This window comes from Zootoca vivipara, chromosome 12 (genome assembly GCF_963506605.1).
Source record: "Zootoca vivipara chromosome 12, rZooViv1.1, whole genome shotgun sequence".
In the NCBI taxonomy this organism is placed as follows: Eukaryota; Metazoa; Chordata; class Lepidosauria; order Squamata; family Lacertidae; genus Zootoca; species Zootoca vivipara.
Genome location: NC_083287.1, coordinates 25,676,749 through 25,748,498, shown reverse-complemented (window position 1 = coordinate 25,748,498; position 71,750 = coordinate 25,676,749). Strand labels below are relative to the sequence as shown.

The 71,750-nt window shown below is 45.3% G+C and overlaps 2 protein-coding genes across 5 annotated transcripts; both read right to left on the bottom strand.

The window, feature by feature from the left end:
- Window positions 1-279: 279 nt before the first annotated feature.
- On the bottom strand, window positions 280-7,503 carry POLR1F (RNA polymerase I subunit F). The gene is made up of 4 exons (XM_035130335.2): window positions 7,162-7,503; window positions 6,242-6,383; window positions 5,002-5,210; window positions 280-3,639 (listed from the first exon to the last, which is right to left on the bottom strand). The coding sequence occupies exons 1-4, from the start codon at window positions 7,404-7,406 to the stop codon at window positions 3,327-3,329; spliced, it is 909 nt and encodes a 302-aa protein (XP_034986226.2). The 5' UTR covers window positions 7,407-7,503; the 3' UTR covers window positions 280-3,326.
- Window positions 7,504-32,951: 25,448 nt separating this feature from the next.
- On the bottom strand, window positions 32,952-57,139 carry TMEM196 (transmembrane protein 196). 4 transcript variants are annotated; one of them, XM_035130046.2, is made up of 6 exons: window positions 56,975-57,139; window positions 39,051-39,107; window positions 36,972-37,226; window positions 35,894-35,967; window positions 35,285-35,366; window positions 32,952-33,101 (listed from the first exon to the last, which is right to left on the bottom strand). In XM_035130046.2, exons 1-6 carry the CDS (start codon window positions 57,137-57,139, stop codon window positions 33,039-33,041), a joined length of 696 nt encoding a protein of 231 aa, XP_034985937.1. In that variant the 3' UTR covers window positions 32,952-33,038. The 4 variants fall into 4 exon arrangements, with proteins under 4 accessions (XP_034985937.1, XP_034985938.1, XP_034985939.1 ...); XM_035130047.2 differs by having other exon boundaries at window positions 56,993-57,139; XM_035130048.2 differs by lacking the exons at window positions 35,285-35,366; window positions 35,894-35,967.
- Between the last annotated feature and the right edge of the window lie 14,611 nt (window positions 57,140-71,750).

Below are 71,750 nucleotides of genomic sequence, written 5' to 3'. Positions count from 1 at the left end.
GCACTAGGGTCTTGTTTGCGGGCTTCTTGTAGACATCTGGTTGAGAACAGGATGCTGAACCACCGATCTCATTTTCAGGATCTCCTTCCACATTCCAAACTGGGAAAGCATTTTACTGGAGCTCAATTTTTAATGCAGCCAAGCCTCACAACTTGGACATATTTGTTTTAGGAACCAAGTATTTACAAAATTCAGCATCATCACTTTGAGTATATCTCTACTGAGCTCACCATTTCTGGTATGCTTTGAAAACTATACTTCTCTTCCAAACCTTCCCCACCCCACCCCACTCCCTCACCTACCACATAGTTTAGGTTCCAGTCAAGGATGATCCAGTAGCATTCACACACAAGCACCTTTGGAAAGCAAAAAAAAAAAAAAAAAAACCCAGAAGCTGCTTTTAGAAACGAGGGTCTAAGACCCTCAAGAGATCACCTCTTCCTAAAGATGGGATCGCTCAGAATTAGCTCAAGGTGGGACGGCTTCACAACAGTTTCTGTATAATCATTTTTTCAAGTGACTCCTACAGTAGGTTAAGAGTCAGGTGTGGATAAATGTTAGGCAAATCTCTGGAGCAATCCCCGCATCTTTCCAGCCTCTCGTAATCATTCAGCAAGATGGTAAAGAAATAAAACCGGCAGCCTAAGTCAGCTAGCCCAAACAAAAAGTTCGTTTTTATCTGGCTTCACAGAAGGTGTGACATAACCAGAATGCAAACAGCTTAGATGTTGGACATTTAAATGTTGGACATTTCCAGTGACATCCCACAGTCTTTGAACAGCGTGCATAAAATTTGTATATATAAATGCCAATTTAGAAAGGATAACTTTAATTTAAATAGAAATGTAATGCACCTCATTATAGTGCAGAAGACTGTCCGAGTAGCCCAAGTGACCGGCTGCTCAGTCTGCTGTCCAAGTACTAACTGGGCAACTTGAAGATCCCCTGCGGTTTGGATATGTGGCATTTTGGCCATGCTTTTAGGAAATTTATTGTTGCATTTTTACTTTCTTTTATTAGTACAGCATAAGCAGTAAAAAAATATCCATTGATATCCCTATCATACGCTGCTTTGGAACCCTCTTGATTTCAAGAGCCTGTCATGGGGCATGGGAGAATGCGATAGCAAAGTCTAAAGGACCGTCAAGCATACACAATGAAATATGTTAATTTCTATACTCAAGTCTTCCATCTATAGGCAATAGCTAACCAGACCCCTGGCATATAAACTTCACTGCCTTTTAGGTGTGACCTATTTCGTTGATTTAAAAGTTTTCTATCACACGCAGTGCAGTCAGCAAGTCATTCCAGAGAGAGGAAGTGTGTGCATGAATAGCTTCTTTGTGAAAGTAAGGATTGCTTGGGACTTCCCAGTCCCCCTAGTCTGGAGTACGATGAAACCAAACTGGCAAGTTTGTGATGGGGAATTTTAGATTCAGAGGATTTATCTGGAGAACTGCAATGGACGGGTGAGCTGTAGCATTCATGGCCTCATTGTAGGCTTCCGAATTGTATGAGTCTGGCCACTGTTTAAAAATGCTGAGCTAGGATCCAGCAGACCTGGATAGCTCAGTTGATTAGAGCATGGTGCTGATAATGCCAAGATTGCAGGTTTGATCCTTGTATGGGATAGCTTCATATTCCTGCATTGCAGAGGGTTGGACAGGGGTGTCCAACAGCTCGACCGCGATCGACAGGTTGATCCCCAGATGATCGTGGTCGATCGCGGGATCCTTATCGCTCACGTTGTTTCGAATCATGCCTCCGCCCCCCCCCCCCTGGTCTTTCCCTGCATCGCGTTTAGTGTGTGTTCCTTTGTTGTCTGCTGTAGCAGTGCGTACATGTGTTAGCAGCTGTGTTGTTGGTGAGCAAATTATTTAAGTTCTGCACACTCACTGTTTTAAAAAAGCTCAACAATTCTGAAAACCCCCCAATGGATAGATCACTGCCATTGATCACATTGCCACTGATAGATCACAGCGACAAAGGCGGGCAACATCAGAGGTGGACGGGCGGGCGGAGAAGCAGCCGAAGAGCCATTTCGGGTGCTCTTTTGTCCGACCCCCTGCCTCTGATGTTCTCAAGATAGGAACCTGCATTTGGAAGAGACACAGCGTAGCGCTGTGTCTCTCCCAACCGTGCCTCCGATCCCTGCTCTTGTGAGTGGCAAAGGCGGGGAGTGGCAGAGGCGGCCGAAAGGAGCGCCCCCGCAGCTGCCCGCTTCTGCCGCTCGCAAGAGCAGGGTCGGAGCCTGCGGTTGGGAGAGACACTGGTTTGGCGGCAGAGGCATCCCTCCGCTCAGACCGCAGCGGCAGCCGAGGGATCCCGCTGCCGGAGCCATGGCATTCGCTCCCTAGGACGCACATACATTCCCCCTCTCTAGAGGAGGAAAAAAGTGCGTCCTATGGAGCGAAAAATACAGTAGTCATTGGAAAAGGTTTTCTCAACAATTTTTGGAATGTGCTCCAATAATTCTTCTGAACCAGGGATTGATAACTTCTCAGTTAAGTTTTCTTTTGCTGAGAGGCTGTTCTCCCGAGATGCAGATTGCATTTTGGGGGTGGGGTGGGGAGACAAAAATTGGACATTTGCCCTTTCTTCCCAGGACAAGTCAGGGATATTGTACTATGTTTAGACTGAAGGCTGTCAGAAACCAGCTTTGCCTTGACATCCACAGAGCAATCAGTATTCTTTAAAGTATTATGAATAATTTTGGGGAGTCATGCTTTATCCTTCTCAAAAATAAAAAAAAGAACTTAGGGAGAAATTTCTGAACATCCATAATGTATTTTAATGGACTAAATCTGGCATTTAGAAATTGAAGTCTCTGAAACATGCCTCTTGATGATGTATAACTAGTTTTATAAATTTACAAAGGTGATGTAATGCCTGGAGTCTTTTTGGTGTGATTTGTTTTTGTTTACAGATGGAGACCCGTCATGCTATCTGTTTTTCAGGGAATGAATGCAGTCAAAAAGCAAATAAACAGAATATTATTTTTTTAAAACTCTTGTAGCAGTTGGGATTACAATCTTAAAATTGGGGCAAATTTTAAATAAATTGCTTTTACAGACAGAGAGGTGAAACTGACTGCAGTTTTACTCAGCTAATTGAATTGGGGACATGCTTGTGCTGTCTCTTAAGTTCTCCATTCCTGTGGTCTGTATTGATTTTGTCTACTGCTAGTGCAAAGAACCAAGTGGCAGCAACTAGCTGTGCTGAAGAGTCCGCCAACTACAGATAACAACAGTATTCCTTCTCCAACTACACCTGATGGAAGAGTTCTAGGTTCAAGTTAAGGCACTTGGTATTATCCATACTATTTCTCATTGCTTTTTCTTCTTTTTAGCTTTGGGATTTAATAATCCAGGGAGTCCACCTTCTTCCTCGCCAAGTTTTCTCTTCTTTTTCTTAGATTTGCCGTGATCACTATGGTAGCCGCTTGAGTCACTCATATGCAGCCCCAGGCCTGCTCTGTGTTGCCCATTCCCTCGATCTGACATATCAAATATTCCATTATCCATGTCGTTGTTTCTCATCTCTTCAACACCAGCTGTCGCTATGTCCATCTCCATCTCCTCTGTGCCATTCTGCACATCATGGGGCTTTTCATGTTTTCCCTTGTGCTTTTCCTTGTTGCTTTGGAAAAAAAAGTGAAGGGGGGGGGCAGTAGATGAGCTTTCAAAGGATATAATATCATATATGAGAATAAGAGAAGCTACCATTATTAGCCCTCAGAATTAAAGCTGTTTATTCTATTTCTTATTCTATTCTATTTTCAGTTTGACTGGGTTTCCTTCCCATACTGTCTGTCATTTTCTTACTTTTCATGCAAAGGTCAATCCCCCCCCCCAACTCACTAAAATTAAAGTGCAGTCAAATACAGCGGAACTCATCAAAACTTGAGTATACTTTACAACTTTCACTTTCAGTATAATCCTTGCTAACAAGATGGGCATTACTCTTCAGTCTAAATACAGTGGTGCCTCGCAAGACGAATTTAATTCGTTCCAGGAGTCAATTTGTCCTATGAAAAATTTGTCTTGCGAGTCGCGGTTTCCCATAGGAATGCATTGAAACTTAATCAATGCGTTCCTATGGGCTCCGGGGGACTGGCGGCGGCGCTTGCTTGGCTCGGGGAAGGCAGGCAAGAGAGCAAGTGGTGCCACCGCTGCCGCCAGTCCCCCAAGCCCAGCGCTGTGGGTGCTGGGCTCGGGGAAGGACGCTTGGCTCGGGGAAGGCAGGCAGGCGCTTGCTCTCTTGCCTGCCTGCCTTCCCCGAGCCAAAAGAGCAAGCACTGACAGCTGTAGGCAAGAACAGCACCGTCTTAAGCGCCCCTGTCGCCATGGTGCGCCGGATCTCTCCAGCGCCCTTCCACCCCATTTCGCAGCGCGGTGGGCGCGGCACTGCTGCGCGGCGGGCAGGCACAGCGCGATCTCTCCGGCGCCCTCCCGCCCCGTTTCCCAGTGCGGTGGGCAGGTGGGCGCCGCGCGCCCCGGACCGGCCGGCCAGCGGGCGGGCACAGCTCGCGACGCCCTCCTGGCAGGCCGGCGCCATGGTGCCCTGCGCCACCGGGGGTCTACGAAGAGCCGGCCCTGGGCAAGAAGGCAAAGAAGATCAGCTGTCAGCCTTCTTGCCGCGCTACAGCTGGTTCCCCTTTTGTTGCGGCTCGCCCGCTTCCTCTTTCTATGGCTGCGCTTCGCAAGACGAAGCGGCAGTCATAGAAAACCTCTCGTCTTGCGAATGCCTCGCGCAACGCAAAACTCTTCCGTCTTGTGAGGTACCACTGTATAGGTGAAACTCCAACAACACACAGACTTGTGGAAGAGAAACCATTTCCCACCCTCATCTTCACATCTTTCAACTTCTGATATTTCATTCAAATCTGTTCTCCAACTAAAATTCGACATGTGATCACTCTGAGAAGTAAGACTTTGCTCCCTTATATGCTGGAAGTAAACATTCTTCTGAAGTACTTTGTAAAAAGTCACATTACTGTACCTCTTTCTACAGAGTTTTCCTTTGATGCAGAACACTCCAGCAGCATCTGAATCAAAATGCAGTACTTTAAATATCAGTCTGTTGCCAATTTGGAAGCCAAGGTCTTTCCATTCATCGGTTGACATGTGATCAGGTTTGGGGATGGAAGCATTGAAACAGCCATGTACCAGACAGCCTATGTGACTAGGTGCCATTTTATTGATTGTACCCTGGAAATAGAGAGACAAATTAAAAAGACAAATTAAAAAGGCAGACAAATATGCTATGTAACCTCTAATTTCTCACAGATGCAAGCAGTTGTTTCTCTTACTAGTCCCTTATATGTTCAATATGGACAATACAATAAGATATTTAAAAGACACCATCACTATCTTAAAGCAGAGATCAGTGTCACAGGTGTGCACAGAAGATTTAGTCTGCCAATGCACATTATAATGTTTGACTTGAACACTTAAGGTGGGGTACCGTATGTGTGTTAAGTTTAATGCTCACCACAGGATATGGCCCAATCTTTAGTAGCACTGCATACATTTGAAGAAAAACTCCTTGTATTACAGCTACAAAAAGCGGGTATGGAACTTTGGTGTATGCTGAAACACTAAGAAAATTAAATACAAACAAAAATATAAATTCTTGCTATTTTTAGAAACTTCGTTATCCTTTTGAGTTTTCAGAACCTTATCCTGTATCTGCTCAATTGACACACATTGCAGATACGTACCTTAAATACTGTCGCTATAACAGCTGAATTGGCAAGGTCTTGGAAATATAACTTTTATTAAAGCATCCAAGAGCTTGATGTGTGACATTTCTGAAGCCCTATGTCCATCTGATGCTTGTGAAAGGCTTCAAGAGCAATTGTAATATCTTGTTTACAAATAATTAACACCATGCACCAGCAGTTGTTGCCACTGCTGCAATACTAGTTACGTTATTAGTAGAAAGCAATTAAAGACCACCACACTCTCACACACATATACAACAACAACAAAAAGAAGACCACAGGTTTTGCATTTAGGCACATCTCAAACCATTAATTTCAGGGGACCAACATACAGAATACTGCATACATTCAGGCTGTAAATGGTAATTACACCCTGGAGCACTATAACAAGTCAACTCAAGTATTTTGCGTTTAGATTTCCCACAGAATACTTGTACCATGTACCAGAAAGATGATACAAAGGTCCTGTTTTAAGCATTAAAAGCAATGGTGAAAAAGAAGCATTCATTTACATACCACAAGTTTTTTCCCTTCTTTAGGCTGGAACACGACAAAATCTGTTTCAATGTCCAGATGGACAGCTCCAATGTCATCGATTATATCTCCCACTTCCCTTGTTATTTTAATATCATCATAAGCCACAGGAACACCCTGAAAGCTGCAAGATAAAAGAAACCATTGGTTAATGACACATATCAAGGAGAGCAACTAAGAAATATGAAGGGTTTTAAGGCTAGAATATATCCAATGCTAGCTGCAACCAAGATTGTTCAAGTACATCTTCCTAGTATTACCCTGAACAAGCAAGTGGAAGTAGTAAAATCTTCTACATACAATTTATGGGAAAGCTGCCACATATACTTCCATTTCAAAAGTGGAAAGGTAGGATACAGATGCCTATACCAATTACAAGGAAGAATGCAATCGAAGGGGCCCTCTTAACAGTTCAAGTTTGGGGGAGCCTAAAATGTAGGTCCTATATACAATAAATTATATCAATTTGAGCTGCCAGACTCAAGCTGCGTCTACTAGACCCTTAAAAACACACACAAAAAAAACCCAATGTGGATTGAATCACTCCTGGAGAGCCCCCCCCCCGGATTAGGGGCCCTGAAGCTTAAGCTTTATTAGCTTCGTAGTAGATCTGCCCCTGGGGGAAATATGCCCTTGTGCAGGTTTCCCACGTGCATCTGGTAGGATACCGGACTAGAGGGGCTACTGGCCTGATCCAGCGCAGGCTTTGCTTAATGTTCTTGGCTGCCACGGTGCTCTCCCCACTTTCGATCCGCAGAACACAGCCTTTATCCTCCGGGAGTTTGCTTCACCCATCCTCTTTCAAGTCCCGACCCCGCGCCGTGTGAAGATGCGGCGGAGGCTGCCCAGGGCTTCCCTCCGGCCTCCCCTCCACCCCACGGAGCTCCGCACCCGCTCGCTACCTCTCCGAGAAGCGGCGCAGCTCGGCGTCCAGCTGCGCGCGGATCCCCGTCCTCTTGCGGTGCAGGAAGCGCGGCGGCAAGGCGACGTGCCTCCGCTGCGGAGTCACCACCAGGCACGAATAGCGGTTCTCCGTCAGCGCCCGGGCCGCCTCGAAGGACGGCAACTCCGCCTCCACGCAGGGTGGCAGGGCGGGCGCCGGGGGAGCCGCGACAGCAGCCGGAGGCTTCTCCTCAGCCTCCTCCATGGCTCTACACGAGGCAACGTCTTCTCCTCGCTGTCGCCTAGCGATGACGTCTTCGCGATGAGCCTGGGTACTCGCCTCGAGCTTGCGAATGGCGCACCGAGAGGAAGAGGCGGCGGGGAGGAAATGACTCCTCTTCTGTTTCCGGTATTAACTTGGCAGCCATCTCAGGTGTGGCCTGTCTCATCCGGGTCCTTTGGAATGTGCTTTCTTCTTTTTTTTAAGGCAAGAGATTGGAGAACGGTTGGCTAGCCGGCTATGCCCGGCAGCCTATAACGTCATCAGCCCAGCTGAAAGCTCCTCCCACATGCTAATGATTAGCCAATCCTAGCTCCCCAGTTGTTTATGTTTCACCGTGAGCCGTTAAGGTCGTTTCGCTTTGTTTTTTGGCAACACGTGCGCCTGTTATTTGAGTTTACATAAGTCACTTACTGTACTGTATTTTCTAAATGCGCGACCGTGATCTCTCTGATACTATTTTTTCTTATAATATTTGTTAGTAGCTGCATTGGCTGCCCTGAAATTGTGCTTTGTTTTTATGACTGTATTTTTTTTGCGTAGCAAATTGTAGTTACAACCACACAGTTCTTTAACTTGAGCAAAAAGAAGAAGACGAATAAAAGGGGGGGTCTAAGTGTCTCCCACGAGTGGGAGCACCGATTAGTTTTCTTACTGCTTTTTCTGTCCTCTTAACACGTAGGGAATTGCTTCCCTCAAATAATACACCGCCAATGAAAAGCACCCTACTGTATTTTCGCAGTAGCATGGACTGCATATGTGTAGAAAGAAATCCTTGTTAGGATTCTAGAGATCTGGTTTGCCCTCACAAAATGTAATACAGCAGAGTTTTCAGAAATGTGAAAAGCCTGGAACAGCGAAACGCAGAAGGACAGTACCTACCTACGTTTTGCAAAAAATGATAATGGCTGGTGGGGATGTTCATTTCTGGCGCTCACATACTTTTAAGAAAAATGGCGGGATTAAATCAAAGTTAAGCTAGAGACTAGAAGTATTAGGCGGCCTTGCAAGTGAAATTAAAGTCCTTTGTCTTCCACAGTGTCATATGGAAAGTCATACCAATAACTTTTTGTTTTCCATTCAAATGAAAGCATCATGCGCTATTCACTCAATGAATCCTTGCAAGGAAGAATCAAGAGCATCTCTTGTTACTGATGTAAAAGAAGATAGGATACGAATCAGAATTTTACAGTTGGAAGGGATCCTAAGGGTCACCTAGTCCAACCCCCAGCAATGCAGGAATCTCAGCTAAAGCATCCATGACAGATGGCCATCCAACCTCTGCTTTAAAACCTCCCAAGGAAGGAGTCCACAACCTCTCAAGGGAGACCATTACACTGTTGAACGGCTCTCACTGTCAGAAAGTTTTTCTGTATGGTTAGTCGGAATCTTCTTTCTTGTAACTTGAAGTCATTGTTGTGAGTCCTACCCTCCAAAGCAGGAGAAAACAAGCTTGAGATACTTAAAGGTGGCTATCATATCTCCTCTCAGTCTCCTCTTTTCCAGGCTAAATATACACAATTTCAGTGGGTGTATTCTGAGTAAAACAGTAGAATAATAATAAAAAATAATAATAAAAAATATGCTCCTCTTCAGTTCTGAAGTTTCCATCTCTTTTGACTAAATCTGAACTTGCACATTATTTGAAGTACTGCAAGACGTTTAAGTGGGTGCACACATGCATTAATTTTTGTGTAAGTCACTTGAGCCTCATTTCTTGGGGGGTGGGAAGCAGCTAATAGTAATAATTAGGTCTAGCCCTTTTTGTAAATGTTAGCATGATTTGTACATCTGAATTTTTAATCTCCCCCCCCCAAAAAAAAACCCCACATATCGTCAACTTCTCTAAGTCTTTCTGGAGAGGGTGAGTGCATATGAATGAAAAATCTACAATGATAAATGTAGTTTAGGAAGGAGTCGCCAGATGGCACAATTGAGCCTCGAATTGCTTTTTGCAAATTCTGTTTTTAACCCCTCTGAAATCAATAGCTTTCCTCATCATTTAGCATCAAAAGGCTGAAGAATAATATTCTGCAAAATATTGCTGAAATCTGAACCTGAACTTGTTCCTATAGCTTTTGCAGAGCTCAGTGCTGCAGTCTTAACTGTGGTGGAAACTCGTTTCAGAGGAAATGGTAAAGGTAACACGACAGTGGTTATCTCGCATTTCCTTCTTGTTCTTCACGGTAGCATTTGAACAGTGGTGGCAGTTATGGACATTTCAAGGAATGCCTCTGCTTCTGACCATCATTTTTTAATATTTTTTCGTAGAGGGTCTTTAAATACTATGAAATTGGAGATACAGTCCACTCCTACATTTAAGTAACTTTCTGAAATCAAAGGTAGCTAAAATATTGCCTACATAAACATGCCCAAAGATGTATTTTGTAACCTGAAGATCGGTTTTCTCAATATGTTTGTAATTGTTTCAGGACTTTCAACACTGTCCTAGGGTAATTGTACTAATCAGACTTGCATAAAAATAAATCCAATTGATTACTGCTGGTCTCCCAGGTTTCCACCTTGTGTGGGCAGTGTGCCCAAGTAAAGAAGATTCTCCTACTGCTCCAGGAGCATAGCTCTGGAAGATGTGTGTCCCAATTTCCCCCCTTGATATGTTGGATAGTAGGAAAATGCCACATTAAAATTTGAGTTACAGCAATTATTGTGATATGATCATTATTCAGGAATCCTAGAGCTGGTTAATGCTGTGCAAGAGAACTTGTAGAGGCAGGGAGTCGGCAAATATAAATGCTGTGCACATTTGAGCTGAGCTGAACTTGATTTAGCCAGCATCTGGCTCGAATATATTTGGGAATGGATACAGATGCTGTCAGGGACAGCGGGTGGTGTTGTGGGTTAAACCACAGAGCCTAGAGCTTGCAGATCAGAAGGTTGGCAGTTCAAATCCCCGCGGCGGGGGTGAGCTCCCGTTGCTTGATCCCAGCTCCTGCCAACTTAGCAGTTCGAAAGCATGTCAAAGTGCAAGTAGATAAATAGGTACCACTACAGCAGGAAGGTAAACGCCGTTTCCGTGTGCTGCTCTGGTTCGCGAGAAGCAGCTTTGTCATGCTGGCCACATGACCCGGAAGCTGTATGCCGGCTCCCTCGGCCAATAATGCGAGATGAGCGCCGCAACCCCAGAGTCGGTCACGACTGGACCTAATGGTCAGGGGTCCCTTTACCTTAACAGATGCTGTCAGCAGCTACCTATGTGAAGTTTGCATTGTACTGCTAAGAAGATGAATATATTTGCCTCTTGGAGCAGGGATGGGGAACCTGTGGCCTCCAAATTTTGATGGACTCCAACTCCCATCAGCCCCAGTCCAGCCAGAATGGCCAATGAGAGCTGCAGTCCAACAGCGTCTGGAAGGCCAGCAGTTTCCTACCGCTCTCCTAAACTGTCAAACAACTGTACCTTGAGGGGATACACACACACACACACACACACACACACACACACACACACACACATGTATAGTCACTGTTCAGATGTCACAGGGCCAAGGACTGAAACTAATCCCAGGAGTGAACTTGCAGATCATTTAACATTCTCGCTTTTGACTTTAGAATATTTGAATTAGCTGTTTTAATTTCCTTTGGCAGTGTCAATTATCCATGACTTTGCTTTGAGCCCAAAACATAGTTACTGGGATACAGAGCAAGTGAGATTATTCCATTGCTCCATTAAACCAGCTAGAGACCTCTTGAGATTTCTCACACTTCCTGATCTGCCTTACAAATGCAAAGACAGAGAGAAGTTTATTCCAAATCAGATTTGGAAACATCTTTCTGTCAATTGCAGTTTCCTAATACCTTCAAGGGAGGAGATTATAAGAGAGCAAGGAATACATTTTGCTCAAGCAGTGGAGAAGAGGCACTGCAAAGGCAGCACCAGAAAACTAGGATAGACCCATTCAGAAAGCATTATTGGCTGCTCACTCTCCACCTTAGAACAAATCTACACCACCAGGTGCTATAGAAAAGCACTAGACATATCAAGAGATCCAACGCACCCAGGTCACCATTTCTTTGAGCTCCTGCCATCGGGCCGGAGATACAGAACAACGCAGGCAAGAACGAGCCGTCTCAGGAACAGTTTCTTCTCTAGAGTGATTCTGGCCTTAAATGGAAAGCCTGGACTTTGAAGTCATCTTATTTTACTTGTTATTTTGTATTATATTTACTGTTTTTAATTATGCGGAATGCTTTATCTGATTATGCGGAATGCTTTATCTGAGTGGATGTAGCAACCGAGTAATTCCTTGCGGGAACAACGACAATAAAGATATCTTATCTTTCATCTTTTCAACCACTTAATTTCACAGAGAAAAGGCCTCTGGTTTTCACACTACTTACTCTGGGTAGTTCAGGGTATTAGACTCAACATCAGTTGCATAACTCTTCGACTCAGACCAACACGGCTACCTACCTGTAACTCTTACATAAGTGAAACTGAAGCGTAACATATATACAGTAAGATATATACAGTGGTAAAATATCCATTCAATTGAGCAACTCATGGGCATCAATGTTGGTGGACAACTTTAAGGATGAAAATCAGGCAGACAAATGAATAACATCTTAAGGGTTGCAATCCTATACCTGGGGTATATGTTGATGGACTCCAGCTCCCATCAGCTCCAGCCAGTAGGGTCCATGGCCAGGGATGATGGGAGCTGATGTACAGCAACATCTGGCAGGCCATAACTCCCCCATCCCTGCTGCATGTGCTTACTTGGGAGTAAGTCCCATTAAACTCAATTCAGAATGTGGCAGCTAGACTGGTGACTGGGAGCGGCTGCTGGTCCTGAAAGACCTACATTGGCTCCCAGTACGTTTCCAAGCACAATTCAGAGTGTTGGTGCTGACCTTTAAAGCCCTAAACGGCCTTGGCCAAGTATACCTGAAGGAGCATCTCCACCCCCATCGTTCAGCACGGACACTGAGGTCCAGCGCCAAGGGCCTTCTGGTGGTTCCCTCGCTACGAGAAGCCAAGTTACAGGGAACCGGGCAGAGGGCCTTCTTGGTACTGGCACCCGCCCTGTGGACCGCCCTCCCATCAGATGCCAAGGAAATAAACAACTACCTGGCTTTTAGAAGACATCTGAGGCAGTCCTGTTTGGGGAAGTTTGATGTTTTATCATGTCTTTAATATTCTGTTGAGAGCCATCCAGAGTGGCTGGGGAAACCCAGTCAGATGGGCGTGGTATAAATGATAAGTTGTTGTTGTTGTTGTTGTTGTTGTTGTTGTTGTTGTTGTTGTTGTTGTTACTACTACTACTACTGTGAATGTGCCCATTAGCATTTAACTCTGTTCTCTTCAGTCAGAGGCAACTGAATCAGCTTAAGTGCAAGTAAGCTTTCAGCGCCTTGTAAATCACACCACTCAACTCCTTATAATCATATCAGTGGAAACCCTTTTGGAATCGGCTTGTGATGACTACGAATAATGCACCGCAATGAAAGTGGCAGGATCTGGGCCAAGCAGGATTTATGGCATCTCTTTTTCTCCCCTTGCACCGAGTAAAACCGCTAACTGCTGGTAACTCTCCTTTTTTTCTTGGTGCCCGCTTAAAGATTTAGCTCTGAAACAAGGCTCCGTATATGCTTATGCTGCAAAGTTTCTCTGGGTTGAACTTCTGAGTCAAACATTTGCAATGCCAGAGCCAATATTTTGTGAACTCAGCCAGGCTCCATTTATCCTCCACTAGTTCTTCTCCATTTTTATTTTTTTATAGACTTGTAGGGAAAACTGAAGTCTCTTTACCCCTGAAGGAATGGGAAAGCCCCGCTGAGAATCCACTGGTGTGTGCTTCAGTGTTGCATTAATCTCAGTGTTGTTTTGGAGGCTTCTTGTCTTCCCCTCCTTCCCACTCAGCTTAAGATTTAACTTGGCAGCTCTTTAAGTTCTCAGTGTAACGGGTTTGACTATTTACCATCCCATTCATCCACCCACATGTGAAAAATACAGTGAAATCCCAAGATGTCAAAAGTCAATAATGTATTTTTATGGGTTGTTTTTTTAAAAAAAAATAATAATAATAGAAAAGCAGAGCACAAAAAACATGGAATATCTGAGAACCGTAGCAGAAATCTAGCCTTAATTGTTAGCCCACGTATTTGTAAGAATGTTGAAGCAAATGCCCCGAAGACTAGATATTTCTCTTTCTTTTATTCTTTCTTTTTTACCAGGCTAGAACATTCAAGCCATTTGAGAGGATGGTTGCCGTGACTACAATCTGTTTTCAATGTGGAATCAATCACACACATCTTTCATGTGTATCCAAATGAAAAATGAATCAAATTAGTTAGTACGTGCAAAATAACGGGCTGCTCCGGGCAAAATTAAGCACTTTTAAGTTCTGTTGGTTTCAGCTGGTTGGAGGTTTGAACCTCTCCCAATGGCTTCTTCCATGTTTCTCAGTGGCGCCTTTCAACCATGTAATGCCTCGGGGTTCCATCTTGTCCGCTGTGTTCTTGAACATGAAAACCACTGGGAGAGGTCATCCGAGGATTTCGACTCAGGCGTGCTCAGTGTCCAAATCATGGTCAGCGAAGGGCCCTAGCTCAGTGTCAGAGCATCTTCTCTGCTTCCTGAAGGTCCCTGTTTCAAGCCCTGCCCTGGCATCTCCAGACGGAACTGGGAAAGTCTCCTGTCTCAAATCACTGCCCATCCATGTAAATAATCCTGGGCTAGATGGATCAAATAACAGACTCCATATATACCCTGCGTCCTTCCTCTGATTTCCACAAGCTTGTTCTGATGTGGATGGCAATTAAGGTGTGAAGTCTTGGGGGAGACCTGGAAAATTTGGGGAGGCATCCCCTCCCATGTTCATAGCCAGGGAGGCAGGGGGGGCAGTTGCCTCCCTAAATCAAGTCAATAAATAGAAATACCTTACTAACTGATCAATCGTGTCGCAGATGGCTAGGTTCTGCTCCCCAAACATAAATCCTGCCTCCCAAATATAAACCCTGGCTATGTCCATGTTCCTACCCCCATCTTTTTGGAAACAAATTGGGGGGGGGGAATCAGAAAGATTGGGGGGGAAATTGGCCATCCTCCAATTTCTTTTCCATTCCACCCCAGACCTTCACATCTTGAGGTGAGTGTGAACAAACCAGAACTTGGTCCAGATAAAATGGAGGTGCTGGTCCATGAACAGAGTTCATAGGTGCCGAAGCACTCCTAGGGGCCGAAGCACTTCCACACACACACACACACACACACACACACACACACCAGTGTTTTTTGAGGGGGGCAGAACCCCTCAGTGTTCAGAGGGCATTTGGCCCTGCCCCCGTGTGTGATGTCAGGACGTCGTGTCAGACCCCCTCAATCATCTTGAGAAACTGACGCCTCTGATGGAGTTTAAGTCAGCATGCGAGGAGGGGAGAGGGCGCATGAGCGCACCAGCTCCACTCAGCTTTCTCCCTGCCCAAATATATTCCCAGAGGGTAAGTGTCAGAGGGCCTGGTATGGCTACTCTAGAGTAACGACTCCAGCATGGTCTTTTAAGGTTTTTATTAAGTGCTGATTATTTACAGTGTTCAGAGCAGTAAAAATGCATCCTTAAGGTGAGGTGTCTGAACTCCCGAATGGCGATTGGCGCGTTTTCTTCCAGCACCACAGCTTTGGCAGACCCAACCTCTTCCCCCTACGTTTGCGTCGCAATTCGGGAGTTGGGGGAATTGGCCTCCCCCCTGTGCGTCATACTTCCTGTCCCACCTGCGGCCTGGGCTCCACAACCTTGCCTGAGCCTCGGACACCACTTCCTGACTCTCCGCTGGAGGCAGAGCTCTCCTTACTCTCTCCCGCGCTTGGGGATGGGCTGGAACTTAAGATGGGAGGGACTTCCCTGTATCCCTCGTCCCTCACATCCATCCCCCTCCCAGGCTCCTCTCCCCCCCTTCCTAGTGGCTCTCCGCTTGCTGGGGACGAGTGAAACCCCAAGAAGTCTGTGGCATCCGAGCCTGTGGGTGTAAAAATTTCCCCCCAATCCTGCGATCTTTCTCCTTCCCCCTGAGAAGACGGGAATCCCAAGAAGTCAGTGGCGTCAGAGCTGGTGGGAGTAAAAATGTTCTGCCAGTCCTCTCCTGCCTCTGACGTCGTTGACCTCGGTGAAACCCACACCTCTTCTTCCGTGTCCTCAAATTCCGCTTCCCATCTCCATGGAGAGCTGCTGCCTGCTATCCCTTCCTCCTGCCCCTCCCCCTCTCCCTCCCTTTCCATGTGCCAGGGCTTGGGCCTGTGGGGGAACAGGGCGTGGAACTCTTCCACTAAAAATTCCTCAGGTACTTCTGTGGCCGGTATCCACTCATTGTGGGACGGCGGAGTGTCCTCCCATGCTATCAGGTACTCCAGTCCTCTCACCCCTCTCCTTGAGTCTAAAATCTCAGTTGCCTCATTGAGCTGTCGGGCGTCTCCCGTCTCCCCCCCTCCCTCTGGAGGCTGATCGCTGTCCCTGAACCTGGTACTTTCCCTGTACGGCGACAGCAGCGATCTATGAAACACTGGGTGCACTCTCATGTCCTCCGGCAGTGCTAGCCTGAAGGCTACCGGGTTGACCTGTTGCGTGACCGTGAAGGGGCCCAGCCTCCTGGGTGCTAACTTCTTGCATCGCCCCCTGGTGGGAAGACCTTCCGAGGATAACCAAACCTTGTCCCCCACCCTGATGACCTCTCCCGGTCGCCTGTGGCGATCTGCCCCCTTCTTGTACGCTTCCTTGGCCCTCTCCAAGTGTTCTCTGAGCTGCTGGTGCACCGTCTCCAGGTCCTCTGCCCAATCCTCTGCCTGTGGGCCCTCTTCCTCCTCCTCCCCCTCCCTCTCCGGGAAAGATCTGAGGTCGCGCCCGTAGTTGGCCTTAAAGGGCGACACCCCTGTGGAGACGTGCACCGCATTGTTGTAGGCAAATTCTGCCAGTGGCAGGCGATCCACCCAGTCCGTTTGCCTCTGGCTGACGTAACATCTCAGGTACTGCTGCAGAATGGCGTTGACCCGCTCCGCCTGTCCATTGGTTTGCGGGTGCCTAGCCGTCGACAAGCTGACCTCCACCTGCAGGAGGTTCATGAGCCGCCGCCAGAACCTGGAAACAAATTGGCGGCCACGATCCGAAATAACCCTTAAAGGCAATCCATGCAGTCTGAATACGTGGTCAACAAACAGTTTGGCCGTCTCTTCTGCCGAGACCGCCCTGGCACACGGTATAAAATGGCACATTTTGGACATGAGGTCCACCACCACCAACACTGCGGTCTTGCCCCTGGACGACGGCAGGTCTGTGATGAAGTCCATGGACACTACTTCCCACGGCCTGTGCGGTGTGGCTAAGGGCTCCAGCAAACCAGCTGGTGGCGCTCTGACCACCTTTGCTCGCTGGCAGGTGTCACATCCCCTTACATAATCCCGAACATCCTCCCGCACCCCTGGCCACCAGAAGTGTCTCATGACTAGGTGAGTGGTTTTGTCCCTTCCAAAATGACCCGCCGTTGGGTTGTCGTGCATCTGCTTGAGGGCCTTACCTCTCAGCTGTTTGGTTGGCAGGTACAGGGCTCCCTTGTAAAAAAGCAAACCCCTCCTTTCCTCAAAGTCTTTGGCCTGCTCCCCCCCCCTCTCAGTTCTCTGAAGATGCGGGTGGCAAATTCATCAGCTGCTGTCAGTGCTGTGAGTTCTGCCTCGCTCACCACTGTTGCTCCGCAGGACCATGCTGATGGGGGGAAAATATGCCTGGGTGCCGGTGGCAACTCCTCCTCCATGTACTCTGGCTTGCGGGAGAGGGCATCCGCCCTGACATTCTGCTCTCCCGGGATGTAGTGGATGGAGAAGTTGAAGTTCGAGAAGAACTCTGCCCACCGTATCTGCCGCTGGTTGAGCACCCTGGCAGTTCTCCAGAACTCCAGGTTCTTGTGGTCTGTGCACACCTGGATGGGGTGCTTGGCGCCCACCAGGAAGTGTCGCCAGTGCTGGAACGCAGCGTGGATCGCGAGAAGTTCCCTGTCAAACACTGTGTAGTTGCGTTCCGGCTGGGTCAGCTTCCTGGAGAAGAAGGCACAGGGTCTCCACTCTCTGTTGGCGTCCAGTTGCAACAGAATCGCTCCCAGAGCCTTGTCCGAAGCATCTGTCTCCAGGCGTAGGGGCGCATCCTGCACCACGTGGAACAGGTGCTGGTCTGAAGCGAATACCCTCTTGAGGCTTTCGAACGCTGCTTGCGCCTCTGGTGTCCACCGGAACTTCTGCTTGCCTCTCAGGCAGTCGGTGATAGGAGCCGTGACGCGAGAGAAGTTCTTGATGAACTTCCTGTAGAAGTTCGCGAAGCCTAGTAGGCGTTGGGCATCTTTGCGCGTCCTGGGGCTGTGCCAGTCCAGGATGGCCTGCACCTTGTCCTTGTCCATCGCCAGCCCCTTGTCTGACAGCTTGTAGCCTAGGAAGTCCACTTCTTTGGTGTGAAACTTGCACTTCTCCAGCTTCACATACAGGTGGTTGTCCTTCAGGCGCTGCAACACCTCCCTGACATCCTTCACATGCTGCACTGGGTCATTGGAGTAGATAAGGATGTCATCCAGAAAGACCAAGCAGTTCTTGAAGAGGAGGGACCCCAGGACGTGGTGCATGAAGGCCTGGAAGCATGCTGAGCCCCCTTGCAACCCGAAGGGCATCACCAGGTATTCAAAAGAGCCCAGAGGCGTGAACATCGTGGTTTTCCATTCATCACCCTCCCGGATCCTAATCAAGTTGTACGCCCCTCTTAGGTCGAGCTTGGTGAAGATCTTGCCCCTGCGTGCCGCTGTCAGGAGATCATCCACTCTGGGCATGGGGAAAGCCATTGGCTCTGTCACCGAATTCAGCCGTCTAAAATCCACCACCAGACGGCGCTGTTGCGTGTCTTTCTTGTCCACCCAGAAGACCGGGCTGCCCCCTGCTGCCTTGCTTTCTCTGATGAACCCCCGCTTGAGGTTCTTGTCGATGAAAGCGCGCAGATCCTCCAGTTCCTGATCTGACATGGCGTACAGCTTGGCTGGGGGTATAGTTGCCCCTGGCACCAGGTTGATCTGGCAGTCAAAAGGCCTGTGTGGGGGTAGGTGGTCGGACTCCGCTTCGCTGAAGACCTCCTGCAGGTCCCAGTACGGCTTGGGTATTGCCTCACCCCCCTTGACGTGCATGGTGGCCACCGTGGCTATCGGAGGCCCCTCCCCTGGTTGGTGCTGCATGCAATGTTCCAGACAAAAGTCCGATCCAAAAGTGATGCATCTCTGGTGCCAACTGATGGAGGGGTCGTGGCGCGTCAGCCAGCTCATGCCCAAGACGATGGGGGGGTCTGAGATGGTTGTGACGTTGAAAGCCAGTGTCTCTGAGTGCCTTCCCACCGTCATTCTCATGGGGGGGGTTTTGATGCGTGATGGCCCCTCCCAGCAGCTCTCTGCCGTCAATGGTGGCCACGTGCAGGGGAAAATCCAGCTGCAGAAGTTGGATCTGGTGCTCTTCCGCAAAGTTTCTCGAGAAGAAGTTGGCTGAGGCACCACTGTCAATTAAGGCGAGGACTGTCAGGGGATAGCCATTTGGGAGCGTGAGCGTGACTTCTAGAACCACTCCTGCTCTGGGAGGGGTGGGCTGGCTGTGCTCCTCTCTGTGCGGGTGGGCGGGCGGGGGCTGTTGTCTGCTGACTGTGCCTGGCCGCTCCCCCTTGTCTCCTGCAGCCAGGCTGTCTCGTTTCCCTGCTGTGGTGCTGCGTCAGCTGGGGAAGGTACAACCGTTCCCGCCTTTCCTTGCCACTCTCTGCGATGAGGGCAGTCTCTGACGCGATGCCTGGGGGAGATGCAGAGAAAGCAATTCCCGCCTCTTCCCTCCTTGCGTCTTGGCGCCGCCGGGGTTTGAAAAGCCCGCGCGCGCGCTCCTCCGATCTCCATCGGTTCCGGCTCTGGGCTTGGCCTGGGCGGGTGTGGGGGCGGGCCCTGGGGTGGGGTTTGGTGATGTGGTCTGTCCTGGGAGCGTGGGAACCAAGGTTTTGCTGCGCGCGTCGCTTGTTTGTCATTCCATCTGGATTCCTGTCTCACCCCCACCGCTAGCGCCGCTTTGCTTAACTCATCCATAGTTCGCGGTTTGGGACCTCTTGCCAGCTCATCCTTAACGTCTGCGTGCAAACCCATGTAGAAGGCTGATTTCACTGGCTCACTTTGCAGATCCCACCCCAGTTTGTGCACCAGCATGGTGAATCTCGCCCAGTAGTCCCTAACTGTCGATTTTCCTTGTGTTAAGTTATGAAGCTCCTCTTTAGTGGCCTCCATTTCACTGTCACTAGCGTACATTATTTTTAAAGCTTCTAGAAATAATTTTGCGTTCTTCATGCAAGGATTTTTTTGCGCGATGAGCGGTCTTACCCATTCTCGGGCGGCCCCCGTCAAATGCTCTATGATAAAGGAGACTCTGTGCGCGTCATCTGGGAATTCTGCTGCATGCAATTCCAGCGCATAATTTATTTCTGTCTCGAATCCTAGGTACTCCCTAGGGTCGCCGCTAAACTTGGTGACTAGGCTCTGTCCCCTTCTCACTTGGACTAGCTGCGGCTGGGGCACCCCCCCACCTCTATCGGCTTTCTCCTCTTCCAACTTCTTCTGTAGGTCCAAAACCATCACCCTTAGCTGTTTCTCAGTCTCCTCTTTTGTCCTCACCTGGTCCACCAGCTTGTTCAGCTCCTCCTGCGCCCCTCGCGCTTCCTCCTGAGCGGCATGCAATTGCTGCTGTGCGTGCGCTGTGAGGTTCTGCAGCTCCTGCTTCGCTGCTTCGGCCTCCAGCCTCCAATGCTCAGCCTCTTGAGCGCTCATCGCTGCACTCCAAAGTAGCCAAAAAAAAGATTCGGGAGTTGCTGTCAGAGGGCCTGGTATGGCTACTCTAGAGTAACGACTCCAGCATGGTCTTTTAAGGTTTTTATTAAGTGCTGATTATTTACAGTGTTCAGAGCAGTAAAAATGCATCCTTAAGGTGAGGTGTCTGAACTCCCGAATGGCGATTGGCGCGTTTTCTTCCAGCACCACAGCTTTGGCAGACCCAACCTCTTCCCCCTACGTTTGCGTCGCAATTCGGGAGTTGGGGGAATTGGCCTCCCCCCTGTGCGTCCTACTTCCTGTCCCACCTGCGGCCTGGGCTCCACAACCTTGCCTGAGCCTCGGACACCACTTCCTGACTCTCCGCTGGAGGCAGAGCTCTCCTTACTCTCTCCCGCGCTTGGGGATGGGCTGGAACTTAAGATGGGAGGGACTTCCCTGTATCCCTCGTCCCTCACAGTAAGCTTCCTCCGATTCTTCAAGTTAGCTGCCTGTTTAGGGTCACTGTTGAATGGGACCTTTGCTAATCTGCTAAGGGGTATGCATCCTGTTTTCATGGCATTGCACCCTGCTTGTAAAATCAAGTTTGCTGCTTAGGGGTCCCTGTTGTTGTTGTTGTTGTTGTTTAGTCGTTTAGTCATGTCCGACTCTTTGTGACCCCATGGACCATAGCACGCCAGGCACTCCTGTCTTGCACTGCCTCCCGCAGTTTGGTCAAACTCATGTTGGTAGCTTCAGGAACACTGTCCAGCCATCTCGTCCTCTGTTGTTCCCTTTTCCTTGTGCGCCTGGGGTGGAACGCCCAGGGGTGGGGTGGGGTCAGGTGCCCATAGGGGCGGGGTGGGGCATACCCAGGGCCTCTGGAGTCTGCCTGCCTCCCACTCAGACGCCCCACATCTGGGGGGGGGCAGCAGGCAGACCGTTTGGGCAGGAGCATGGGCGTACCCAGCATGGGGCAGGGGGGCAGCTGCCCCCCTAGAAGCAGGGCCCCTGGAGAGGACAGGCAAGGACGCTGCCTGCTGTGCTCCGCCTCAGCCTGCTTGGCTGAAGCAAAACGGCAGCAGCGGCAGCGAAGCTGCCTACATTGTAAAAAACCTGGAGCTGCCTCCGTTGTAAAAAAAAAAAAAATCTGCGGCACCTCATTTAAGTGCCGTGGAGCATTGTGGGGCAGCACTTTCTGTGCTGTGCTTGCTGTGACTTGAAAGAGTGTGGGCTGAAGTTAGCCCAGGTCCAGGTCCAGGTCCAGGTTTCCTTCAATGGAGGCAGCTGCAGCCTCGTTTTAGTCACTGCTGCCATTAAAGGAGCGGGCGAGGCAAGAGTGCAAGCGTGGGTGGCTCCGTGTGCTGCCTTGTAAACAGCCCCCTTTTCTCTGGGGTGTGTGGACGTTGACCATGCCTCCTGGGGAGATCCTGGCCATGTCATTACCAGCTAGCCAATCGGGAGGCTGGGGGCGTGGCTGGTGTGCCCCCCCAGCTTTGATCCTGGTTACGCCCATGGACAGGAGAGATGCATGTCTTGGATGCGCTGCATGCCCCGCGGTGAGTGTCACATGGCATTCCCCCCCTAAGTGGTGACACCCAGGGTGGCCCACACTCACACCCACCACCCACCCCTTCCTCTGCTCCTGCATACTATCGCCATCTTTCTCCTGCCTGGACAGCTTTTGAGGGTACCAACATTGCATCAGGGTACCAACATTGCATCCCTGTTGCTGGGGTTTGCTGCGCAGACCTCCGGGCTCAAAGATCAGGGGTGTGCTGCAATGTCGTTACATTACACACAAGTGAAGGCTCACAGGAAAGCATACAGCAATTTCAAGAGTTCCAATGTCCTTCATGTCCATTTGTTAGCTTAAATTCTTACAACGACCCTAGAAGGTAATGCACACACAATAAAAATGATTGCAGATGCAGGGTCTGAAGTGACATCCACACATGCCTCCCTGCAAAGAATCCTGGGAGCCATAGTTTACCCCTCACTTGGCTACAGTTCTAAGCACCTTTAACAAATTACAGTTCCCAGGATTCCTTGAGGAAAGCCATGTGCTTTAAAGGTACGGTGTGGGTGTGAGCTGAGTCTCAGAGAGAGCGACTTGCCTACGGCCACCACGTAAGATCATGGCAAAGGGGAAATTCAAACTGGGGGCTTCTTGTTTCGTAGCCACTATGTTACACTAGCTTCTGACAGTCATTTTGTTAGATTAAGTCTCAACATTTCGTCATATACACACAGTGTGCACGTTTTGTTTTTTGTGTGCACGTTTTGGTGTGGGTGGAAAGATTAAAATGTATTGAAATAATATATTATTTCCTGGAATACGTTGCCAAAATACGCAGTTGAACCATTTGCACATTTTGCATGAGAAACAGGAAAAAAACCACTTTCCCTGCGGGCTGCAGTTACTCAGAGTATGCTGTTACTAATAATGGAATAATGGCATGTGGGTTTCTGAGGTCATTATTAACCAATAAATATGGGATTAGTGGTTGGTTAGAGGATTTAACAACTTCTTTAAACAAATAGAAGCAAAGCCTTGCTAAGGGCACTCTCTTCTTCTCAGCTCTTCTCTGTCTTCGGGGAGATTTACAGTAGAATTCTTTACATGTCAACTCAGAAGTAAGTCCCATTAAGTTCAATGATGCTTAATCCTTAAGTATGTGAATATAGGATTTCTTCTTTAGCTTCCAAAGTACCGAGTAATATAATAATGTTTTCTATTTTTAAAAAAGAAACTCAGACAAATATAATATTTCAACATTATTTTGCCACGATAACTTGGATTTATTTCAAACTCTTTCTGTCTCTCTTTGTAGTAGTTCATGCATGATCACAATCTATGCAAAATTTAAACTTCCAGGCTCCTTTGACTTCAGAGTGAAAGCTAATCATGTGCCAAAGGTTCTATGTATCCTGTGCTCACCTACCTGGGAGTTAGTGACATTGAATGCAATGGATCTCCTGAGTATTGCACAGTAAATGCGGCCCTCCATGCCTTTCTTTCTGGCCCTTGGCATTCTCCCCAACCCACAGCTCTCACCGCCCCTGCTCTGTGTTCCCTCTGGGTGCTTTTGCCTGGCCGGAATGTGTCCCTGAACTGTGATAATGCCACCCATTTGACTGGGTTACCCCAGCCACTCTTGGTGGCTCCCAACAAGATATTAAAAACACAATAAAACATCAAATCTGAAGGGCTGCCTTCAGATGTCTTCTAAAAGTCAGATAGTTGTTTATTTCCTTGACATCTGATGGGAGGGTGTTCCACAGGGTGGGTGCCACTACCAAGAAGGCCCTCTGCCTGGTTCCCTGTAACCTCACTTCTCACAGTAATGGAACTGCCAGAAGGCCCTCAGTGATGGGAGTGGAGACACTCCTTCAGGTATATTGGGCCGAGGCCTGTTTAGGCACCCCCAAATTTGGCCCTCCAGTTGTTTTGGGACTACAACTCCCATCATCCCTAGCTAACAGGACCAGTGGTCAGGGATGATGGGAATTGTAGTTCCAAACATCTGGAGGGCCGAGTTTGGGGATGCCTGGTTTAGGGCTTTAAAGGTAAGTACCAACACTTTAAATTATGCTCGGAAACATACTGGGAGCCAGCGAAGATCGTTTAGGACTGGTGTTAACACTTTTAACATGTTAGTTCATCTGCAAGCCGATCTCTCAATGGCTACTAGCCACAATGGCTATGTTTTACCTCCACTTTTGGACACAGGATACCTCTGAAATAATACCAGTTGATGGGAATTGTGGGTTGGGAGAGCGCTGTTGTGGTCAGGCTCCATTTGCAGGCTTCCCACAGGCATCTGGTTCGCCGCTCTGAAAAGAGGAATCTGGTCTGTATGGGTCTTTGGCCTGATCCAGCAGGGAACTGTTTATTTATTTATTTTCTTGTGTTTTCCCTCTCCACACCAACTCCCTGCCTTATGTAAAGCGAGGTAGGATTCCCGTTGCTAATTCATGCTAAGAAACAAAGCATTTCTAAAACTGGGAAAATGTACCTAGAGTAATATAGTAGTGGAGTGTTTTCTGTATTATTATTTTCCTGTGGAAAAATGACCACCTCCACATCCCTAGTTACCTGTGTCCTGTATTTCCATAGGCAACTCTGCACATACAAAAATGTCTAGCCAGTGTGCCAGGTTTTAATGTCAATTATTTAATGTAATTGTTTTCATTTTGTGTATTAGCGCTAGGATCTGACAATGTTAGATTTATAGATATAGAATGACTGAGATTATTAGCTGTTATAAGCTCTTAGTAAGAAATATTAGATACGTTTCCATGGGAAAGGCTCAAGAGTTCATATATTTACAAAATCAGTGTGCATCTGCCAAGTTATGAAACAGTATTTGGATGTAAAGTTTATATTAATTTCTACTTACAATATTTTTTAAAATAAACATTAGAAATCAAATGCCTAAGCTCAGTATGGAAAAAGATTAGAAAACTCTAAATGTAGCATTTTGGCATATTTTGCCATGAAGCAAAATATCACTTCAATGTATCACTTACAATATATGAAGAATAAAACCAGCCACAGATTAAAGCGTACACTAACTTCAGTTAAAAGTGCTATGAAGTACGGGTGGCCAAGAAATTCAATTCTGAAGCTGAATGGATCACATTTGCACTTTCTGAAGCAATAGGGAAACCGAAACACAACTTTCATTCAAAATTCACACTGATCCAAAATTTGCAGTTTGCCAACCAACCAATGCTTACAAAGAAGCCTATATTAGGGCGCAGAAAAATGCCTAAATTGATGAAAATAACACACACAAATCTACTATATATTTTGGGAAATGGTTGTCTTTCTGTTTGTTCTCTATACATTTGGATGGTTCACAATACCTTGTCAGCAGACTTGGCATGAGAGTTCCTTTGGTGGGGGCAGTGCTCGTCATCATTTGGATGTCAGCCGCCATGTTGAATCAAGATGGCAGACCGAAACATGACTTCGGTGAGACTTTGCCCATTTTGGGGCATAGGTTCGACTGCCTCTCAAAATATTGTCACCAAACTTGGCACCAGAGTTCCTGAGGTGGGGCTGGTGGACTTTGTCACCATTGGGATTCTGGGTACCATTTTGAAACAAGATGGCAGACCAACATGTGACTTGGGCATGACTTTGCCCGTTGTTTGGCATAGGTTAAACCACCATTCGAAACATTGTTGCCCAATTTGGTACAAGGGTTCTGGAGGAGTGTGTGTGTGTGTGTGTGTGTGTGTGTGTGTGCGTTCATTGCTCCTTGGATGCTGGGTGCCATATTGAACCAAAGTAGCAGACCAAAATATGAGTTTGGCATTGTTGTTGTTTAGTCGTTTAGTCATGTCTGACTCTTCGTGACCCCATGGACCAGATCACGCCAATTTTTGGTGTGGTGAGTCCAAACACACAGAATACACTATAATAATAATTATATAAAAAAAGACAAACACAATTTATTTTTTTATTTTTTTGCTTATTAAAAACCCAGGCCAACATCAGGCATTCATCACTAGTGCATTATATTAGGGGAAATTGCTTGCACAAATATGTACCTTAGCCAATACCGTATTTCAGTCAAAAATGTGTTTATTAGGAGAAATTCAAACTAGAATGCTGATGAGTTTTCATGAGGATTTTTTAAAAATGGCAAATTGCTGCAAAATGTGGAGAACTGAATTGAAGAGTGGTAAAATAAGAACTAAACTAAAGAGAGAACTAAAGCTGGAAGATCCTTCCATCCGTCATAGTCTAACCACCTGACTTTTAGAAGATATCTGAAGGCAGCTCTGTATCGGGAAATTTTTAATGTTCGATGTGCTACAATTTTTTATATATGCTATAAGCCACACAGAGAGGCTGGGGAAACCCAGCCAGATGGGTAGGGTATAAATAATAAAATTATTGATATTGTTATTATAATCATCATCATTAAATTATCCCCACTGTGAAGTAACGTTTCCTTACCCTGCTTTCTAAGAACTGGGAGGATGGCAAGTAAATCATATCAATGTGACATAAACTCCTCTCTTCCAATCCGATTATGCTTTTGATGGTGGGTTGTTCTACAAGCTCACTATACACTGCGCACAGCTCTTCCCAGCAACATAGGACTCCATGACATTCATAGATCACATTACAGTGGCACCTTGGTTTATGAACTTAATCCGTTCCAGAAGTCGGTTCTTAAACCAAGGCTTGCTATCCCATAACAGCAGGGGAATCAATTTACAAATGGAACACACTCAACAGGAAGCGAAACATGTTATTCCAAGGCAAAGTTCAAAAACCAAAACACCTACTTCCGGGTTTGCAGCCTTCTAAATTCAAGTTGTTCATAAACTAAGCTGTTCTTAAACCAAAGTTGGTTAGTCGTTTAGTCATGTCTGATTCTTCGTGACCCCATGGACCATAGCACACCAGGCACTCCTGTCTTCTACTGCCTCCCGCAGTTTGGTCAAACTCATGTTCGTAGCTTCAAGAACACTGTCCAACCATCTCGTCCTCTGTCGTCCCCTTCTCCTTGTGCCCTCAATCTTTCCCAACAGCAGGGTCTTTTCCAGGGAGTCTTCTCTTCTCATGAGGTGGCCAAAGTATTGGAGCCTCAGCTTCACGATCTGTCCTTCCAGTGAGCAGATCGTGAAGCTGAGGCGCTCACTGGAAACCAAGGTACCACTGTATTTTAATTCATATTCATAATCGTCCACCTTGCACATTTAATCTATTAAACCTGCTGAATTTGACCCTAACCTCTAGGGACAGAGAGGGACAACAAAAAGGGCAATTGTCAACAAAGCTGTTCTGCTCCATTTCACACCTCTTTTGTTCAACTCTACCTTTCCTTTCTCTTTCCTCTAGGAAGAGCATCAAAGCCCAACCCAAGCAAATTTCTTCCCATACCTATAACCTAACACGAGGGCTTTAATGAGCCGTGACAAAGGTTACAACCACTTCACACTCTAACAATTATGGCTACCCTCAAAGTATCACAGGAACTGTATTTGCTGAGGGTTTTTAGGAGACCCCTCAGAGCTGCAATTGCCAGCACCTTGAACAAACTACAGATCTCAGGATCTGCACTTACTGCCATGGGTTCTCCAGAGTTTTAGACAACAGCCTTTCCCCAGCCCTAACCTAGAGATGCTGGGGATTGAATCTGGAAGGTTTTGCATATAAAACCACTGAGCCACAGCCCCTCTTGTCCTTCCGGTCCAAACATTCACTCTTGGTGTATTTTTATAATTTTGTGATACCATGGCGCGCATGTGTCATGCGTTAATCTATTAGGGCTATTGTTAACCTCCTGTCTCATACTCTAAAAATGGAACACTTGCCCGTCTTGAGATTTTAAAAGCTATATTACTCAGAATCCAATTATGTATCAAGTCTTGATGGCCTGACAGCTCACCGATAACTTTGCAAGGGAAAATCTTGGCCTCCAGGAGAGCTCTTGATATGAATATTGGTCTGCCTGAGATAATGAATGGCTTTGTGTAAGCCTAGCACTGAACTTGACTCTGCCACTGTTCAAGCAGTTGTTAATTCATTTTATATGTGATAAATATGTATTCAAGAGAGGGCAGTGCAAACTCTTCAGCCATATATCACATGCAACAATTTCTCCCTCATAATCTGCGCTGTGGTTCCCCCCCTTTGATTGTCAAAATTCAAACTATCTTTGTTCATGGAAACACATAGTTCATTTCCCATAAATCACAGGCATAAATATTCTACAGCCTGTCTAAATGTTAATATATACCAGAAGGAGATTCCTCCCCACACCTCCAAGTCATTCTGCCACAGAGAATAGATTAAAATTGGGCAACGATATCTTCAGAGCCATCCAATCAGCTGTACTGGGCGCTGAGCCTAGGTGATGTCATAGGGAGTCGCAATGATGACGTAGTAAATTGAGCAGAACGGAAGGCAAGTGGCAGGGGGCACCAAATGTTGGTCTTGCTCAGGGCACCGCTGAAATTTAAAAGACCAAAGTCCACCCACTGTGAATTTTTAAAAATTAACTAGCAGGCATGGGGATGACCAGTGTTCTCAGGTATGCCATGCTTGGGAAAGAAAAGGTGAAACCTTCCCTCCACAGCCATAATACTGGTGTGGGTGGGAAATCACCCCTCCCTTCCTGAGACAGCAAGGGCATGGCTAGGGAACTTGCACATCAAAGCAAAGCGGAAATAGTTAATTATTGGCATGGATTCACAGCATACTTAAAAGTGACTGATCAAATAGGTTTCGGTCACAGAGCATGAGCGGCTTTCTCCATCAGCTGATGCAGCTTTACTGAGTGATATTATAGGCCTTCTCTTTATGCTTGGCCAGCTGATTAGCTCTATGATGGTTCCCTGATTACTTTATTTGTCTGTGTGATATGGACTGCATACGTGTAGGAGACTTTATGTTGTTTATTTGTTCTGCTTTGCTATTCTGTTCACTGCAACCAAATATATAGGTGGACATCCTCTGGGTTTTGTTGTTTCTTTCATATGGAAAGTCTTAATAAAGCGTTCTTAAAAACAAAGCAAGAAAGCGCGGCTGAGCGAAAATCTCCGTTGCAAGAGAAAATTGGTGGCTTGCTCGTGATCTTCAGTATTATTAAACAAGCCATCAAAATATAGAGCAGGCATCCCCAAACTGCAGCCCTCCAGATGTTTTGGCCTACAACTCCCATGATCCCTAGCTAACAGGACCAGTGGTTGGGGAAGATGGGAATTGTAGTCCAAAACATCTGGAGGGCCGAAGTTTGGGGATGCCTGACCTAGAGCATGGGTAGGCAAACTAAGGCCCGGGAGCCAGGGCTGGCCCAATCACCATCTAAATCTGGCCTGCGGACAGTCTAGGAATCAGCGTGTTTTTACATGAGTAGAATGTGTCCTTTTATTTAAAATGCATCTCTGGGTTTTTTTGTGGGGCATAGGAATTATTTCATCCCCCCCCCACCTTCAAAATATTATCTGGCCCCTCACAAGGTCTTAGGGACAGTGGACCGACCCCCAGCTGAAAATTTTTGCTGACCCCTGATCTAGAGCGTATTTATTTTAAACGTTGATAACCTGCCCTTAAGCCAAATACCAGTAGTAAGAAAGTCCCTGTCCCTCAAGCTTACAATCAGAAAAGTTTTGACACACAAGGAAAAGCGGATAGGAAGAGAGGAGAAGTTATATACGGTATATAAAAAAAGCAATCTCAGGCTCCAGTTCTGAACATTATAGCTTTTCTATTATAATGAAATGCCAGTTCTAGTTGGCCTCCCTAAATCCAGAAAGAGACAGAAGCACAATTAAATAAGGAAAACATATCCTGCTTGTTAGCCCTGCAGTCAGTGGCATGGGGGGAGGAGGGAGGGCACAGGGGCAGTTGCCCAGAGTAGAGGCACAAAAATTCAACACCTGGTGCTGCCTCAATACAGCTGTGTGTTTCCGTCACTGGGTTCCATTGAAATTGGATTCTCCATGCGAGCCAGGAAGTGATTTCTCTAGACAACGGAATGACTCTTCATATCTCTGTGATCTCATGGGTGACCATGGATGCCATCAGGCAGCTGAATGCACTTGCGCACTCCGTCTGTTCCCCTCCCTCATACACATACCCCCGTGCGGTCCCGGGAGCCGGCAACCCACACTATGCCACTGCCTGTAGTGGTCTCAAGTCGCTTAGACGCCTGCAGCATTGCAGCAGGCGGTAAGTTTGTTGGAGAGCTGCAGTGGAAAGTGGAAGTAGCAAAGGTCCTATATGGGTGAAAGGAGTCTAAGGGTGGACCCTAAGGTCTTATTCACAGGACCAGATTGATGAAAATTGTATCTCTGAAGGCAAGATGCATGAGCCATCCCTGAATGCATGAGGTCTCTCTTTGACCACGAATGATGAATGCTAGCAATGTGACTCAGTTGTGCTTCTTATGTCTGTGCATATAACTACCGGTAATGGCCAAAGTTACTGCATTACAGTGGTAATACTGCATTACAGTGGTAATGCAGGTCACTGGTTGGGGTGAATGGGAACAAGAAGGGTCCCCTTCAAGGATGCTTCAAACATTTACAGCAAGACCCACTTATATCATCTCTCTCTAGTTCTAGCAAGGGGGAAGATAAGCTATTCTATTTGAATAAATACATTGTAATAATCAAACCGAATAGATCTAGCTTATACTGATTCCTCTCTATTTGATTTAATGAAAGGGGTAACCTGAACATATTCTTGGCAGCTTCATGTTTGCATTTGTGAGAACTTTCATGCTGTGCACAAATGTATGACAAAGTCCTTTGCCTACTTGTCTATACTCTATGAACTTGGCAGCACCGTCTGACAAAGCAATTCAATTACACTTTGGGTTTATTGTCCTTGGCCCAGATCCTACTTCCGCAGATATACACATTGCAGATCTGGGTGCCCTGAAAAATAGTATTGTCTATGTTATTGCAATCTATGACCTGGGTGTAAGCCAGATCATCGTTCCCCAGAGGCAAGGCTTACACATGATCCCGATTGTCAATTATGCAGAGCACAAGCGCTCTGCATTGTAGCGGCAACTTTGGCAGAGGAAGCCTCTTTACTGTGAATTTTGGCTGAACTACTTGAGTGTTGTTATACACTTGCTTGTGATAAGGTTGAGTCTGTGAACTTGGCAGCAATGTTTGACAAAGCAATTTAATTATAGGTAAAGGTAAAGGTACCCCTGACCGTTAGGCCCAGTCGCGGACGACTCTGGGGTTGCGCGCTCATCTCGCTCTATAAGCCGAGGGAGCCAGCGTTTGTACGCAGACAGCTTCCGGGTCATGTGGCCAGCATGACTAAGCTGCTTTTGGCAAACCAGAGCAGCACATGGAAACACCGTTTACCTTCCCGCTGGAGCAGTAAATATTTATCTACTTGCACTTTGACGTGCTTTCGAACTGCTACGTAGGCAGGAGCTGGGACCGAACAATGGGAGCTCACCCCGTCACGGGGATTCAAACCACTGACCTTCTGATCAGCAAGCCCTAGGCTCTGTGGTTTAGACCACGGTGCCACCCACACCCCCAATTTAATTATACTTTGGTTGTAATCCCTGTGATCGTAGGTAGGGGCCGGTATGGAGGTAGTCAAAGGAGGGCTGTTGCATCAAAGCCTTGCTCCTTCTGCTTTCCCTGCTACATGTTAGAATTTGTGCATACTAATCAGTTGACCACCTGGTCTGGTGGTGGTGTTAAACACCACGGCTGGATCTGCATTGATCTTCTAAGCGTTATAAAATATAACAATCTATAATGCTTAATGACAGTTTCCCTTTGCCAGTGGGTTGCTGCTCTTCAGTGCCCTCTAGTGTCACATTTTAATAACACATTTTAACGTTATAAACGACAAGTGTAGATCCGGCCCAGGTCTGCCCAGAATAAAACATCTATCATCCACAATTTGTTTGTGAATTACAGAGGACAACCTGGTGTGTTTAACTAAGTCCTGGGCAAATAATCTGGATAGCCCTGTGCTAAACTAGCTGTGTCTGCTTGGGTACTCAGTGCAACACTATTCCGGGTCAGGGGACAGCATATCTGCCAAGTCTCCCACTGAAAAATGCAGGATCAGCAGTGGCACGGCACCGGAGGTTGCGTAGAAGCAACTTCCATAGCCGCTCTTTCCATGTGTGACCAGAAATCGGGCAGAGTGGCACCGGAAGTCGCTTCTACACATGCCCGGTGGTTATCTTGGTGGTGGCCGCATGACCAAGATGGCCACTGAGCATGCGTAGAAGCGACTTCTGGTACCGCTCTGCACGATTTCCAGTGCCTACACATGGGAAGAGCGGCACCCAAAATGGAGGCTCCCTGGCAGGTAGGAAATTGGGGGGATTTCCGGGATTTTTCTCCATTCAGGAGAACAGCGGGAAACGGATTAAAATCCAGGGGTTTCCCGCGAAAAACGGGATACTTAGCAGCTAAGGGGGACAGAAGTGGGATAGGAAGTGAAGTTGCCGTCTTCCATTTAAAATAATCCAACATCCATGGCAGGAGACGGATCCACTCTGTCAGAATTTGAGAGATTGTATGTAGTGGTTAGGAGGTACAGGTCAGTCAAAATCAGGTTTTTTTGTTCCCATGTATCTTTTTCAGGATGATCGTGGAACATTTTCACAAATACTCTAAACTGTCACACTTTTAGGTTTCTTTTTATTTGACATCTTGTATGAACAAATTATGAAATATACCTCACAAATTGGAAATATTTACAGTTTCTTTACAGCAAGGCATTGTTCAGGTTTTGACTTATGGCATCCTTAAAGCATTCTGTCTTTCAAAACAAAGACATCCGTGTTGTTGCAGCATGCTCATAATTCATTCATTAGGCTCTGTATAAGAAAGGCGAGCCTTTCAAGTCTCATTTCCATTCCTGCCATTGTGCAATCCATTGTTTAAACGCTCTCCATTTTCACGTCTGTGGGTTGTTGGGTTTTAGTTTTCATTTCAGAAAATCGTCATAAGGCGAGCCCGAGTAAGAGTCTGAAAAAAATCGTTTTAAAATATGATCACAGCCATTCAAAAATCATTCAGACAAAAGAAGAAGAAAACATTAAGGACGTCATCACTACGGTGTATTGTCAAAATATGCAGTAAAATATCTTCAAATAATGGGAGAGAAAATCAAGATGAATCTCTGCAAGGAGATGCCACTGTGCTGTTCTTGTTTTCAGCTGTGAACTTATTGCAAATCAAAAGTCGCCATGTTTCCAGGGCCTCCTCTCAAAAGTCGCTGCCATCTACATCTTTGCCTCTTAAAGAAAATCCTGAAAGTAGTTGTTCTTCTTGAAAACTGTAAACCGTTCAGTAGGCTCTTCCATTATAAATTAGGTGTGGGCCTCCATTACACATGTTGTCTGTCATTTCCTGTAAGCATAAAATGGGGAGTTATGATTAAAGGCAATTTTTTTTGGTCAGCTTTGCATGTTGCTAATTAGCTAGTACAGATTTAAGCAACGTAAGGACTGAAGCTCACATCTGGCCTGTGCCAGATTTTCTTTCCTAGAATTTTTCCACCCAGAATGATCAGCCCATGGGTGCATTGCCACAAAATGACAGCATGGAGCTGCCAGACAATCTGTTCAATGAGAGATTGGATGACACTGACTACAGTGGAACCTTGGTTTACGAACGCGATCCGCTCCATGGAGGCGTTCGTAAACGGAGGCATTCGCTCCCTGAAGGCATGCTTCTGCGCATGCGTGAAGCGCCGATAGAGCGCTTCTGCACACACACACGCTGCGCAGATCGCTTCTGCGCATCCGACGCCGCGGAACCCGGATGTAAACACTTCCAGTCCGCGGCGTTCATAAACGGGACTGTTTGTAAACCGAGGTACCACTGTATTAGGAGTCAGCACGGTGTAGCGGTTAGAGCAGGCTTCCTCAACCTCAGCCCTCCAGATGTTTTTGGCCTACAACTCCCATGATCCCTAGCTAGCAGGACCAGTGGTCAGGGATGCTGGGAATTGTAGTCTCAAAACATCTGGAGGGCCGAGGTTGAGAAAGTCTGGGTTGGAGTGTTGGACCATGACCTGGGAGACCAGGGTTCAAATCCCCACTTGGCCATGAAGGTGGCCTTAGGCTACTTGCTCCCTCTCAGCCTAACCTACTCCACAGGGTTGTTGTGAGGATAAAACGAGGAGAAGGCGAACTAAGTACACCACCTCAAGCTCCTTGGAGGAAAAAGTGGCATAGAAAAGTAATAAATAAATGAACATTTAATGAGCAGTCATTCTGATCTGGTTGTGAGATTAGAAGATCATTGTGTTAAGCAAGTTTCATCCCAACACTTGCGAGTGCATTTCCTCATCCCTTTGCTTATTGGGGGGAAGTTCTGATCTTTCGGAAATCAGGCTTGTTGTGTGAGGGCTCCAAATCAGCTTGAATTGCACAGCCTGAATTTCCTGGGGTATGATTGAATCCCACCCAAAGGAGTGACAGTCTGGAAGCGCCCTTAGTCATGGGAGTGGAAATGCCTTGGTAGTTTGCAGCCCACAGGCCTTTCCTGCCTCATCGTTTAGGGGAGCTTCATGCTGTGTAATATGACATAATGTAATGAAAGGTGATGGCATGAGAGAGCTAGGAAAAAAACCCATATATTCTTCAGCCACCCAAATGGAAGGATGCTACGCATGGAAGAATAGCAAAAGCTTCTTCACCAACACCAACCTTACCCATCCCAGCACAAAGGCTAAAAATTTAAAATGAAAACATTCCTGTACACCTGCAGCTGATCTTGAAGCTTAGGTACTACCCCAAATAGCTATGAATTCAGAAGACAGTACACTTCTGAATACCAGTTGCAAGAAACTACAGAGAGAAGAGTGTTGTTCCCCTCAGGTTCTGCTTGCGGTCTTCCCATAAGCATTTGGTTGGCAACTGGATAATGGACTTGACGAACCGCTGGCTGGATGCAGCAGGCTCTTATGTTCTTAAACTTAATGGTCTGGTTGTCACCCATCCCTCTAAGTTTTATGACTTGTCTGGTTTTTTCCTTGGAACCCTGTGTTAAGCATCTGTCTCACTGGCGCTTTAACTTAGCTTTCACTTTCTTTTTGTGAAAGCTCCACTTCTCCTTAGGTCCTGATAGGTTTCTGTTTCACTTCACGTCGAGATGTGGACCTACTTCAGGGATGTGGCTCATCTAGTTGTTTTACTCCAACTCCCATCATCCCTCACTATTGGCCATGGTGGCTGGGGCTGATGGGGGTAGGAGTCCAAGGACACCTGGAAGGCCCTAGACTCCTCATCTCCTCACCCCTGGTCTACTGGCTTCTTTCTCCTTCATTCCCAGTGCTGTTGGGATCTGCCTCCTAGTTATTTCAACTCTCCTTACAGCAACAGGTCACCTGCCCTTCCTTCACCCTAGACAGCAGATAGCATGTGACTGAAAAAGTGTCCTTGACAAGCGGTAGCAGCAGAAATGGTTGCCCTAAGCAGTTTCTTACAATAAATCTGTCTTGTCCTGTTTTTTATAATGCCCCATGGAAGAAATGGAACCTATGTTTGTATTATGGAAGAGATGACAATTGAATCACAATTTGATACCTTGGTCTCTGCTGGGATTTCCAGGAAGGGCGCCAGATAATGTCGGTTGAGGTGAGGATGTGGTGATGTAGATACCTGTCTGCTGGGAAACAGAGTGAGATGAGTAGACTTAACATCCCTTCAGCCATTAAGCAGTCAATGGATTAATCCATTAAGTCAATGGATTAATCCATTAAGTCAATGGATTAATCCATTAAGCAGTCAATGGATGTCGCCAGTGAAAGCCAGTATCATCCAGTAAAACAAATATTGGAGGAGGGCTCAGGAGCTCCTCAGTCAACCAAGTCAATGTGTTTGCTTAGGTTTCCCCATTTACAAAAAGGAAATTGTGGAGCTTGCTTACATGATCAGAGATAACGGAGGGTGTATCAGTATTATGAGTACCATCACATTAAAATACAGGAGGGGGGGAGAAGGAGGAGGAAAGTCCCTGATTATACCCGTTATAACTGGATTCTGCCTCAGATATTTTCTGACTTATTTATAGCATTTCCCCCCTGTGTGTAGATCCACCCCAAGACTGATGATGCATTCCTCTAAGAAACTGAACTTGCTACAGAGATATTAAAAACCAAACCAAACATTGTAGCATTCTAGAATTTGGCATACCTTGAAGGTAACTCTGGTGTCGGGGGTACCACTGGGCAGCTGGGCAGGTCGGTTATTTCAATACCCCTCAATCTCTAATATAGATATAACAGTCATAAATGAGGCAGAGAAACAGGCAGCATATCAGTATCAATATACAGAAAGTTGTACTTCCTCTACAGATGTACACAATCAGCAACTTCTGGCAATATACTCTAGCGCTGTACTGTACCTCTTTAGAGTATAGGAGCAGATGCCCAAGTGCATTCTCTTGCTAAGAACACCTTGTACATCCCCAGAAAGCCTGGCTCAAACCTCCCTGGTATGCAGGTTTTGTATGCTCTGGGAATATGTGGGGGAAATTCAGCCGTCTGATTTTTCCATCTGCAGTTTGAAGCAGTACAAACCAACAACACATCCATTGCATGGAGTTGCTGATTGTTCAGCTTGACCTCCTACATTGGGGTGGAGTTCACCTGTGGCCTCCAATGTTGTTGGGCTCCAAGCTACCATCATTCCCAGCTACGATATGAGCTGTCATTCAAAAGAACATCTGGAGGGCCATGGGTTTTCAATCCCTGTCCCATATAGATGTAATCTTTGGAATCTCTCCATTTTACAACAGGGGGAAGCAATCAGGGCTTTTTTCCTGCAGCCAAAAGTCGCCAAAACTCAGTTCCTGAACCTCTCAGGTGGGCACCATTATAAGTTAATGGCAAGTTCCGGCACCTCTTTTTCTAGGAAAATATCACCGGAAATAATATTTCCATGCAATGAGGTGTGTCTGTATGTTCACATTAATTAAGCAGGTTATTTAGGGAGTGCTAGACTTAGCGGCTCAGCATTTGTCTATCTTATACAATGGAACAATGTAGATAATTGACGCATTTTGTTGAAATGGGTGTACTGCAGAGATACGGTATCAAAAATAGCTTTCTATAAGAGAACGAAGCGTGCACCAAATGGCACTGTTTCATTTCCCAGTCCTTTGTAAAGCCGAAAATTCCATTCTTCCCCTTACTGCTGAACGAATATATTAGAACACAAGAAGAGCCTTTTGGGAAGAAACGCAACGGTTCGGGAAGACCGCCCAACTTACCTTCTCGCCCATTTCGTGGGAGTGGTGCAGCGAGTGCTCTCTTTCTGAAAACATTCTTCTTTGCTCGTAGCTGGCTAGCCGACAAGTCAGCCACGAGGACAGAGTGCACCCACCGATGCCGATGCAAGCCAGGGACATGGAGGTGACATGCAGAGGATAAAGATGTGAGGATTTCTTTGTCAGAGCCCGAAGGAACTGAAAATTTAATATTCCTCCAATTAGTCCACAGATACAGCAGGCTGAGAAAAGTATCATCTGGGAGGAGACAAGAAAGATCACGTTACCATGGACTTCTCTGCCAGAGAAGGCAATTGCGGTGCAAGGGGGGCTGAAAAGCAGAGTGACGGACGGACGGACGGACGGATATATAGCCACACGGCCCAAAACATTTAAATAAATAAATTAACCTCCCCTGGGCTGGTGACGACAAAATAGTTTGCAAACAATACTGCATTGGCCCGAATATAAGCCGCACATGAATGTGAGCCGCAGCTTTAAAATTGGAGGGAGGGGGGTGAAAAAAAAAAAACCCCAAATATAAGTCGCTCCCTTCCTTGCTGCTTATGGCTGCATACTGGGGGCGGGGGGTCACGCTGCATTGCTGGCGGTCTTTCCCCTTCCTCACTCTCGGGGGCGGGGGGGGGGGAGCCGCGCTCCTGGTGCTGTTTGCCCCGCACTCCTAGCTGCATACCGTAAGGTCGCAAATATAAGCTGCACAGTCAGAATTTGGGAGGAAAGTGCGGCTTATATTCGGGCCGATACATTATATGCAATGGGGAGTCTTCAATTGTGATGCCTGCATCACAGGGGGTTAGACCAGATGACCCTCTGGGCCCATTACAACTCTACTATTCCAAGAATCTAGAAGGTAGATTCCCCCCCCCAAAACCCAACCATAACTGATAAAAGACGGCCAAAAAGAATGAGAAAAACCTTCCTTGCCCAGAGACAGCATAAAAGGATGTACAGCCCAGATTCAAAACATAAAATTTAAAAGCCTGGGTGAATTAAATACAGCAACTCTTCACCAGGCTCCCGGTGAGCCTCTCTAGGCTGCTCCACAGCTGAGGTGCCACCACCGAAAAGGCCCTTTGCTTGATAGCCACCTGCTGCACTTCACGTGGTGGGGCACTCATAGCCATAGCAGGGCCTCTGAAGAAAACCAGGTAGGCACATGCGGGAGGAGGTGAGCTTTCATGGAAATACAGCTTTCGACCCCAGTTACACCGAGCATGTCGATGAACACATATATGAAAACTGTCAGAAGTAGCTATGAGTTCTACAGAACTTCTGACAGCTGTGTGTACATTTTCTCCGTACGTGCAACAGGGGTTGCCATTCTTTTGGGGCCTGTGGGCACATCTGCAAACCATAAAAACCATTGTGGGCGCCACGTATGCCACAACCAGGCAGATTGGACAACCTCTCATATTGGCTACCACAGAATGCTTCTTTCAAGCTTATTTTCAACAGGGGTTCCTAAAAGTCTACACCTCAGGTATCAAAAGCTAAGCTAAAGAGGTGCCTAGGTAAGATTGGCCTTCTTTGTTTTGCATCAGTGGGCTCTTTGCCATTATAAATCATAGTATTAGATAGCATCAGGGCATTTTTTTCAGCTGGAACTTGCCGGAACTCAATTTTGGCACCTCTCAGGTGGGTGCCATTGCCATTATAAGAGAACGAGGGAAGTGTTAATGGCAAGTTCTGGCACCTCTTTTTCTAGAAAAATAGCACTGGATAACCTCATTCTTGCCAGAGATCTGAACTGACAGCTTTCAAAGAGCTTTCCCACCTCCTCCTTCCATTCCTTCACCCATTTTTTCCTCCTCTTACACTCCTTCCCGCCCTCAGGGCTTCCCTCTCCTATGGGATTAGGCCAAGGGCAGAACAGAATTAAACTGAATATTGCCGGTCGGTCGCCTCTGGCCCAGAGTAGGAAAGTACCTACCTTTCCCAAGGGCACTTTCCACTGTCCTTTTGGAGATGGAGCATGGCGTCTTCCAGCAGTAAATAATTCAAGGCACACGACAGTTTGCATTTCATCTATTGATACATAATACAAGTCATGCAAAAACTTACGACAAGTCCTGATTTTTTTTTGGCACACAGTATCCCACACGCTCCACAAAGCAGAAACTGTAACAACAAGAAGAACATATGTCATAACTGAAAGTCTAGAACAGCAGCATCAACTCTGCCACGCTGTAAAATAATGAAAACTGTAGCAGAATATTCATTTTTTTAAAAAACCTGTGGCTATATCTAGATGATAGGGTTACTCTTTCGAAAAACAGTTTTCAGCCAAACCTCTTTGTATTTAGGAACAGCACAAACCAAATCCAAAATCTGCTGGGATGAGAGTTTGGATTCAGCAGATCTTGGAGCCACATCAACATCCCATTGCAGCCATCTTAAAAGGGGAACTTCTGAGGAGTTGTGGGAAAGGGAAAGGGGAGTCTTATACTTATTCAAAACCCTGTTCGGCTCCATCCTGTCATCTAGGGCCCAATCCTCAACACTTAGGCCCACACTCACCTGCAGACTCAGCCAGCAACAGCTCCCTCCAGAGGCTCCCAGAAGGAGCTTGGAATGGGTCAAACTATGCCAACCTGTTTCACTGATATCCTATAGTTAGGATTGCTCTGAAAGTCTGTTTCCAAGGTCAGCTACAGTCTGCCCTTTGGGCAGGTCATATCTATCCTTGAGTACATGCAAAGTTACGGTATTCATATTTCTTATTAACCAGCTATGGAATGTTTCTCCTTTTGCAAAAATGTTTTACAGCCATCCTCTTACTTCTGGTGAAAATGGTAGGGCTATGGATTCTACTTTTCCTTCTCAGTTCAGCCTTAAGAAATGACAACCAAGTGGCAATAATGGTCAGGAACACAATTATACTTAATGTGGAAAAGTCAGCCAAATGCTACAAATCAAGCATCTTCATGCATAGAAAATGTCAAACAGTGAATTTCAATAAATGAATCTGATGTATTTAGCGCAGAAACTGAAGCGGGAAGTCTAAAACTGGGAATTTAGATTTCAGCACATTTTCCTGGGAATAAGCATCATTGAACATACTTCAATGGACTTCCAAGAATAGCTACATGAATCGCAATCCATGTCCAACTTTGTTTCTTATTCTCAACGGAGAAATCATAGAAACCCAGTTTTCACCCCTCCTCCAATTTACCACCAGACAGTGCTTACACATGAAAACACTGTTTCACACTAACATTCAATTATTATTATTATTATTATTATTATTATTATTATTATTATTATTATTATTAAATCTAGGGAAATTCAACACATTCCACCTCATCCTCCTGAAAATGTTCAATTCTGTTTCAAATACCACCAGACCTAAATGCTGTCAGAGTGGTCTGTGGTCTGTAAATATTAATGGTTGGAAAACCAGGATGAACCCAGTGGGCTTGGTTATACCTAAGCCCAACACTGTGTAAGATGTCACACATGCATGGATACTAGTGGGTGCCACCACGTCTGAATAGTTCTCTGGGCCCAGAAACCCACAATGCAGCAGTGGTACATGCAACATGGAAAATTACTCTGTAGTGAAGTGAGGTTCACCACACTGGCTCTCTTGTTATGTCCCCCTCAAGCTTGGAAGCCCTTCTGCTCTCTGGTGGTAGATCACTTGATGGAATGCAATCATTGATACATAGACACATCACTTTTCTGGTAGACATAGTCTAACCTCTGTGTAAGCTTTCTGTAGCTTAATTGGGCTGAATTCTCAATAAACAGGATGCCTGGAGGATTCCTTAGGTGATCAGTAATTTGGAACCATCTGTACCCCAAACTAACTACCTTGTGACATAGGAAGAATCTCCACCTATAGCAGTGAGGTTACAGGCACGATAATACAGGAGAGCAGCAGAAAGACTCAGCCTGCCAATCTAAATATATAAAAATGTAGGCATTGCGTGTGCAGAGGTCACAGCCTTTCTCCATAACCGCTGAACTGTAATGTAACAAATTTGGCCACAACGTTCCATGCCCATCAGTGAGGGATCTGGCATAATTTTTTTCCCCCAAAAGCAAACCTTTCATACCTAAAATAATGATTAAACACAAAAAGTGGTGCACACATTAGACGTCACCAGCAGAAGCTCTGAAGACTCCAGCAGCATCCAATAGAAAGGCAGATCACCCACTGCTGCCTCGAAAGCCGCGCCACCAGATGACACCACAAAATTCCACAACCAACTGAAAACAGGCCTTTTGCAGCAACAAGGCCCAACCAACTGAAAACAGGCCTTTTGCAGCAGCAAGGCCCAACATTGCCAAGTGGAGGTAGGGGCCTGTCGGGGGGGGGATGGGGAGCCAAACAGGGGGCAGGGATATGGTGGGTCAGAACAGGATGGAGGGAAACACAGGGATGAAACCTGCCCTCTCCACAGTATCTCGCCTCGGCTTTGCAGACTAGGCTGAATGGATTTAGGGGCCTGCCTGGATGAGGGATGGGGGGGGGTGAATAGGCTGCAGCATAGAATCAACTGAATATGGGCCTTTTACAGGCCAATCCTTTGAGTAGAATAAATGTTATTTCACATAACACACGTGGGTAGGGGAGTCAGGGTTGGGACAGGGCAAAATTTTACAGAACACGCGCATTGGGGGAATGATTGTGTGCAAAATGAACGGGTCACAGGGATAACCGGGGGAGGGGGGTTGGATGGATGAGAGGAGGGAAATCACAGGGATAAGCCGGGGGGGAAGAGGGGGCATAATAGGTCATGGATCAGGACAGAGTTGGGGGATTCACAGGGATGAGGGAGGGGGATGAGGGGGCAATCACAGGGATAAGCTGGAGGGGTGAGGGGAGGAGTGGGGGAATCACAGGGATACGTCATGGATCGGTACAGGGTAGGGGAAATCACACAAATAACCCACAGCAACACGTGGCAGGGCCAGCTAGTATCCTATAAAAAGGTCAGGGGTGTGCAGTGACTTAAAGTGCAGCATAGGCAAAAGTAGGTGAACCAGGGATGAAGAATCTGGGGCCCTCCAGATATTGTTGGACTACACCGTCCCTGACTATTGACCATACAGGCTGTAACTGATGGATGGAAAGTGGAGTCCAACATCTGGAGGACCACGGACTCCCCTAGTCACCCTTTTCTTCTCCAAACTTGGATCTCATATGCCAGCTTTCTTCCATGTTCAATTACAGAGCCCTAATAGGTACAAAGGGGGATGTTCAGCTCCCTCCTGGTGCATTTTAAAGCTCTTTCTCCATTCATTCTCTCTCTCTCTCTCTCTCTCTCTCTCTCTCTCTCTCTCTCTCTCTCTCTCTCTCTCTCTCTCTCTCTCACACACACACACACACACACACACACACACACACACACACACACTTAAGGCTAATCCATGCTTCCTCTTGTCCTGCCACTTTCCCCCTGGGGAAAACCGCTCTTTAGTGCTCAATTGGAACAAACAGAAATTCAGGTTTTATCTGGATTGACATTTGCTCCAATTTAGAGCGAAAGAATGGGTTTTCCCTAGGGGGAAAGGAGCAGGGCAAGGGAGAAACCACTTGGACCCATATGTAGAAAGTGTGGGTCAAGTGGAAAATTGCTCACTCATTGTTTTTTTCTGGGCACAGGACATGCAGAAGTTTGGACGAACCCTTTTTTGATGGGGCTGACCTCATTCTGACACACATCATGTTTGGCCTAAAGCAACCACTTTTTATCAAGTATGATTCTCATCCTCTGCCCAGATTGTTTTAACTTGTGTATTACTCTAGTCCACATCCTCAGTCTGCATAGAAAGCAGGTTAGCAAGACATAAGTCACAATCTGCATAAACTCTAATTATGAATAAACTGTCATTAGATATTACTGGAGGCAAAAGAAAAATAAGCAAACTGTTGCATAAAGTTACTTGGGGAGGCCATTCAGGACGAAATGTGCATTAATCCAATAAGTTCCTGATGTAGTTTGGAAATGAATTGCCTTTGTTCTGAGCCACTTGAGCTTCTTAAACCAAAACGAAAAGACTGTCATAAATCCCCTTACAGGCAATTTCTTTCCTAGCGACTAAAATAAATTCAGCCTGCAACCCGGGTAGTGCTTGGAAGATCTATTGAATGCTATGAATTGGCTGTCTGCAGATTCTTTGCTGGCAGAAAAAGAAATGGGTCTGGAGCAGAGAGGGGAGGAACTGAGGCAAGGCGCTGAGACCCGGGTCTCTCCTTTCATAAGCTGTGGAGGACACTCTCCATAACTTAGGAAGCAGGCCCTGAGATAGGCCGGTTGAAAGCTTAAAAAATTGAAGATCATTGCACATAAGTCAGAGGCACTGTCAGCCAATGATTTAGGGAATGCTATTGAGTCAGTCTTTGTTATGGGGCTGCACTGTCCCTTAAGAAAGAGGTGCAAAGCTTGGGGGAAGCATTTATATCAAGTTTGGGAAAGCTTGGGTCCCCCAGATGTTGTTCAACTGTGTATCATCCCTGGCTATGAACCATGCTTGCTGGGGCTGATGGGAGTTGCAGTTCAGCAACATCTGGAGAGCCAAAGCTTTCCTACACCTGGTTTAGATCCTGTGCTACTGCTGCTTGTACAGTGGTACCTCAACTTGTGAAGACGATCCGTTCTGCGGCCGTCTTCGTAAGTCGAAGTCTTCGGTTGTCGAAGCGCCCGTTCTGCGCATGCGCCGACCGACTGCGCCGCTTCTGCGCAGGCAGCGAAAAGACTTCCGGGGTTGTCGACTTCGGAAGTCGAAACCTTCGGAAGTTGAGTCGTTTGGATGTCGAGGTATGACTGTAGTGCCTTCCATAAGCTTTGCCCAGCTTGTCAGCCATATCCCTTCTTGGAGAGATGATCTCTGGCCACAGTTAAAACATACTCTGGTTACATCCAGGTTAGGTTGCTGCAAAGCACTGGTGTGGACCTTCCAGACGGTCCACAGGCCTGATTATGCCTATCAGGTATTGGAGATTGGCTACCAGGCCATTTGGGGGGAATCCTAGAATTGTAGAGTTGGAAGGGACCTGAGGATCATCTGGTCCAACCCCCTGCAAAGCAGGAATATGCAGCCTTCCCACATAGAGATCAAACATGCAACCTTGATGTTATCAGCACCATCCTCTAACCAACTGAGTTAAGCTATTTTGTGAAGCAGCATGTAAAAACCAAGTATATAAATGAATCAGGGAGGTGAATCAGGGCACCCATGAATGAAGATCATGCCCATGAATGAAGATCATGGAAGTGGGGGGATGGGGTATGTTCAACCCTGCATCACCACCCATGATCCACAAGATTCTGGCTGTGGGAGTCAGGTATGTGAGAACAGGCAGAGGAAAAAGAAAATGTGTTCAAAGGAAGATGGTCTCCTTCAACCTTTTTGTAGTACTAGGAAGTTTGCTTGCCCAATGCCAAGGCTGTTGCAGCAGCTCTTTTATGAGATGCCCCATTGCCTCTGCTCTTGGCTTCTGGCCGCTTTGAAGCAGCAGCATTGGAAAGACAGAAAGCTTTAGAAACTCCTTCCTCCTCCCATGCCCCCATAAGTGACTGAAGTCCCTGGGAAGAAAAATGCATAGCATCAGCCTGCGAGTAACTGGCATAAAAGACACATCTAATGTAGATATTGATTCCCCCTTGTAAAAACTATGGTTTTTATTCAGAGGAAGCTAACATGGTCCCTGCCATGGGAGCATATTCGCCCAGTGCTTTTCCAGCTGCACTGGCTCCCAGTGGAGTACAGGGTCAGATTTAAGGTGCTGGTTTTGATCTTTAATGCCCTTTATGGCCTAGGACCCTCGTATTTGAGGTGAATAGTATCTGTAAAATACTATTTTACTATTACTACTACTATTTTACTATTTAAGGTCCGTAAACAGTAATACCTTAGAGGTCCTGGGCCTGAAGGAAATCAGATTAGCCTCTACTAGAACCAGGGCCTTCTCAACACTGGCCCCGACCTGGTGGAACGCTCTGTCTCCTGAGATCAGGGCCCTGCAGGACGTGATTTCTTTCTGCACGGTCTGTAAGACAGAGTTGTTCCGCCTGGCATTTGGCCTGGAGCCAACCTGATCCCCTCCCCCATTTTCCCTTTCTTTTTTCCGTTTTTATGAGGCTGCATTTTAAATTTAAATTTAAATGTATTTAATCTTGTTGTTGAATTGTATTTTAACTAGTTGTTTTATATTTGGTGTTAGCCGCTCTGAGCCCAGCCTTGGCTGGGGAGGGTGGGGTATAAATATAGTATTATTATTATTATTATTATTATTATTATTATTATTATTATTATTAACATACCCTCCAACATTTCTCCAATGGAAATAGGGAGTAATAAATAATACTAATACTAATACTAATTTTATTATTTATATCCCACTCATCCAACTGGGTTGCCCCAGCCACTCTGGGATGCTTCCAACATAAAAATAAATAAAACAAAAAGCTTTCCTATACAGGGCTGCCTTCAGATGTCTTCTAAAGGTTGTATAGTTACTTATCTCCTTGGCTCAGGGGTCTCATAACTCCATCCCTCCCAATATTTCTCCAATGAAAAACAGCAATGTCCTAAGGAAAAGGGGGACATTCCGGAATCAAATCAGAAACCAGGATGGCTTCTGTAAATCCAGGACTGTCCCTGGAAAATAGGGGCGCTTGGAGGTTTCTGAGCTAATTGCTTCTAAGTTCTATTGAAACCAGTGACTTAGATCAGTTGTGACTATGGTGCCGTTATTCACAGCTGCCGCTGCCTTTGAGCTGCTTTTCTCTGAAGCAATTCCATGCAGCTGGGACTGTGGCTATACAGAATCCCAATCACCAGATGGGATTGTGTCACAAAAAAAGGGGCTACCACACATCTGTGTCTCTTATCTGAAAAGCACCTAAAATACCATTGATTTCATTCAATGAAATTAGGTGCAGCTAGTTTCGCTGTAAAGGAGCCTAACTGGATTTACTGTAGAGGTGACTAAACCGGAGAGAAGATTCAGAGAATGAATAATCATTGGATCCATTTTGGCATTTGAATGCCACTCATTTGCCACTCATTTCAGAAGTGAGTCATCAGGGTTTTCTGTATGAGTGATATAAATGCTTAACTGTCAATAAGTTAGCAGGTTTGCTTTGTGTGTGTGCTTGCTATTACATGAGGCTTCTTCCTTGATATTCACACACACGAGTTAGACTTTGCTTGGATCTGCAGGTGGCATCCTCTCCTTCTGGGATATGGGAATAGGAAATCTGGAAGACCAGGTTACCTGGAATACATTGCTGGGATTGGGGAGGGGGGGGTCACTGTAGGGATGTACATTGGGCCAATACAGTAAAACAGGTCCTGTGAACATAGCACTAGCTCTGCGAAAACATGGAGAAGGATGGAAAGTCGGCCCAAGACATTTCGGCACCTGAGGCGAACCACAAAATGGTACCCCCACCAGGGAAGAAGTGGTGAGTGACAATCTCCATCAGGAAGAAAAGAGGAATACATTGGGAACAAGGCGGGTGGGAATCAAGTCAACCTTACCCAACGGTTGAGCAAGCAATCAAAGGCCATTGTAGTAGGGAAAGGGGGTCTGCTCTGAATCATGGAAGTGGCCGCTGCTGTTTCCTCTCTATAGTTGGGAGGAGATGATCAGCGCCTCCTATTCACCCAGAGGCCACCATAGAAGCAGGATTGGTAGGTGGGGGCTGTCAAGGAGGCAGCAGATCCAGCCTCCAAGGAACGCACCGTCGCTGTCAGTGCAGCAGTGACAGCAGTGGCAGGCAATACATTCCTTGGAAAGCGCCTGTGGATCTTGCCGCCTGAGGCAGTTGCACATCTGTAGGTTCTCGCCTTGCTTGTGCCATTCGCTTCTGCTCTCTCTGGAGTCGTATGTCCAGAGCTGGTGAATGTCCTCAAGCTGCCACCACATGAAAAGAATGAAGCTGCCTGATGCCAGCCTTTACAGGATTAGAGCCCAGGTCCTTAAGAGAGAACAGATCCCAGGTCAGCAGAGGAAGTTGGCAAAGAGAAACACCATGCCCAGCTTTTACCTTCAGATGCTCTCTCAGGCAGTTCGAAAGCATGTCAAAGTGCAAGTAGATAAATAGGTATCACTACAGCGGGAAGGTAAACGGCATTTCCGTGTGCTGCTCTGGTTCGCCAGAAGCGGCTTTGTCATGCTGGCCACATGACCCGGAAGCTGAACGCCGGCTGCCTCGGCCAGTAAAGCAAGATGAGCGCCGCAACCCCAGAGTCGTCCGTGACTGGACCTAATGGTCAGGGGTCCCTTTACCTTTTACTCTCTCAGGAACTGTTTGGTAGCTTGGATGGTTTTTGCAAGAGAACTAGACAAAGAGTGATCAGTCTAGCAGTGGTTATTAATTTAGCGGAACCTAATAATTCATGAAAGCTATTGTACTTTAACATTATTATAGTAAGCTGCTCAGAGAATGCTGTTATCAGATGACATAATAATACCATTAACTTCATTCTCTTCCCCTCCCCGCCTCTCCTTCTAACTACCTTTCTCTCCATGGTATACATGTGCGGCAGAGCATCAGTTCACACAACCACTAATGCAGCAGTCCCAAATCCTTGTTGCCCCACTTGGGGGGACGGAGGTTGGATCCACCCACCCCTGTCAGAGCCCAACAGCCTCCCGGCAGCTGCTGCCTGAGGCAGTGAGGCATGAGACATCTTCCCCTTCTGCCAGCACAGGCAGGTGGGAGTGCCACCGGTGAGACCCCCACTGGAAATAACCAGCCACAACATGAGCCATTCCAAGGACAGGGGAGGACAGAGCCACCCCAGGACCCACTGGATCCTGAGCCAACCCACTGCTGTTGGGTGATGGCTTCAGGCCCATTCTAAGCCCAGTCACCACATCTTCTCCAGGCAAACTACCTGCCTCCCTTCTGTTCTGATCACCAGGCCAGCTGTTTCTACCACTTCCCTGCAATGGGCTCCTATGAGGCCTTTGCTCATGGGTCTAGCTCAGTTTCTCAGTTTTCTCTTCTTAAATTCGCCTCTCCGCATTTCTGCAGCAATTTGAGATTTTAAAAAAAATCCTCCCGACAATTCACCAGCATTTAGTACAGGTTTTTCTTAATAAACACCTCTGTGTGCAGTTTTGACCCATGCACACACTTTTGCAAACAATTTATCCTAAGACAATGCACACTATGTGCCATTTTCGCAAATGTATCTATTTTTATGCACCATCTCCCCTAACATACACAATGTTGTAAACATCGTTTGGCTGGGGAACTACCCTGCAAAATCAGAGAAGAAACCATTGCAAAAGATCACTGGGTTTCAGTTCTTAGGCAGTTTCAGAACATGTGCATTTGATAGCTTCATCTTCAAATGCAAACCAGATTAATTCCCCCCCGCATCTCTTGTTCGGATTCTAGTTGGTGCACTGAAGCAAAATCAGATAAGAGTAGTGGTGAACCCAGCTGCAATATGAATGGGTAGATGGCTGCAGGTGGGGCTTTGACATCCATGCCATGAATGTGCTGTACAGCAAGCAGGGGGGGGGGGGGTTGAGGTGTCCATGTGCTGAGCAGCAATGTGAAATAATAATAATAATAATAATAATAATAATAATAATAATAATAATAATTCTATTTATACCCCGCCCTTCCCAATCAAGGCTGTAGTTGGAAAAAGAAACATGAACTATGGCTCAGGGCGGCTCACAACAAAAATATCAACACAAGTATAAAAGAAACAATTTAATTAAAATGCAGATTAATACAATGTTAAAATTCAGTTTTAAAATTAAAAATCTACAAGTAAGATAAAACCATTATAAAATAAAACCTTAGGGGGGGGGGGTAACCTGAGGCTGCGTCAGTCCAAAGGCCAAGCGGAACAGCTCTGTCTTGCAGGCCCTACGAAAAGATGACAAATCCCGCAGGGCCCTAGTCTCCTGAGACAGAGCGTTCCACCAGGTCAGGGCCAGTACTGAGAAGGCCCTGGTCCTGGTCGAGGCCAGCCTAATCACCTTGTGACTCGGGATCTCCAGTATATTATTATTTGTGAACCTTAATGTCCTCTGCGGGGCATACCAGAGGCGGTCCCGTAGGACGCGGTTATTTTGTTTCTTACTCGTTGGATATTATTTTGTACATTTAAAAAAAATGTTAAATTTAAATCAATTTTCTTTACTTTGAACCAGGGTTGTGGGGACTCGGTTCCAGTGCCTTTTTTTTAAGATGCCAAGAAGTCCAATAGTGGTAAATTGTGAGGCCATGTCAGTGTGGTACAGTGGTTATTGTGCTTGACTAGTACCAGCGGGACCAGGGTTCAAATCCCTACTCAGCCATGAAGCTCACCAGACCAGTTAACCACTCTCAGCCTAGCCTACCTCACAGAGCTGTTGTGCAGATAAAATGGGGAGGAAGAGAACCATTTATGGCACCTTGAGCTCCTTGGGCATATACATACCGGGGTAATAAATACATGGAATAAGTTTAGGTGCTTTTCATGACAACCCCAATAGCTATGCTTCTTCTGAGATTAATTCTCAGAAAATGATTAATTCTGAAAATGATTTTTTTGACCAGTGCAGAAACTACAGCTTCAATATCAAACTAAATTCTCTCTCTCTCTCTCTCTCTCTCTCTCTCTCTCTCTCTCTCTCTCTCTCTCTCTCTCTCTCTCACACACACACACACACACACACACACACATTTTTGCTTATTATCCAGCCTGATGGACAGTTCTGACTCAAAAATGCTTCCTAGCTATTTTGCAACATTTTGGTTACCATAACAAAGCGACACTTCAGAGTTTTCCAAAAAAGAAAGTGGCATACTCATGCTAATATGACCCACCTCTATATGTCTGCTTCACCTACTTTATGAGTTTCTCTCTCTGAGGACAGCTTCTTTAACAACTGGCACAACAGTTGCGACCTTCCCTGGACTGGGAGAGCTTGATCACACTAATCCTGTAACCGGTTGCTTCAAGACTGTTAATGCAATGCAGTCTAGAATATAGAGCTTCCTTTGAGGTTGGCCCAGAAACTGCAGTCAGTGCAGAACACTGCAGCATGATTGCTGCCAGGAACGAGACCCTGTCAGCATATTGCGCCCCTGCCCAGAGATCTGCACACCTGCTGGTTTGTTACTGAGCCAAATTCAAGGTGCTATTGGTATTATGGCGTATAAGCTACAGTATTATACAGTATGGTCATATCTAAAGCTCTCAACAGCTTGGGACCAGTTTACTTGAAGGATAGCCTTATCCCATATGTGCCCACTTGATTACTTTGATCTGTGGAAGTGGAACTTTTTCAAGTATCACACGGTGTATGTTTCACATCTACAAGGAATCGATCCCTCACGGTGGCAGCACCTGCTCTCTGGGAGTCCCTGCCCATTAATGTTAGGTAGCAGCCATCACTGTATTATTTTTAGCACCTGTTCAAAAAAAATAAATCAAACCTACCCAGACATGTATTTTTAATATTCCTCCCAAAGGAGCACAGGGCAGCACATCATTTTGTTATGTGGTTTTACAGTAAACCCACAACTTATGTGCACTTAGCTTGTGCGCATTGAGTTTTACGCACATGGGGATTTTTTTTAAAAAAAGGGGGGTGGAAAGGGGACAACTTTTTTTGGGGGGGATGACTTTGGCAATCTCGCCCACCACTGAACCAAATGCATTTTGACTATACACGATTTTGGTTTTAGTCATAATTTAGTATGAACATAATCTTGCATAGGCTGTGAGCTTACTCCATTATGTATATTTCTTTAAAAATTAAAAATTAAAATTAAAAGAAGTTCTTTTAAAACTTCTGGTTTTATTTTTGTTTGGATACCCTGCTTTTAACATTTGATTTGATCGGAATTGTTCAATGAACCTTTTATATTGTTTTATGTAAACCGCTTAGAGGGTTTTTTTGTTGTTGATGAAGCAGGATATTAAATCTCATTAATTGATTGATTAATGAAATGGTTGGCATGAAGAGGATTGGCCAATCATGCCCCACCCCCCAGGAAATGACATCACCATCCTTGCTGTGTGATAAATGGTGGTGCTTCCTCCCTGGCCTGCTCCACCATGGTGTCAGGGCTCAGCCCAGACTCAGAGGAAGTGAAGAAGAGAGTGAGTGAGTGAATGAGTGAGTGAGTGGGTGTCTCTCTTGTTAATGAACAGAGTGACTTCCAAGCACCACAGGGAACCACTGCCAGCAGCCCTCTCAAACATCTGAAATGAGAAGAAAGACCTGTCTAGATCCTAGACAGCTTTTAGCCTGGGCACTTGTTTGAGAAATCCAAACACTGAATCGATATGGCACTTTTGAAGTTAGTAGCTAGCACATGCACTACCCCTGATGTGACTTACATAATTCAGGATTGTTATTTTTTAAAGCAGCTTTATTCTTCCTTTTTGGTGGGTGCATGCTTGCATGCCTTCCTCTGTGTGTAGAGGTGATTTGTATGCATGCTGCCACTCTCTTCGCAGTGTATGCCTGTGTGCTCAACACGCTCGTGCAATTGGTCCTGCCGTTTCTATGGAGAAGCAGCTCATTCCGTGTGAGTAGTAGATTTTTTTAAAAAAAAGTCAAAATCTAGCAGCATTTCTGTTCACCTCAAAGGACTAATTACACCTCACGCTGTATGACTATGACAAGTAATACAAGTGGAAAGGCATCCGGCACACAATGGCTGGATTCAAAGAGTTTTTGTATTTCAGTCTCTTATTCAGTCGTATCACTGAGAGGACAGGCATATCCTCATCTATATCACAAGCAAGATAAGGGTCTCCACACAGATGAGATTAACTGAGTGATTGATTTTAGGTTGTTGCCATATAACTAGACTCTTCTTCCAATTTCTGTTGCCTTAACTGAAACTGATTCTTTATAGAGTGAGAACCATGCAGAATTTCAGCTCCAGAAAAATTAGGTGGGCAGAAGCAGAAGATCCATAATATATTTTACTACATATTTTAATGTATTTCTTTTCCTTTCATTTCTCGGATATATTAAGCTTTCTGCTCTTGAGCTTGGAAAACTCATTAGCTCTCACATTTGTAATTAGTGTAACCATTCTGTTCTGAGGTCCCTTATTGGAGTAGAGCTCTATATTTTGACAGTCTACACAAATTCCTTAATCAGACATGAACAGAGCAACCCCCCACATGTTTGTTTAGAAGTAAGTCCCACTGTGGTCAATGGAGCTTGCTCCCATATGTTTGCATAGGATGACTCTTTCCTCTTGATTCCAAAATAGTTTGGCTTCAGAAGTCCCAGGTCCACTTAAAAGACAGCTGGCAGAAGAGCTGGCAAGATATTCACCCAAGTCCTTAGCGTCAAGACCATATTGAACTAGATTTAGTATGAGGCAGCTTCATAGTGTGGTCTACTCTCATCCAAGCAAAGCCATGAATTTTTAGCATCTTTGGACCATCCTTGGTGCCAAGGATCTTCCAGGTCTAATATTCCTATCATGAATACAGAGATGAGCACTAGACAACCTCTAAGGGGACCTTTGGCCCTCCAGGTGTTGTTGGTCTGCAGTTCCCATCACCCATCACCATTGAGCATCCTGGTTGAGGCTGATGGAGGTTGGGAGTCTAACAATATGTGGAGAATCACAGGTCCCCCCAGTCCTGCTCTTAGCTATATGGTATGAGTGAAGTGGCTTCCATTAAATATCAAATAATATCTGGTTTTCTTTCTTTTAAAATAATGTTTTTCATGGTTTCAGCCTGACAGTCTTCGGATTATGTACCAAAGTAAGCAAGACCCTACAATTCTTATATGGCTTTTCTGCCCCAAGATTTCTAAATCAATTTAATGATGCCAACGTTTTTTAGTGTTCTTGCTCCACCCAGATGTCTTGAGTATTCAGGAAGTGTAATAGGCTTTGTCTACCACATTTTTTGATATTACTTGTAAGATATAGCCAATTTCTGCAAGAATATGCCCAATACCTCAAAGTCTGCATCTCACAGTATGTTTCCAATGGGCCTTCAGTTATGAACAAGTTACCACTCATACATGACCCTTATCATTATGCAGGCAATTAGCAGTGGCTATATGAGCAGTTCCATTGATCTTGGTGGGTCTGCTACTGTCCATGAACCATTTTTTTTAAAATCCATGAAGGCAGTTAGCAATAAAACTTTCTTGTGCATCAGGACTCTGCACGAATGCGACCTCAGTTTCAATAATGGGCTTGCTTATGCAAAAAATACTGCTGTGGACTGGAGTTCACACATTGCAACTATGGCTATACTGCATACCATTGTTGTCAATATAAATGGGTTTACAGTAATGAGAAGGTATAAACGCCAAAGTTATGGAATCCAAAAGTTATGGAACACTCTCCCTAAGGAAGTCTGCCTGGTCCCATTTCTGCTCACCTTGTGAAAATATGCTTATTACAGTTGGCTTTTGAGATGCTTTTTAATTGTATCTGAATTACAGGTTAACAATCTTGGGATGATTTTTTAAACATTTACTGGCGGTGATGGTGCATTCAACTGCTATCTCTGCTTTATAAATGTTTAGCCACTTTGAGTGTTCTTTTAAAATAGAAAAGGTGGCTAAAGGTGCCTGGCAGTAAAAAATAAAAGCAAATATATCATTTGGCAGCTTAATAGGATATTGTGGTTGGTGAGACAATATGTGTAATAGAGATGTGCATGATTTCAATCCACACAAAGCAGGATATTCTGAGTTAAGGTTTCCATAGTAACCTTCCCTTTAGCCACTTATGTGTGAAACTGGGCTCCCATCTAGTTGCAGCTATTTGGAGACAGAAGTGGGTCAAAGGCCTTTAATTAAATTTCCATGTTATGTTATTTTTAGGAAGAGTGCATACAAATCTGCTTTCCTCTAATGGGCGTGCTCTTCAGAAGTTTGAAGCAATTCATCCCACCCTACCTGACCTATTCTCCCTCTGATACCTGAAATTATTGCAATTAAAACAAAACCATTCGGTTTCAAGCCTAATTCTGCAGTTGCAAGCATGCATACTTGGACATGAATCTCATTACAGGTAGGTAGCCGTGTTGGTCTGAGTCGAAGCAAAATAAAAAAATTCCTTCAGTAGCACCTTAAAGACCAACTAAGTTTATATTTTGGTATGAGCTTTCGTGTGCATGCACACTTCTTCAGATACACGAATCTCATTGAATTCGATACAGTATGGCCTTCTTCAGAGCAAATATGTCTAAGATGAGATTGTTAGTCGGACCATAGAGCAGATTTACAGAACAGACACAGTGGTCTCAGAAAGCTTGCTGCGCCATTGATAGGGTTACAACCTGGCCAGTATCATGTGGGGAAGCTGACTGTATGAATTAGCTCTCTCAGAAGCCATTGAGTAGGGCACATCTAAGTGCATCAACCAGCTCATACCCCTTGCAGTTCTTGAAAAGGCAGAGATCTCACCCTTGTGGGGAAACAATGACAGTTTAGCAATGGTGAGCTTGAAACCAAATACTTGAGGATGCAGTCACAAAACCACACAGCATGGCACTTTTTAAGTTAGGCATCCACCCAGAATCCAGGCTTGTAGAAATGTCTCATACATCCTGTATGTTGTGTACCTTGCTATGTGTGTACTATCCACATGGAACAAGGTAGCTGCAAATTAATATAGTTGGATGACTCCATCATGAGTTTTAACCATGTTCTAAATCAGGCTGTTCATATATGATACTCATAAGGTTCACTCACAGAGGCAACTAGCAAGGAGGCCCAGAAATGGATTAAAAATATGCAAGATCCTTACCCAATAAAACTTTGTAACTGTAGAAACCCACTAGGCTAATATGACTCTGCACCTAATTATCTAATTGTCTATACCAATAAAATTATCAGTGTCAGTATTTTTGTCCACAGCTGCTCCTTCAGCTGAGCACTGCCATTCAAAGGTTTAATAATCACTCCTAGTCTGACAAAAGCCGTAGGGTTGAATCTAACCCAAGTTAGTTGGAACTTAAGTCCCATTGATTTCATTGGGATCTAAGTGCAAGTAATTTGGGTTGGATCCAACCTGCTCTTCAGAAAGCTATACCTCCCCCCACACATGCCCACTATTACACTCAGGCCACCTGGTGAAATTGTGATTCCAAGCTCTTACCACAATCTGTAAGTGCTGCTTCTGTGGCTCAGCAGCTTAATTAATGTGCTGCTGTTACTCCAAGATACATGTACATGTAGGTAAAAATGTACTAACTAGACATTTCAACACAGGATTGTGCAGCTATTTAGTCTAAAATCAGAGGAAATGGTGCACTTTCAAAACACCTTGTGCATCGTATCTTTCATTAGACCAATATATGTCTATATGATTCTAATACATTTCCACTTCATTTCTCTTTAAGTTTTGAAGTTCTTATTCAGTTAAAATTATGAATTCTAATACAGGTCACATTTGCTTTGCTTCCTAATGATCTAAACAGAACCAGTGAGGAAATGTACATTGTATGCTACGTTTTTTCATACCAATGCAGGCTGAAATCCTTAGTCAGCATACCCCACTGTATCCTAACTAATTTCAGCTGAAAACTCCACTGCTACTCCATGATGGCTGCATGGATTATTTTTACCATGCACCACAATGTTAGTCATGCTGGGCATAACATTGGAAGTTACACATACTTAAGTCCCATCCCACTCAGTTGGATTTAATAATGTAACTGAGATTTAAAATTCAATTCATTTGAATGGGAATTAAACCTACTTAGTTTTGTTTGGGTTGCACCAAATTCCATTTTAATCAGTAGGACTGATTTCCAAAGAATATGTTTAGGAGAAGGGTGCCTAAAGCTGAGCTCTGAAGCACATTGGATGCCAGTCTCATGAATTGCAATAGAAAACAGTACAATGTACTTTCATTCATCCAATTGTTACAATGGATGTAATGATGATGATGATGATGAAGAAGAAGAAGAAGAAGAAGAAGAAGCCACCCTCTATTGAAGCTGAGGTGTCAATCTTTCATTTCATTTAAAGTTATGGTGGTGGTAGGGGATTTCAACCAAACAACATATGATGTCAAAATTAATTGTGAGTATGCCTGAATGTTGACTGACTTTGTCCACATTTTCAGTTCCTAGTAAAATCCTGACTTAAAGATGCAGTTGCTCTATCCTGATCACAAGAAAATGATGTAATGCTGCAAGAATATGCTTCCTTTTCATTCTTTCAGAAATATGCAGTCTAAGGCATGTCCTTGGCATCATTTGGAAATACCTTTTCTGTCTTTGGACTACCACATGGTCCTATGCACAATGGTGCAACTAGATAATTTTAGACACAAATATTCGGGTTCTTTTGGGGGGGTGTACTGGTTTAAGATGGCAATGTTCATTACTTCGCTTATTTCCAAAGCATTAAGCCATCCCTGTTCCATTTGGGAGTCTTCTGCTTATTCTGCTGCATGGGGTCCTGGACTTCTGTCTACCCACCCACCCACCCTTATACCAAGTCACACCTTTAGTCCATCTAGCTCAGTATTATCTGCTCTGACCTGGGAGTTCAGATAGGAGTTTTCCCAGCCCTACCTAGAGATACTTGGGAGCTGCATGCATGATGGACGCTCTGCCACTGAGCTATGATCCTTCCTCCATGGCTTTGCATGGAGCAGGGCAGCTGGAAGAGTTTTACACCCCATTGTAGATTTTTTTCCCCCATGGTCAAAGGCATTGCCCAGTGTTCCGCAGGTATAAATCTGATGAAGGCTGCGGTGGGGTGTGAGATATTATGCTAGAGGGTTCAAATAAAGTTCAGGTTATGTTGTCCTAAAAGAGGTTGGGGAGGGGAGGGGAGGGGAGGGGAGGGGAGGGAGGGAGGAAGGAAGGAAGGAAGGAAGGAAGGAAGGAAGGAAGGAAGGAAGGAAGGAAGGAAGGAAGCAGTCTATACACATGGATCATGCAGATATCAAGAGTGCACGGAGCATGCAAGCTAGAGAAAGGGCCGTATGGAAAATTAGCACCCGCTGAGCACAACATCATCACCATCAAGAGTTAAAGAGAGAGTGAAATGGCTAACGTACACACACCCCGCTCCATACCGGAGAAGAGTCTCCCAGCTGAGGCGCACGCTCGGAAAGAGCCAGGCTGAAGCTGACCGCCCCCACGGCCACGCTGGAGACCCCCAGCCCTATCTCCAGCACGGAGAGCACCAGGAGGCCTCCGATGATCTGACTGCTGGTGCACATCCTCGCTCGGTCATCGTTCCTACCAAATCAGCTCCGAAAGCGACGCATTCGCCTTTTCCAAGGGGAAGGGAAGAGGGAGAAGAAGGGCTCTCCCCTCCGCGGCAAACTTTTGTCCTCTTCTTCAGCAGCAGCTGGCAGGCATATAGCCACAGCGGTGAAGGCCGGGTGGCCTCGAGTCTGGGCGTGCTTCTCTCTCCAAGCCGGGCCGGAGATCCTAAATCTGGGTGCGCCTCTAGTTGATGGATCGGGGAGGTGGGTTTCTCGCGCTGCTCGGTGCTGGGCGTCGAGGAAGCCTGGAGCGAGTAAAGCGCCGCTGCAGCCACGCAGAGCCTGAAGGGAGCTTCAGCGGGGAGCTGTCCGAGGTGCTGGTGCCTCCTTCCCCGAACCTCCCCGACGCGCGCTCTCCAGACGCTTCCTGATCACACGACTCTCCTAAGCGGTGGCATCGATCTTGTTCTCCTTTGGGGTGTCTGTCTCTGCCTTTCTCTCTCTTTCTGCGGACGCTGTATGAAAAGAGTCTGGATATCCTTGAGACTGGCGAAGGCAGATTAAATTCAGCACCACGCTCTTCTCTCGCGCTCAGCTGGTGTCTTCTCCAGAAAAAGAGAGAGGGGGGAAAAGCGACCTTGTCTGACGCCTCCTTCGCTCTCATTGGAATGACCTCGCTAAGAGTTGGCTGGAGGGAGGAGACGCCGAAGGGGAAAGCCCAGCCCTAGCAAGAATTATGCATGAGCCTGGACGCGGCAAGTTCGCAGCAGCCCCGACACAAGCGCTCACAACCCCAGCGGTGGCGACGCTGGTGTAATTCTTTATAATCTATGGGGTGCAAAACTGCAGGTCTCTTTGGTGCATTGTGTGAGGGAAGAGCAGTGGTGGAGTCAGGTAATTTTTGACACAACCCCCCCCCCCCAACCCACCCCAGATCTATCTTACTGGGGTTCCTCCTCTATAGATTGTAATGTGGTGGGTTTCCTCCCGCCCCCGCCGCTTATGTTCAAATGTGGTAAGCAAGCCCTGCTGGTTTTTGCCAACCTACACCTCTGCTCGCATGGGCTTCTGTCCCAAAGTCGTGCCCTGACAGTACAAGAATGAGTCAGATAATGCAAAACCTTCCCGATACCTCCATCCCAGGAAGGACTTGTCTTTTTTAATATACGAAATATTGGGAAAGTGTTGGAGTTATGTAACATCTCTACTTCTGGTTTCAACATTCACAGTTATCAATAAATATACATCAATGATGACATATATAGTCTGCTTCCCCCATTCTGGTTCTAAGGCTATTAAAAATAAAAGAATTGAAATATTTAAGTGGGATCACTTCCAGGTGGAATGATTTACATAGCATATAGTAGGGTGAGGGTAACCCTTGGCTCAGTGGTAGAGCATTGGTCTCATGTGTGATGGTCTCAGGCTCAATCCTTAGCCTCCCGAGGTAGAGTTGGCTGGCGCGCCCCCCTTTATCCGGTGGGGTAATTGGGGCCACGAGGATGGTGCGGCCTTGTGCTAGGCTGCATGGTGGCCTTCCATGCATCCTGTAGCTGGAGCAGCCCCCCTTCATCCAGCGGGGGGATCGGGGCCACAAGGATGGCATGGCTTTCTGCTAAGCCAAGCGACGACCTTCAAGGTCTCCTGTGGCCAGCGCTGCCCCCATCATCTGGTGGAAGGATTGGGGCCGCGAGTATGGCAAGGCCTTCTGCTAGGCCATGTGGCCAATATTCAACCCCCTTCATCTGGGGGGGGGGGTTGGGGCTGCGAGAACGACGCTGGCTTCCAGGCCTCTCGTAGCTGACACTGCCCCCCTTCATCCAGTGGGGGGGATAGGGATCACGAGGACGGCACAGCCTTCCAGGCCTCCCGTAGCCAGCATGACCCCCTCTTCTCACAGTAGCCAATCACATGCCTATGGGAAACCTGCAGGTCAGAATGGAGCACAGGAACACTCCCCCCCCCCGGTTTCCAGAAACTGGTATTCAGAAGCATTGCTGCCTCAAACTGTGGAGGCAGAGCATAGCTAGTAGCCTTTGATATCCCTGATCATAGCTGCAAGTGGTGTCATTGGCTGAGACTCCATGCCCAAGTTCTCCCCAGGAAGTCAGCACCTTACGAAAGAGGAGTCAACTTTTTTGCAATGTACCTCACAGATTCTGCAGGATATTGCTGCCTCCTATATTTGAAGGCGTGCCAGCAAGTAAAATGGCTTGCAAGTATTCCAGCTTGCTGATTGAAAGGGTACATTTGTCCTTCATCGTTCCACTGTTGTTCTATATAGGTTATGTACTGAAAACACATGACGAACACCGAAGGAACAAAGAAGGACTGGCAAGAGCCAGTGAGAGACAAATCAAAGCAAGATGCATATAGGTGTATATATGGTTCTGATGCAGATATGCATATCATAATATTTCAGATACCCGCCACCTCTCTGCAACTCATATTGTGTCTGGACTGCAACATCAGGCTGCAGGCAGGGGCTCACATGAATTCATGCTTCTCCATTCTCAAAAGAATTCCATCTACATGGAAAACTAAGAGCAGAGTTATTGTCACAAAGCTATCTCCCTGATGTGATAGTTTCCTATGTTCAAAGAGGCTTGCTTGATTTCTGTCTTTTGAGGTAAGTTTGTTTTAATTATTGAATTTCTGTCTGCTTCTTAAAGAAGAGACTAAGAGCCTTGCAGCCTAAGTATAAGGCAGAGAGATTTTCCTTTCGATCTCTCTTCCCAGGTGCAAGCATGAGAAGAAGGGATGGTGGCAGCTTCTACTGAAGTTTATTTTGTCTAAGTTTCACAGCTACATGACTGGGTGCTGCTATTCCCACCCATCTGTCCAAAGTCAGGAGAGAGGGTTGGGAGGAGTGAGAGGTGCCACAGCCCATTACAGCAGAGGTAGCAGAAAACATGACTGCCTAGTCACTCTCAGAACCAGGCAATGGCGCCCATCAGCTTCGGGGCCAGCATAATAACCTGGGCACCCCAAAACGCCACCCCTTCATTTGGGTGCGCACCTCAATTCGGGCACCGGAAGGAGTGGTGTCCCTTCTTCCCCTTGCTGGCTGGGATGTTGCCTGGGCTCTGACGCCTCCCTGAGCCGCCCCTCCTCCTCTAGATGGTCAGAGTGGTACAGGGGCTCCGATACGTCGCTGAGCCCTTCTTCCACTGTTTGTTCCCCAGAGCATTGCCAGGACTCTGATGCCTCACTGAGCCTTCCCCCTTCCATTCCACTTTCCCTTGACCCGCTGCTAGCGCTGTCGCTGGGCGAAGTGCTGGTCAGGATGATGCGAGGCTCCCTGTAGTGGGTCCCCCTGACAGGATTGATACTGGATTCAGGGGTCCTAACACTTTGGTCCTTTAGTGCTATTTATACATACTGTACTTTAGATGTGTCTGTTTAAACTAAAGGCACAGCAATGCTTAGTAGTCCAAAAACAACTGGAGACCCAAGTTTGGGAAACCCTGATTTAGAGCATACCATACTTTGGGTTCATGCAGTAAACCACTGCCTGGAATGGAAAAACAGTTTTCAAAGTGTATATGGGTGAATGAAGAAAACAGTACTTTAGAACAGCAGGAGGCATCGGGAACCTTATTGTCCTTTGCCGCAATTTGGGATGCAACCCAGAACACACTAACTACTAGGAAGTGAGCAGATCTGAAGACAGCAGGACCTACAGTAAGCATGTAAAGGACAACACTGTTGTGTGTTATAGTTATCATAATTCTGCAAGGAGAAAATGGGCTATCATCCGGTTGATGTTAAAACTTTTTAAAATCCTATTGATTTTAGTAGGAGAGAAAACATGGGTGGTTGTTGTTTTTTTACATGTTCCCCATAGAAATTAATGGAACTTAAACACACACACACACACACAAACACACACACACACACACACACTTGCCTATACTGTGTCAATTGCTCCATTACTGACCAGGAACTTAAGAGCAGTTTGATGTACGCATTTTGTATTGCAGCTGCTGTCCACAGTTTGTATGAGTTTCCTAAAGGAAAACTATATTGCACATGAAAAACAAATTGCCCCCTTGCTGCTTTTCATCCCGCTGGTTTCACCTTGTATCTGACACCCATTACCACTTTTTAAAAAAGCAATAGTGTAAGGGCTGCTAAACTGATAAAAAAAGCAAAGAATTTTAAATTACTGGTGTAGATGGGAGGTGACATTTCTGCTGTGACTATACTTTCCCATCATAAACCATGGGGAAACCGCCAAGCTTTGCTAAGTTTTTTCTTCATGTGATAATTTCTCCCTGAAGTGTAAATACAGTGCATATAAGGAATGTACAGTAAGTGGAATATGCATCCAAAAATACCTGGTGAGACCTAACCATCCATCAATTACAGGACAAGCAGGCAAATGTTATAACCCTGACTGCATTCATCTTCATTACAAAAGTTCACTGCAGATCACACATTCGTCCAATTTCCAGAGGTACAGTTAGGCAATTGTACACTCAGGACATAGTGGCCCTATAGAAACCCCCTCTTTATGTATTGCTTAGCTCAGTTGGTAGAGCATAAGGCTCTTAATATCAGGGTTGTGGGTTCAAGCCCCATGTCAGGTAAAATATTCCTGCATTGAACTAGATGACCCTTATGGTCCTTCCAGCTCTACATACAGAGGTCTACATACCCATTCGACTGCCATTGACATCTCAACACAGAGAGCTATACTTGCCTATCAGGTTCTAGCCAGGTACTGGCTCCCAGTACGTTTCCGAGCACAATTCAAAGTGTTGGTACTGACCTTTAAAGCCCTAAATGGCCTTGGTCCAGTATACCTGAAGGAGCATCTCCACCCCCATCATTCAGCCCGGACACTGAGATCCAGCACCGAGGGTCTTCTGGCGGTTCCCTCATTGCGAGAAGTGAGGTTACAGGGAACCAGACAGTGGGCCTTCTCAGTAGTGGCACCCGCCCTGTGGAACGCCCTCCCAGCAGATGTCAAGGCAATAAGCAACTATTTTACTTTTAGAAGACAACTGAAGGCAGCCCTGTTTAGGGAGGTTTTTAATGTTTGATGCTGTATTGTTTTTAATATTCGGTTGGAAGCCGCCCATAGTGGCTGGGGAAACCCAGCCAGATGGGCGGGGTGTAAATAAGAAATTATTATTATTATTATTATTATTATTATTTATTATTATTAATAATATTATTATTCTTTGGGCCTAGCAGGCACCTTAAATGCATGAGGTTGTCTTGATGAAGAGTAGCAATTGGCTCTAGTTACCAAACTTATTCTACAGAAACTAACGGAGGTCTTCCAGGATCTTATGGCAAATTAATAACACAGTGAATTTCAATGCTCTTTCACCATCCTTGACTGTGTCTGCTACCGTAGCATTGGCTCCTGTTCCTGCAAAGGCTTTTCCTACTGCCTGACTAGAGTGGGCAGGTGAAAAAGAAAGCAGAGCTCCTGCATCTTTTGTAGTTGCATAGATGAACTTAGCCCGATTGCTAATAATAATAATTAACTTCAATGGGTTTATTCTGCATAGAACTTTGTTGACTACAGCCCAGCGTACAGGATTGCTAGCAATCCTAGCTGTAACGGATTTCCCATGCACTTCAACATCCAGAATATTTTTTTATTTATCTTTATTTAATTTTTTTTTTATTAAATTTGTATACCTCCCTTCATCCGAAGGTCACAGGGAGGTTCACAGTATTAATATACAAAATACATAATAAAAGCAAAATCAAACCAATAATACCCACCCTCCTTCCACACGTTTAAAAGGACGTAGAATGTGAATAGTCTCTTCTCCTCCCTTCCTCATCACAAGTTTTTCTCCCCTGCCGCCAACTGAGAACAATTCTCACAACCCCCCTTAGCAAAGGAGAAAATGCGGAATTGTACTTGGCTTAGCTTAAAATGAAAGTCTCACACGTAATCAGAATGTTTCTCCAAAATTTAATCATGACAGATAACCAGTGATATGAGAAGAATTAACCACATGGAGTTAGCTGGAAGTCATCTTTTTTCTATTTTCTTTTCCCCTTTTTCTTCTAGGTTTGTTTCTTTTTGTCTTCTTTTCTTGAAGTGAAGTTTTTCTTTTTTGTAGGAGAATATGGCGCCTATATTCTTGTCTGTAGTTTTTGTTATCAATGATTGTATTTATGTGTTTGTTTGTTTTTGTTTTTGCTTTGTATTTTATCTGGTTTGGTATTATATGTTCGTTTTATTCATTGTCTATTTGTATGACGCATAAGTGTAAATAAAGCATTTTAAAACAGAAAAAAAGGAGAAAATGCTGCTGAGTCATGTTGCTCAAAGGAAACCTGTGCCCCCCTGTCCTCTGCCTTGTGGTTTTAAAAAATGAAACAAGAACAAATCCCTCACACATCACACTGCTACAAAAAAAGTTGGTGAAGTATGCAGGTATGCATGAGTTCCTCAGACCTGAAAATGCAAACACTCACACTAAGAATGTTTAGTTCTACCTGGTTAGGTAGGACATCTGGCCTCTGGGAGAGAGAAAAATGACAAAGGAACCTTTAAACAAAGGCATTCTTATTGATTTCATTATTTGTTTGTAAAAGGGGGGGTAAAATAATAATAATAATAATAATAATAATAATAATAATAATAATTTATTTGTACCCCACCCATCTGGCTGGGTTTCCCCAGCCACTCTGGGTGGCTTCCAACAAAGATTAAAAATACATTAAAACATCAGTCATTAAAAACTTCCCTAAACTTCAGATGTCTTCTAAACATCAGGTACTGTAGTTGTTTATTTCTTTGACATCTGAAGGGAGGGCGTTCCACAGGGCGGGTGCCACTACCGAGAAGGCCCTCTGCCTGGTTCCCTGTAACTTGGCTTCTTGCAGTGAGGGAAGTGCCAGAAGGCCCTTGGCGCTGGACCTCAGTGTCCGGGTAGAATGATGGGGGTGGAGACGCTCCTTCAGGTATACTGGGCCAGGCCAAGGCTGTTTAGAGCTTTAAAGGCCTACACGAACACTTTGAATTGTGCTCAGAAACTTACTGGGTATAAAATTAGGGGGCAGTCCCTCCACTTACAGGCTTAATTTTTAGTCCATGGCTCATAGACATGCTAGCTATGTTCTACTTCCACTGTTCAAGGCAGCATGGCTTGGAATACAAGCTGCTGGGAAAGTGCTGTTCCCACAGCTGTCTGGCTGGCCTCTCTAAGAACAGGATGCTGGACTAGATGGACCTTTGACCTGATCCATCTTGTATTCTTAGCAATGCGTTCTGCACTGCTTTTGTAGGCATCTGACTCCAGCATTTGAATTGCTCGGAAGTAACATGTGTAAGGTGGCACAAGCATTATATTCAAGTAAGGGGAAGGAAGAAAAGGGTCCTTCTGTGCAATGGTGCCAGCCTTGCAGAATACGCTGCCCATTAAATGTCCCAACTTTGTACATACACATTTGTTCAGATGCTATTTTTGCAGGGTTTGCAGGCTATCGAAGGATGAGATGACCAGCAAGCAGCATCCGATTTCTTCTTTGAGAACTGTTTAATCTGCCCATACTGATTGCATTTTTTTCTGTTCTGTGCTATACCATATTTTGTAATGTTCAGCTCTTTATAAATATCCCAGATAAGATAAGGTCCACGCTATCTGTGAAACCATAATCATGGCTGGAAAACCGTTCCAAATCCTGATGGGCTCTGGGAGCAACTGTTGCTAGGATAGATGCCAATAAGCTCAGCTGTTGCAGCCCAACTGCATGGAACGGAAGCCGCATCAAGACACAGTGAGATATAAATGGTTCGTGAAGATGCTTTGTTTCCAGTAGACCTGAAATGCAATGCTTCTAAAATCTGGTGGTATTATTCATTTTTGCTGTTTGTTTGTTTGTAAAATCAGTTGTCACATTGGGGAGATGCATGCAAAGATTGCAGAAGAGGAAGTCCTTAGACTGCCAGGATGACTTCATTAGATACAACCCAAGCCAGACTAAGTCATTTATCCTGGGTACATTTTGTAGCCTTGCAGTCTTTGAGTGCATAATACAGTCATACCTCGGTTTAAGTACGCCTCGGTTTGAGTAGTTTCAGTTTAAGTACTCTGCGGACCTGTCTGGAACAGATTAATGCACTTTCCATTACTTTCCAAGACCTCAACGGAGACACACAACACTGCCATCTTAACCTCCTACCAACGTCCTAAAATCTTTTAGAAGTATACCTTTCCCTCTCACACTCCCTCATCCTCTCACCATCCTCCTATCCCTCACATACTCCAAACACTGTCATCTGACCCTTTCCCCTCTCAAAATCACACCCCCACAGGCCCTCAAAAACACTTTCCTTCGTAATTATCCTAACATCTCGAACATCGTACTCCGATCCGTTGCCTCTTATCCTTCTTCCGATCTCCCCCCCCCTCTCTCTCTCACACACACACGGTCTCCGAGCCTATCTGCCATCTTCCGGCCCTACTAACCACCGTCCTCCGATACCTTCCCACTCATCGTCCTGCGATCCTTTCCTCTGTCACAATCACACACCCCCACAGGCCCTCAAAAACACTTTCCTTCGTAATTATCCTAACATCTCGAACATCGTACTCCGATCCGTTGCCTCTTATCTTTCTTCCAATCTTCCTATCTTTCCTCTCACACCCCACAGCCTCCGAGCGTATCTGCCATCTTCCGGCCCTACGAACCACCACCCTCCGATACCTCACCATCCTGCGATCCTTTCCCCTCTCACAATCACACCCCCCCAAAGGCCCTCAAAAACAGTTTCCTTCCATTACAAGTTCCTCCTACCGTCTCCAACAGTGTCCTCCAATCCGTCCCCTCTCACAGTAACACCCCCCCCCAGACACTCAGAGCCTTCCCGCCATCTTGGGAAACACCAAACCACCATCCTCCAATCGGTTCCCTCTCACCGTCCTCTCAACCTTTCCCTCTCAACCCCCCCCCAACATACTCTCATGAACGCTTTCCTTGCTCTTCATCCCCTACTCAATAACATCCTCCAAACCTCTTCAACAGCGTCCTGTGATCCTTTCTCTCTCATAATCACACCCACCCCAATGCCCCTCAAAACCTTTCCGCAATCTTGGTGACCTCCTAAACCACCGTCCTCCGATCCATTCCCTCTTACCTTCCTCCAATACTTCCCCTCTCAAAATCCCCTCATAAACAAAGTCCTATAAACCTCTCCAACAGCATCCTTCGATCCTTCATCCACTCCTAAACATTGTCCTCCAAACCCTTTCCCACTAACAATCACAGTCTCACAATCACACCATTCCCTCTGGCAATAACACCCTCTTGCCATCACTGAACACTCCACACACCCCATTTCAATTATCCAAAATTCGGTGAAACAACCTAATAAACCCCAAATATATTACAAAACTCCCCAAGGGAACCACACCACTCCAAATAAAACAGGGGTACTCTAAGGCTACCAATCCACTATCCAGACCACGCAGAAATACACTTCCATCAACAAAACAAACACTTCTACAATCAAAAAAGAAAATTAAAGATAAGATAACTTAATTACTGGCAACTCCAACATCCATTTACACCTTCCACAAATCCAGGACAACCCCAGGATAAACTATTCACCAAAACTGCAACTCCAGCAATTCAAAAAGAACTCTAAAGGTAGGGTACCACATCTCTACCCCCAGCAACATGACTTTTAAACTTCTTAATATTTACAATTCTTTTCCGTTCTCATACCAACCTCACACCCTTTACTTGCAGACCACTCCAACATCCATTTAAAGTACAACAAAACTAACACCACCTCAACCCCCCCCAAAATGACAAAGAAACAACAAAATGAACAATACAAATAAAAATACAACAAAAGATCCCTGAAAACCGCACTATTACAGCAGCAGCAGCAGCAACAACAACAACAACAACCACTTCTCTGGACAAATCACAACATACACAAGAAAACAACCGAGTTCCTCAAATCAACAAACTACTTCTTTCTTCAGGTAACCACAACCATCTCAAACCTCACTTACATTCACTCACACACCACACACATGCAAAACATAAAAATTTAAAAAACATCAACACCTCCAATTCACTATCAATGGAAAAAAACCCAATATAACTACAAACATCACCTACTACCCCCACTCATCCACAACACCAACAACAATAAAAACAAATTCAACACCTCTTAACAAATCCACTTTTTCCTTCTAAATACACAACTACACACTGCCAATACCTTACAATACAGAACAACAACACTATACTATTCGTAGAACACAACCAAACTTTCCTTAAATTTTTAACCAATCTTTCTCTTCTATTATATTTTCATATATCAAAAACCACAATGAAAACCAACAACATCCATCACCTTCAAACAATACCTTCAACAACGCCATCCTAAGACTATCACAAAGACAATTCAACCACAACAAGAACTTCAACAACCACGTTAAAAAAAAAAACCCCACCAAAATACAAAGGCAAGCATCCAAAGAACAAACGCTAACCCGAACATTGACTGAAGATCTTCCTACTTTTTAAACTACAAACACAACGCCACAGCAACGCGTGGCCGGGTCAGCTAGTACACAATATAATGTTCTGCCATAGGAGCAATAGCGACCATGGCCCCTCCACGTGCTTTACTAAGGCTAAATTCCTGCTATTTCCTCTTATTAAATCCCCACAGGGGCTACATTTCTCCACGTTCCAAATAGCTACAGAGGAGGAGATTGATTTTAGTTGAACAGTCAAGTGACCTTTACATTAATCACTATAGTTGCTCCTTCCATCTCCCCCTCCCTTTTCTTTTAAGACACCTTTAACCTGCCCCTTACAAGGCTTGTTTAAATTTAAAAGCAAAACCTTGTTACACACTGCAGTTGGCATAATATTGTCAAGATTTGGGGCAGTTATTTCTAGCTTGTAAAAATGTGCTTTTGTATCTTGCATTTATTTCGGACTCGTGACAGTTCTTTACAGACTGGAGAATCAAATGGAGACACCGTCTGAGCAGCAGCCTCATCAGTTGATTTTGTAAGATGCTACCAATTGGCTGCATGTAATTCACTTCTCCTAGATATCCCTCACTGCCAATTTAGTTGTGGTGTTTTTTAACAATAGTAATAAAGTCACCAGCATTTTAGAAGACATCTGAAGGCAGCCCTATTGAGGGAAATTTCCAATGTGTGACATTTTAATGTATTTTTAATCTTTGTTGGAAGCCGCTCAGAGTGGCTGGGGAGACCCATCCACATGGGCGGGGTACAAATAAATTATTATTATTATTATTATTATTATTATTATTATTATTATTATAGTGCAAATGTCCCCCAATATACACATGTCTGTATGCAGTTCATTCTAATACACACACACCCTTTTTCTGGCAAAGGAAATTCCCCCAATGCATTTATTGTCAAACATATATACAATTTTTATGCTCTGGTACATGCATTTTTGTACATGTTACTTGGCTGGAGAACTGCATTTCAAAATGTGATGAAGTGCCAATTGTGTTGTATGAATTTTGGTTCGTGTATTGTTTCGGAAAGTGCAAATTCAATAAGCTCGCGTTTGACTTTCTCCCCACATCCCTATGTTTCCCCTTCCCATTTCATGGCTGGTCCAGTCATTACACTTTTTTAATTTATTTTTTGCAAGCTCCCTGGTGCTATTGTGCTCTGGGTGATTCAGTTGCAGATCCTGAAACTGGAAAGGTTAGTGATGGAATGGCAAAGTAATGTGATTCATTGTTTACAGCAGTTTCCCCCACTTACAGGGTGTACAAGAAAAAGCACCACTCAGCAAAACTAATTGTTGAGCAAGGATTTTCAAGTTCAGCTATCTGAAGACTCATGAATGCACACAAAGGGCAGCGAATTATGGACTTTGAATTGGCCTCATCTGGCAGCAGTTATCCTACACCACAAATATGGAAAACTGCAACTATTTCCCCCCCTCCCGGCTAATAAAGGACTATGCACAAATTAACTGGCTGTAACAGATGTTAGTCAAGCTTCAGATCTAATGTCTTGTGCTCTGCTCACAAGTAATGCTCCATTCCCCCAAACTTCCCTTTGGCCTTTCAGTCTTAATCCTCTTGTTCTGCAGGGCAAGCTACGCTCAGTGCTGTATTAATGTTTAACAAACACTTGCAAACTGTTGATACTTAATTCTGATAAGACAGCCAGCCTCTTGGAAAACTTGTTTCAGTGGCGTAGCCCAATTCTGTGCACGATTCATAAAATAAAATAAAATCGGCAGAGTAATATGTCGCATGCTGAAGATACGCATCTTTAGCCTGTGCTTTGAGGGTTAATTTTGTGGTGCCCACTTCTTTTGTTTTGTTTAGGTTCGGAATAGTTTTGCTCATTTTTAAAATAATTATAGTAACTGTTTTACCTGGTTTTGGCTGTATGATTACCATATATTGTCGTAACCCACCTGGTGGGGGCTTTCATCAGTTTGGTTACCTCTATTCATCACTGAACTCTGTTCATTTGATATTATTGAGGGCTCATCCAGACTTTCTTTTGTGCATCACAAAATCCTGAAAAGTGTGGACTTTAAAAAGGTTGTGTGTGCTTTGGTTGGGACCGGAAAGTGGGGCCTTTTTGCTGTTCACACTTAAGCTTCAGAATTCTCTTTCAAAGGAAGTGTGCTTTGTTCCTTCTCTAATGGATTTCCACCATACAGGAAAGACTTCTATTTCTAGAAAGGAAACAATTAAGAAACCATAGCTGTTATTAACATTATTTTTAGCCTTTTACTCTGCTGTTGTGTTTTAATCCTGCAGTTTTAAATTCTGATGTGTCTCATGCAGCTACCGTTTTAAGGATTCTCTTATTATCATCATCTATGTTCTACTCTTGCTGTTTTAAGTTTTTAATTTTTTTTAATATACTGTGACTTTTCAATATGGTTGTTTTTGTTGCAAATTGTCAGTGGCCTTCGACTTTTAATTCAAGGTGAGACTGAAATACAGTGACTAAGAAGCCAATCTTGGCCATGGAAAAATGTGACGGAACCATGAGAACCGGGTTTAAAGACATCAATTAAAAGGCATAGAGTTTTGTCTTCAGGTTGAATGACAATGTCTGTCAAATGCAAACAGTCACAGAATCATGAATATCTAACAGCAGGGGGGGAGAGAGGCTCACTGTGGTAGCTTTCCATCAAGCACACACCATGAGGACATGTTCCTGGCACCAACGAGAAGCATGTATTCATAACAAATCCATTGGCTTAGATCCATACTGCCATGATGGTGCGCTCCAGGAGGGAAGTCTGCAAAATCTCTTGCTGCCAAAGATGTCATTATTATGCTTCCTTCCTCTGAAGAGCACACAAGCCTATTCTGTGGAATAAAATGCACAATTCATTCTGTAGGCTGGGCGATAAATGGCAACAGTTTGTCCTCCTCCACCAGCCACTACTGAATCCAGAGTGTGGCGGCAAATAACTTGATAAAGGTGGATTGGAGTCCCTCAATTTCTGCTCCACAGAAATGCCCCAGAAGTAAAGAGCTTGAGGAGTGAAATCTTCCTTCCTGGTCATAAACCCAATGCCACAGTTCAGCAATGAGAGAGGCATGGTTATATCCTGGACCTTTTTTTCAGGGGGAACTTTCCGGAACTCGGTTCTGGCACTTCTCAGGTAGGTTCCAGAACCTCTCAGGTGGGTGTCATTGCCATTCTAAGAGAATGAGCGAGTTCATGGCGAGTTCAAGCACCTCTTTTTCTAGGAAAATAGCACTGGCATATCCATTGCTTTCATCCAATATGCATAACTCTTGAGTTATGAGAATTATGTGAAAGAAGGCCCTCTTGTTTTCAGTAAAACTTCAGTTGCACGCTATAATCTTAGGATCATTGGCTTAGACAGATTCCTCTTTTTTCTTCACATGGTTCCGACTCAGGTCTGCTATGATTATTTATGTCTTTGCCCTTCTTCCAAAAATGTGTAGCTGTCATAACAAAAGTTATATAGTGACAGAAAGAGTGTGTGAGTGTGTGAGTGTGAGTGTGAGTGTACTGACAATCTGGAATGACTGTTTACCATAAATCTCTCATCACCTTTTAGTTTATAATAATTTATCTCCTTGTCTCATCAATCTTCCATCTCCTGTCAAATCAAAATCAGTTTGTGACCAAACTATATATCACTCTGTTTTGTAAGCTTAATTCCCTCCCCCCCGCCCCCCATTTTATGGCCTACAACTTTGTCCTTAAGTTATTCGTCTCTAGAATCCTGTGATTAAGATCACGGAACAAATACCGAGCTGCGCTTAATCATGAAAATGAAAAGAGGATCTTGTGGTGCCGAAAATGGGAATGTGTAGCAGATTTGAACATTTGGTGTCTTGGAACTACAAATCAGGAAATGAGTACTGTAAAAGGGAAATCAGAATTCTGCACTATATACTTTAAGTATGCATTGCACCACACACTGGGTGGGAAAATAGTCCCCATTTTATCAGTAACTCGCATTGCTGTATCTGCTTACCTGGGAGTAAGTGTGGGAATTTTTATTCATTCATTCATTTACTTATTAACAGACCAATCCTAACTATAGAAAGCCTGCATAAGTTACAATGGCACAAGTTACACTAATGTAAGTTACTCCTTTTCCAACATTGTTT

Bases quoted from the DNA above. Each gene is read 5' to 3' on its own strand.
- POLR1F (XM_035130335.2), bottom strand. From the start codon at position 7,406: ATGGAGGAGGCTGAGGAGAAGCCTCCGGCTGCTGTCGCGGCTCCCCCG. The intron at 5,211-6,241 runs GTATGTAAATGA...CTCTATTTCCAG, and splicing joins AAGAAGGGAAAAAACTTGTG to GGTACAATCAATAAAATGGC. The intron at 3,640-5,001 runs GTACAGTAATGT...TTTTTTCCAAAG, and splicing joins GGAAAACTCTGTAGAAAGAG to CAACAAGGAAAAGCACAAGG.
- TMEM196 (XM_035130046.2), bottom strand. From the start codon at position 57,139: ATGTGCACCAGCAGTCAGATCATCGGAGGCCTCCTGGTGCTCTCCGTG. The intron at 35,968-36,971 runs GTAAGTTGGGCG...TATCTATATTAG, and splicing joins CCCACGAAATGGGCGAGAAG to AGATTGAGGGGTATTGAAAT. The intron at 33,102-35,284 runs GTATCAAATTGT...TTATGCTTACAG, and splicing joins AAATCCCAGCAGAGACCAAG to GAAATGACAGACAACATGTG.